The following is a 72,089-nucleotide window of genomic DNA, read 5'->3' on the forward strand; positions in this document are numbered from 1 at the left end:
ATGCACTACTATGAGGGTCCCTTGTTGAAAAGACATGAGTGCAGATCTCATGCTATATCCTGTACCCCTTTTTTTCCCTTTTCAGACGGCTACCCTCCTGCAACACTGAATATGCATTCCGCATTTAGGTATTAGAAGGGTCATTGTTGGCCAATTATTCAAAAGTGGTTTTTTTGAAGTTTCGGAAAAGAGTCATTCTTGTAATTATTTCTCAGGGGGGCAGAGAGTCTGAGCATTATAGGAGATGTGTTGTCAATTTATAGGTCTATTTCCTCCAAAACATAACGACTTTATCTACTTAATAGAATGTGGTTCTGGGGTGGAATACTATGTTACTCGGACTCGGCTAGAAGTGTCCAACTTGGACACATGTCCAAGTATCGGACTCCGCAACATTTGAAAAATATTAATGTTTTTGGCCTAAAATAAGTGTCAAAATCCGAGTATTCATGTCCGAGTGTCAAGTGTACGACACGGGTAAAATGAAGAGTCCGAGCAAGATAGTATTCCACATACCATTTCTTGTTGAACATATACACAGATAGATATTTAAAGAAACATAAGTAAGATCCTCCATATATTATGTAACTAATGACCAAATAAATCCCGTTATTTGTGATCAGAATGGCTAGGTCTATTCATCTTACAAAAATCTTAGCCTCCGTAGAACATATGAGAAATGAAGATACTGATAACGTATCAGGGGAATCTAAGTTCTAACATGGTCAACTGGAAAGATTAGGCAGCTACAGTAGAAAGTTGGATCTAAGAATAACTTATAAAAAAGGCAAAAAGTATCTTTGTGCGATACATATCTACAGCTTATATAAAACAGAGAAAAATTAGAAAACACAATAATAGGCTCAAACTATTAATCAAGTCGGAAAAAAAACAGTTTTTTTACCATAACTTCACCGTAAGAATGTAAATATCATAAAGCTACATCTTCAAGACTTCAACCCATACATAATCCGGGCTATATAACCCGATAAAGATAAAGACTATACTACAAGGAAGTTTCCAATCTGTTGCTTTTTAGTTCAAACTCATGTGCATTTGTATCCTTCCCGGAAGGGGGAAGGGGAAATCCAAAGTAATAAATTTAAAAAGAATTCAGTTCCATTATTGGAAGTGAACTTACTCTCTTGACTCCCTATCAAAATGAATTACTTTGACAATGAACCAATCATCTTTATCAGCATCCTCTAGCCTGACCCTAGCTGCTACCTAAAACAAGAAAAAGTTAACCGCTTCAGATAGAAATACAGTTAGGGTGTCGCACTGCCGGCACAAGATTATACGATAGTAACAACATCCTCTAACATTGTGAAGCAGCAAAGTAAATAATTTTTTGAAGCAAACATGGAAATTCATATAGATGTACATATTGTGTAATGCATACTTGTTCACCCTTTAAACTTGCAAGGGCGTCCAGGTGGTTCCGCATCGAAGGGGACACTCTTGATATTTCTGAATCAATCTTCATTCTTTTCTTTTTTGGCTCATTACCTTCTGCAATTCGCAGATCAGGAAAATTAAGGCCATTCACTATTATTCAGATCAATTCAGAAATTCAAATTACGAATCACAAAAAAACAGTTTGTCCCCTTCCCCCTAAAAAAATATCCTGGTGCCCAGGCGCTATGGTTTGCCACAGCCCAAGGAGAATGGCAACTGCCTTAAAGCATCTCCAATAGAGGTTGCCAAGGGGTTGCCAAATCTTATGTTGCATGGCACCCTTGGTTGCCAACCTATTGGAGTTGTATGGTTGCCAAGAGGTTGCCTACCAAGGTTGCCAAAACTTGGCAACTTCCTAAAATGGTTAAAATACATATACAAATGCAAAAAGTTTATATTAATAATACCCTTTTTAGTTTATGAGTCATTTACAATTTAATTTAAGGGACCACACAGGCAACAATTAAAGGTTGCTAACTATTGGAGTAGAATGTTGCCAAGTTGATATAAAATTGAGTGAAAATAAAATATTAATATATATGATGATTTGGCAAAGTTGGCAACTAGCTTGACAACCCCTTATTGGAGATGCTCATACTTCCGTTCTCTGAGGCAATCCGGACACCATACCATTATTCACCATAAGATGCTATACGGCAGTCATGGCGTTTCCAAATGGACACCATAACAAGCATGAAGATTAAATACTTAACCCATCTCCCATGATATATCTTTTACCGGAACCATATTTGAAAAGACAAGAAAGCAGAAAATATAACGGGTTGGACATATTAGGTTCTCCCAAAAATCTGTTTGCAAAAAATTAGGGCACAGTTTAGGTGACAGAAAAAAATTACCTGTCCACCTGATATTTATAATGATATCACCACGTAACCAACATATATGCTAAATTGTATCTAAATGTTAAAATGAATGACTTGGAAATAAACTTAGCATGTAACAAGTTAAAGGCAACAATACAAACATTTCACTATCCACTTAAAAACAGCATAGGGTTTCTACAACCCACCTACTCTTCTTCGTTGTTGTCCTGGAGGTCCAGATGGTTGCAGAGTATCCAGTTGACCAATCAATTGAGTGGCAATACTGCACGCAAGTAAGTAATAGTCACTATCTAACATATTAAGAAGGTTAAGGAGTTACTAAAATAGAAATACAATAAGTTGTCTGGAAGTTAATCCAAGTTTTTTTCTTTTTTCTGATAAATTAACACAAGTTTAAATTAAACAAAAGTTAAAGCTCGATATATAAGTTAAAACAAGGTGACATGGGCATTACAAACACTTTAAATAATAATTTCTACATGTCTTGCTTAAATATAAAAAAATAGAAGAATAATGTACATATATGTATGTGAAATAGGCATACCTCACTTCACTTTCAGAAAGGTCTTTTGTTTGAGTGTACAACATCTTGAGCCTAGACAGTGAAGTATCACCAGGCTTCTCAACCACCTCAGGGGCTGCATCACCATGTGCAATAATTGTGAGAATGCAAAATATAGAATATGAGATAAGCTAGATCAAAAGTTTGTGACATAACCACGATACTGAATATCACAAGGCAAACCAGGATATGAGAAGAAATAGAAGTTCGCAAAAATGAAAGCAGTTAAAATCATTGTTGCAGACATTAACAGGAAAATCAGAACAGTCAATCAAACCATATACAGACAACTAAATAGCAACTATGATTGAGTACCAACAAATGAATAATAAACTACTAGAGAATATCCTGGATTTATATTAGTCGAAATTTGCTTCCTCAATCCTCATACAAACTCAACCTAATTTATCCACTAGACTATATCTGAGAAGCTATATCAGAACTTACTCCATCGCAAAATGTCACATTTTTCTTACATTTAATTATTTAAAACTAATCAATACAACCCCAGGTAGGAACATAGTTTTTCAAACTGCCTGCATATAACCCTATGTAAACAAAAAATAATCAATGTGACCTTGATAAAGCAACAGAGAGAGGTCATTGTTATTCACAAGGCATCCAAATCACTTTCATGACACATCCGCCAAGGAACAGAAAGACATCATCGAAAGCCTCACTTTCATTTGGTAGACAATTAGAAAACACATTTCAGATGAAATTTTGACACCACAAGTCAATCAATCACTTACAATCTACAAGCCTAAAAAGATTGTGACATAATAAATATGTTACTCTATATTTACAGAAACATCAAGAAGTCGAAAACTCCAAGTCTCATCCACTAAGAAACAACTCAAGTTGCAACATTTACATAAAAAAAAACATGAAATTGGGCATCAAATAATTCAAGTAATCAACAAAAGCCACCAACATAAAACAAACATAAATATATAGGAAGTGATAAAAATCAAAACTTTGGGGAAATTAATAAGAAAAAATAAAGGGGGGGGGGGTACTGGTTTGGAGCTTCTTGTGCATCTTATTGATTTCAATAAGAACATCTTCTTGTTCTTTCCTTAATCGATCAAGCTCCTTGGCATTGTCCATTATCCCGCTTACGTCAGGCGATGACGCCATTTCTATTTTCTACTGGGGAACAAACAAACAAACAGGTAGGGGACTGAAGTTTCAGGTGATGGGTTAATTTTAGTATGACGACAACACCACTTCAGTTTGTGTGTGTTTTTCAGATTACACTGCAATAATGAATCATGTCATGTGTACCAACGAATATTCCCAAAATTGAACTTGGTACTTTTGGTTTACTTGGATTTTTCATTTTCTACTCAATTTAAATTTATTTATTTATTTCTCAAATACTTTATTTTATAGTTTTTTTGAAGTTTTGTGTTCCCTGTATTGATATTGGAAATTATGTGTTCCGATTTCCGAACAATATTTATTTTTGTACATACAAGTAATGAGAACACAAAAAGAAAATTAAGTGTATGCGCATTTTGGGTAAAAGTATCATCTTAAATTTGTGTGATAAGCCATATTTTTTATGAAGATATTCTTTAACAAGTCTCCTTTTTTTCAAGTTATTTTTATTGTTATTTGATATTTTTTTATGAAGATATTCTTTAAAAAGTCTCCTTTTTCAAGTTATTTTTATTATCATTTGATAAATGTTTCACAGAGTCTAAAAAGGGTATATCCAATTGAAATTTTAAAAGATTTTTTTGGACTTTATAAATCCGAATTATTTAATTTCTATTTTAAAAAATGCTTTAAAATCTGATGGTATTTAATAAGGATTGAGAAAAGTATTTTAAAATCTGGGGGTATTCAATTTAGATTTTAAAACGTCCATTAAAATCTAGTGTTATTCAATTTGGATTCTAAAAAATCCATTAAAATCCGATGATATTTAAAACTCCATGGATTTTTTTGTATTTTATAAAATTGTAGATTTTGACTGATTTGTTAGTGTATTTATGTGTGTATTTTATATTTTCAGAAATTTTAGTAAAATCCAAGAAATTTTGATGGATTTGTAGAAATGATACTCAAATCAGCAAGACTTTACGAGATCTATTCAACACTTTCGCTAAAATTTGTGTATATTTAAAATCAGTCAAAATCAGCAATAATTATTCAAAATCAGTGGATTGTTATAAATCTTTAAAATTTGAATTGAATATATATGTTTTGTGTTATGGATTAAAAATTAGGTCGTATTAATTGCTAGAGTTTGTGAACTTTGAGACTCGATTTGACTGCTCTTCTATTTTGTGACTCAATTGCCTTTAACAAGATGCCTATATACCTTGTTGTGTGCCAGAATCAAGTCAAAAACGTAGTTTTAATTTGTGAGGTGAGACCCCTTATATAGGCATGAGATGCATTTGAATTATGTTGGGGTTAGGAGACTTGGTGAATAAGTCTCATATTTAGTGTGGACTTTAGAGTCCTATAATGCAGGAAATTGATTCCCTATCCCATGAGATTTCTTGGGGGCAATCTCCAAGAAATTGTGTCCTTATTTGGACTTTACCTATCAGCTGATTTATCTCATATTAATTAATTACAAAATTAATTAATATTCAGGATTTTGGACCCTTTGTAATGGGCTTTATTGTTCACCCAACTCGGGAATAATTAATGTGATATTAATTGCGCGACCAGGGTTTATTTTTCTCCCTATCATTTGCCCCCCAACTTCCGGGAAATCGTAAAAGATCTTACGGAAGTTAAGTTCATTTATTACCTTACAGGGTATCGTTTTCTGCGTAAAGTGTGTAGCGACCTACACATTTACAACGATGTACCTTATTCGTGGCTTCAGGGTATTTTTGAAACTCCCTTATTCCCATTTTTTAGGAATTTTCTGGTATTTTCCAGGAATTTTTCCTTATTTTCTGGAATTTTTCCTTATTACTATTTTCGAAAAGAAATCACATACGAACGACCCGGAATCCTGATTGAAATCGACCAGGACTCTGGTCAAAGTATCTTTAAGTCTGTCATCCTAGTCGATTGTGAAATCGACCAGGTCGACTTATCTTTATCTTTGACATTGTGGTTTAACTTGAAATCGATCAGGATTCCTGATCGATTCGATCAGGATTCTGATCGACTTATCTCTATTTTTGACATTGAGGTCTAATTGAATTTCGATCAGGATTTCTGATTTCTAATCGATTCCATCAGGATGCTGATCGGCTTATGTTTATTTTTGATACTGAGGTCTAATTGAAATTCGATCAGGATTCCTGATCGATTCGATCAGGATGCTGATCGACTTATCTTTATTTTTGACACTGAGGTCTAATTGAATATCGATCAGGATTCCTGATCGATTCGATCAGTATGTTGATCGACTTATCTCTATTTTTGACACTGAGGTCTAATTGAATATCGATCAGGATTCCTGATCGATTCGATTAGGATGTTGATCGACTTATCTCTATTTTTACCACTCTAGTCGAGTAAACATTCGATCAAAGTCACTTTTTACATTCATCAGGACTCTGGTCGAAGTAAGTGATTTTCTACCACTCTAATCGAATAAAACTTCGATCAAGACCAATTTTTATTCGATCAGGACTCTGGTCGAATTAAGTGATTTTATACCACTCTAATCGAATAAAAATTCGATCAAGGCCAACTTTTATTCGATAAGAGCTCTGGTCGATTATGGACCCTTCACATTCCTCCCGACCTTCTAAATTGTCCCAGAAGCGTCCTTTTTAGTGGGCTTTTGTTTATTGGGAAACTATTTCAATGGGCCTTTGTCGATTCAATTCCTTTGATTCTGCTATATAAGTGTGGTGAGGGGTAGAGTTTCTCATTTCACCTTTCACAAATTTCTCTCAAATTTCTCTCTAGTTCCTCTCTTAGGAAGGCGATTTTCGGCGTTATTTGCCACCGTAGCTCCACCACCGTCAACCGTTTTCTGAGTTTCAAGCCTCCTTCCCAAGAACATCAATGGCGGATCGCGACCTTACTAGGCTGACCAAGATGAACACTTCTAAAAGAGGTACCGCTATTCAAATATGCTCTCCTTATACTTCTCTCATAGACATGATTAGTACTAGAGGGGATGAATATCCATCTCTTTCTGATTCAGATTCTTAAAACCGTGGTAATACTTTTCATGAGCTAGATGGTAGGATAGAAGCTTACAACACCATGTAAAAACTCCCTCAAACCTTAGAATTACTCCGCCCGCCCCTGAGGATAGGTACTGTAACTGGGAGGGGGATACTATCTTTATATTTCGAGGAGTCCTAACCGCAGGTCTTAGTTTCCCTTTTCACGAATTCATTCTGCATCTCCTTGCAGATGTGCAAATAAACCCTTGTCAGCTACCCCCTAACGCATGGAGAAACATTATTTGTTTTATGGTTTTATATCTTAGGAATAAATTTCCTCTTTTAGTCGTTTTTTTTAGAAAGATATTCCAATTCTATAATAGTGTTTTAACTCAACCGGGCTGGGTTTTAATACGTCAAAGGCCCAAAATCCCCCATATTTTTATGATAACTCTATTGTTAAGAATAACCCAAAATTGAGAGATGAATTTGTTAGGCTGACCTGGGCCGGAGGCGATTGGGCCACTCTTTTTCGTAGGCTCTTTTGTAAAGTAGTCGATGGTAGCCCTTCTAGCATTAGACTAATTTATGAGGAGGAGGTCGCTTATCAAACCCTCATCACAGATAATGGTCAAACAGACACCTGGACCCTTTTAGAGGAGTTTTCCCTAAAGAAAGTTGGTCTCTCTCGGGCCACTGATAAGTAACTTTATCTGTTTTTTCTTTTATTTCTCTCTCTTTATTGCAACTTAATATGTTAGATATATTTGATAATGTCATGGCTAATGTGATTTATGTTTAGTTTTCAGATCTTACTTAAACAGGATAAATCAGTACTTACTGGAAGTCAGGACTTAAGGATATCAGTACTTATATTATCAGGAGATAATTATTAGAAGATGGATATCAGAACTTAAGTACTGAAGGACGTTCAGATAAGGAAGGCAGCTGGTTAAAGGAAAGAAGATCGAGACAAACATAAGAAGAGATATGCATGAAGAAGGAATTCTATGAAGAATAGAATATTTGGAAGAAAAGATATCTGATTGATATATTTTAGGAAGCAAACTTATATTCCATATCAATTAGCGATTATCTTGTAACTGTGTAATATATAAACACAGACATAGGGTTTACACTATAAGTGTTATCACAATCAAGAAGATTATTCATTGTAACTCTATCAGCTCTCGTGATATTTGTTCATCACTGAGAGAGAACAGTTCCATACTGTAACAGAGTTTATTGTTTCAATAAAGTTTGTTTTCTGTTACTTGAGTTATTAAAGTTCGATTTGATTGTACTATACACTGTATTCACCCCCTCTACAATGTGTGTGTGACCTAACAAGTGGTATTAGAGCCTATTTGTTAACGCACAAACAGTTTAAGATCTAAACACAATCATGTCTGAAACAGAAACTCCAATTAAGCCCACCAAAACTGAAGAACCTCCAAAGACACAAATTCAAAGCTGATATGAGACTATCAGAGTTCCCATATTGAGACCATCTGAATATCCCATATGGAAGGTGAGGATGACCATGTTCCTGGAAGCGACAGATCCAGAATATCTTGATAGAATCAAGGAAGGGCCTCACAAACCAACCAAGCTCGCTGTTGCAGTTGCAGGTGAAGCAGCAAAGACTGTACCAAAGGAGAAGAGTGATTACACTGCTGAAGATATCGCATCAATTGCTAAGGATGCTAAGGTACGACACTTACTGCATAGTGCCATTGATAATGTAATGTCAAACAGGGTAATAAACTGCAAGACTGTAAAGGAGATATGGGATGCCTTGGAAACAAGATGTCAGGGAACTGTCTTAGGTCACACACACACTGTAGAGGGGGTGAATACAGTGTATAGTACACTCAAATCGAACTTTAACAACTTAAGTAACAGAAAACAAACTTTATTGAAACAATAAACTCTGTTACAGTATGGAACTGTTACCTCTCAGTGATGAACAAATATCACGAGAGCTGCTAGGGTTACAATGAATAATCTTCTCTAATAATGATAACACTTATAGTGTAAACCCTATATCTGTGTTTATATACTACACAGTTACAAGATAATCGCTAATTGATATGGAATATAATTCTGCTTCCTAAAATATATCAATCAGATATCTTTTCTTCCAAGTATTCCATTCTTCACAGAATTCCTTCTTCATGCATATCTCTTCTTATGTTTATCTTGATCTTCTTTCCTTTAATCAGCTACTGTCCTTATCTGATTGTCCTTCAGCACTTAAGTTCTGATATCTATCTTCTGACGATTATCTCCTGATAACATATGTACTGATATCCTTAAGTCCTGACTTCCAGTATAAGTACTGATCAACAGTTAAGTACTGATTTATCCTGTTCAAATAAGATCTGAAAGCTAAACATAAAACATATTAGCCATGACATTATCAAATATATCTAACAATCTCCCCCAACTTGTAAATTAACATAATATACAAGTTTAACAGATATTTGATGATGTCAAAAACATTAAGTACAAATGCATGAGAATTAGACTAGATAACTACAACTTACAGTCCTTAAAGCTTTTACCAATTTCAACTTCTGATAACAACTTCAGTCTGTATAAATATCAGAATTTAAGCAGTTGTAGATCTTCGACTTGGCTTCATCATTTTATGATCTCTCTGATGTCAGGAGTTGTTCTGAGATAGTTCTTCAACAAACATTTCTCAGCATATCTGAGTTCATCAATCATTCTCCTTTTGACATTTTTAAGCTCTACAGTATCTTCACCAGTTTGAAAGATTGCAGCTCTGAGATCATTGATCTTTGCTTTTCTCAACTCCTGATCTAGTCTTATGACATAAGCTTTGTCAGACTCTAGATTGAATTCAAGTCCCTTAATACCAAGATATGTTCTGATCTGTGCAGTATTAGGCTTCATATCAACAATATCACCATTGTGATCTCTGTACTTTGGAACATATATGCTGTCAGACTTAACAGAATAAAGCCTTTTCTGTCTCTGTTATTCTGTCATCCACTTGAAGTAAGAAAAGTACATGCTCTAATTCTTCAAAATACTTCAATGGAATGGCATTTTGTCTTATATGATAAACCCTACCATCTGTCATGAAATACAACATGATGTATTCTTTCAAGTAGGTATGGTAAACCATCTATACAGATTCCAGTTGATTCAATCTCTCAGGAGTTGCTCCAATACCTGGTTCACTCAAGGAAGTTGGATCATTGGTAGAGTTGTGTACTCTTCTTTCATCAGCACTTCCCAATCCAGTTTTATCTCTAGCTTCCTTTCCAGTAACTACTCTTGCTTCAAAACCACTTGCAGTAGTCTTCAAAGATTGAGTCTGTTTTGCTTTAGTGAATCCTGGTAGGAGTGTCTTTGATCTATTTTCTGATATCAAGTTAACTTGAGCTCTGTCAGAGGTTACTTGCTTCTTCTGAATATCAGAACTTACAATTTCTTGACTCTGAACAACTTGAGCCATGTCAGAGGTTGTTTTAAGAACTTTTCTTGAAGTCAGAGCAAGATCATCTTTTTCATCAGTAATTTCTTCTTCCTCAGGAGGTACATAAACCTTGATCGGTTCACCAACCTTTTCTTTACCCTTGGATCTTGGATCTATCTGTGGTTGTGATCTAGCCAACGTTGCTTCAGTATGTGTCCTTTCTTTGATCACAATGTCTTTGAGTTTTGGAAGTGACTTTTTACCAGAAGCTTCAGATTTAGATATGACTTTCTCTGATTTAAGTCTGGCTTCTTCTTCCTTTAAACTTTCCAAGTCCATTCCTGGATTTTCTTGAAGAAATAACTGTCTTGACATTTCCTCATCAAGATCTAGAAGTTCGTCAGAATTTATCCTTTTACCAGCAGCAGAACTTATTCTTTTCTTAGTATCAGAACTTGTCCTGTGACTAGCTTGTCTTGATGTAAACCTTCTACCTTGACTATGACCGCTACCCATTCCAGAGTATCCTTGATCATCATTTTCATCATCCTTTCCTTGCAGTGTCTTGTTAGTGTTGCATTTGGACTTAATTACCTTCTCCCCCTTTTTGGCATCAGCAGGTAGTAAAAGAGAAATAAGTAATTCCACTGAGGATTGGATGTCAGTAAGTTGCGATTGCTGAGAAGCTTGATTTGTCAGAATGTCATCAATCTGAGCTTGTTGCTTCTCTTGAGTTTTCTCTATATAAGCAATCCTGTCAATGGTAGGTTGAAAGAACTTTTTCTTATCAATTTTCCAAACTTGTTTTTGTTTGATAAAGTTCTCCTGAATCTTGTGTAGCTCTGCATGAGTAGTTGAATGAAGACCTTGTAGATATTTTATACTCAATGCAGTAACTCTAAGCTGGGTTTTTAAATCATCAGAATTTAACATTTCATCAGCTTTAGTCAAGTGCTCAGCAAGATGTATTGCAGTTGGAACACATGAAACTGAGTTCCATTCCTTAGTCCACTCCTGACCTGCAGGAGTTTAACTCCAAGATACTAGTGCAGCCCCGGTAACAAACTTCTCTACCAGTTCAGACTTAGGAAGAGTCTGTTGAGGAGTATGTCCTGAAGGACCTGCTTCATCAGCATCTACAGTTGGAGCAGCATTACCAGTATCTCCAGCATTTGCAGCATCAGAATTTAAAGAATCAGTATCTTCTGATAAGACAACAGTGTGAGTAGCAATGGAGGCTTCAACATCCTCTAATTGCTGATCTGATACTAAGTTCTGATCAACAGCCATATCCTGATGCTCACCTAAAGTCTGATCATCAGCATCTTGATGCAGAGAAGGTGTTGTTGATAACTCTGGAGTTTGAACAGAATCAGTAACAGGTGTTGTGGAAGGATTATTTGCTGTTGGAGCTTCTAAGAGAAATACTTCAGACACAACCAAGTGTTGAACATCAATATCAGTACTTGTGCCTGGATCAACAAGAGACACAGATGGTGAGTTAGCCTTGTCAGATACAGCTTCCTGAGATGAAGTTGATGGAGAAGAAGTGACTGGAGCAAATTCCTTGTCTTGTGAGATCAGAGATTCCTGATCCCCTTCCTTAGCTGCTTCTTTTTCATCATCTGAAACTGGCCTTTGTGCCCTCTGTTTCTTGTACTTCCTTGTTGATTTGGATTCCTTGGGAGTTTCAGGAACTATCATTCGTCTAAGCCTCTTGAGAAGCCTAGAACCCCCAATTTCAGAATCCTTCTCAGCTTCAGTAACAACAGGTTCTCTAGAAGAAACCTGTTCCTCAGAATCAGATTCATCTCTCAATACAATCCTCCTTCTCTTTTGAGATGTTTGAGGAACATTCTTTGTCCTCTTTGGCTTGGAAGATGAAGGCTTCACAGTAGGTGCTGAAGATGAAGGTTGAGCAGTCTGTGAAGTGGAGAGATAGGATTTGAGATATGTTCTGAGGGTAGGTTGAGTAGAATGAGAGGTAGGTACTGAGGTTGATGGATTTTGGGTGTTTGGAGTTGGTTGGACATCAGAGTAAACAGATCTATAAGTATCAGGATCAGCATTTACCAGGATCTGTTTTACAGACTTAGGAATCTGTAATGGTCTAACCACTTTTTTCTTAGTATCAGCATTTACCAGGTCATTAAAGTATCGTTTTGCAACCTTAAAAGGTGGGGTTTGAGTGCTGACTAAATGAGGTTCATCAGTACAGTAAGTATAAATAAGTTGACAGAATCTAGCAAAATAAACAACATCTCGATCCTCTGTCATCCTATCCCCAATAAAACCAATTATTCCAGTTGCAAAATCAAAATGAGTTTGATGAATAATAGCATACCCTATGTGCTGACTCAGAATTGGGATAGCATCAAAATTTGAACATTTGTTCCCAAAAGCTTTGGTGATGCAATCAAAGAAGAAACTCCATTCTCTTCTGATATTAGCCCGTTTCAACTGTCCAAGTTTCGTCAGACTCTTTTCATATCCCAATTCAGCCATTAACTCCCGAAGGGCCGAGTCCTCTGGAATTGAGAAAGTACAATCTTCTGGAAGATGTAAAGCCCTGCGTACTGTACCAGGAGTGACTACAAATGATGAATCACCCACTTGGAAGATAATACTAGGAGTTCCACATTGACCACCATCATCAAAAAGTCCAGTCCTCCAAAACCTCAGAACTTGTTGGCTTGAAAAGAATTCAGGCTGTGTTAATGCATACCCAACCTCACTATGTGCAAGAAGATCTTGCACAAAGTGCAATTCAGATGGAGCTTTAGTGTGATCAAGAACTGCAACATAGTTGTTGGGGACAAACTTAGCTCCATCAATGATTAAATCCTTTGGTGCCATGTGAAAAAAAATTGAGATTCAAATATGCCTGTTAGGTGTTTGAGATAATGTATGTATGAAAAACCAACGTGAGAAAGAAAGAGAAGGAGAGTAAAAGTAAGGAGAGAGATAAAATATAAAGAAAATAAAAGATTAACGAAATCTTCTCTCTGTTGTACTTATACTCTGAACAAAAATGTTACCGTTGGACACCTGTCAGACATGCAGTAATAACGGACAGTTACTGGGCTCGAGAAAACAGGAATCATTACTTACCCAGTTGCCTAGTTTCAAGGAAAAACCGTTTCATTTATCAAGAGAGACAGTTTTAATTCAAAATTTAAACCGTTAGCACTGATTGAATTATTTTTCACTGCATCATTGATATTCTGAAAATACATCACATGAAAATGACCAAGATAAATTAGATAAGTAAGTGCTGAAAATGAATCAGAACTTAATATAAAACAAAATTTATACGGTCATCAGAATATCAATCAGGATTTATCAACACAAGATAAAATAACTCAGAGACAAAATCTTGAAGTAAAAACAACTTTCATTAATATATCAAGACAATACATTTATGAAATGGAAATTACATCAATACTTATACAAGATTTTCCCTAAGCTTCTAATCCTAACATCAACAGCCTTAGTCCTAGCTAAGAAGCCTGACAAAGCTGATGATGAAGAAAAACAGGAAGAAGACGAGATTAAGTCATCTTCTTCTTCCTACTCTCGACAAACAGAATGGCGAGTCGGATGATTCGCTCTTGCTGGCGGAGACGATGAAGATGAAGTTCTCTTCAAACGGCCACCAGATCACGTTTGATAACCTCTGGAAATTGAATCCAGAGATTGTGAGGAATGTTGGTGATAGGGTATGGAGTTGGAATTTCATTCAAAAAGACATGAACAGTCTCATCACCATAATTGTAGAACCAGCCAAATTCAGCCATTTGTGATGATAAGTGAAAAACGAGAGTGATTTTGTGATAAAAGTGTGATGGGAAGGCTGATGTGAAGTGGCTGCTTATATAGGCAAGAGAATGCCAAGAGACGCAAAGAAATTGAATGCTGACAGATAGAATTAATTCTACCTCGTCTCCCTAGACTTTGAAAAAGAATAACATTCATTGGAAAGAGGAATCATGGTTTAAACCGCACAAGAAACAAGAAACAGTGGACTGTTCAAGTACGAATACCATTAATCCTAATCATAGTGACTATTAATCTTCCACTTCAACATATTCTAGTTCGAACTGAGACTGTTATCAAATTTTATTCACAGATAAGCCACGTAAAGGATTAGACTGAGAAATCAGAACTTAGACCTATACCAGAACTTAACAGTCATCAGAACATAATTTCTTAACTCGAAGAGGAATGCCCATCTTAGTAAATCCTCATACAAGTTCTGAGTTATAGACTTCAGAACTTAATCATCAGAACGTGTAACTAGAACTTGTCCTCAGAATTTGTGCAATAATAATGACTGTTTATCTAAAATAACATAGACCACCACAGAAATTTTCATCATTCAGATGGAGTGATTAGTGTATGCATTAAGCTAAATAACAGACAAAGAGTAAAGTCTGATTCACTTCAGTACATCTTAGAAATAAGGCATAACTAAAATTTTGCTAAAGAGCTGTCATTGTCCTGAAACCTACTGATGAATGAGTTCATGCTTGAGTCCACCTCAACTATTTTGTGCTAATTTTATGCATCTTTTGAAATTCTATTTTACAGTGGCTTCTCAGTGTAAGTGAGTCACAACTGTGTATCAGAATTTATGCTATTATCAGAGTATTTCTCCAGTAATCATAGAGTGTGAAAAGTCACCAAGAAAATATTTTTCTTTTCTAATGCATATCTACTTAATACCAGCAATGCACTTGGGTCGTTCCTTCCACATTTTTACTCTAGATCTCAAAGGAGTACCTGATTTTATTCTTTGATCTTTTTGCTTTTTCTTTTGATAAGTGAGGTTTATCAGCACTTAGTACATTTAGCAGTTTTACTAGTATCAGAACTTAACAGATGAGTAGCATTATTCTAATTTGTGACTTAGTAATAAGATATTCTAATTTGAAGACTACTAGGTCAGTATCTAGCACAGTTATCCTCATAGGTAGGGGTGAGCAAAAAATTTCATAACCGTCCAAACCAACCGTTTCAAACCGCCCAAACCGAAATTTAATGGTTTATAACGGTTTGGATCGGTTATGGTTTCATTTTTCCAAAACCCGAAAAATAACGGTTTGGTTTGGATTTATCTTTTATACCGCCCGTTATATCCAAACCACCCGAGTCTATTAAAATATTTTAAATATATATTTTGAGGATACATATATTAGATAAATTATTAATATTTATAAGTAGTTGAATCCATGATATGTTAAGTGCACTTGAATGTTACATATTGAAGTTAAAAGATCCAAATTATTACATAATGAATTTGTTTAGTTGATAATTTATTAACTTATTAAATTTTTTACCTAGTAAATATATGTACATATTTTTCTTAACGGTTTAAACGGAAACCTCCCAACCCGAACCATTATAGTTTGGGTGGTTTGGTTATATCAGTAACAGTTATGGTTACGGTAATGGTTAAGTAAAATGTAAAACCGCTAAATTTGGTTTGGATGGTTATGAGCTCTAAACCCGCCCATTTCACCCGATACTCACCCCTACTCATAGGATTGAATAGGTACTTGAACAGACATATCACTTATCAGAGTTTAGAAACATATATCAGACAACAGTCAGTACTTAATGATATTTATCAATTAAGCACAGAATACACAATGAGATTAATTTTGTAAATACTGAGCATAAAGTCTGATAACACAGAACAAGACTAAGCAGATTTAGAGAAAGAACCTGAAACCATTCCAAGTTCATTTACCAATCTTGTAAAAGTAGCTTCACAGAGTGGTTTTGTGAAGATATCTGCTAGTTGTTGATCTGTGGGAACAAAATGCAATTCCACTGTACCTTCATCCACATGTTCCCTGATGAAGTGGTACCTGATGCTGATGTGCTTTGTCATTGAGTGTTGAACTGGATTACCTGTCATAGCAATAGCACTTTGATTATCACAGTAAATAGGGATTTTGAATTATGTTAACCCATAATCCAGTAACTGATTTTTCATCCAAAGAATCTGTGCACAACAGCTTCCTGCAGCAATATACTCTGCTTCTGCAGTTGATGTGGAAATTGACTTTTGTTTCTTGCTGTACCTAGAAACCAATCTGCCTCCAAGAAATTGGCAGCTTCCACTTTTTGTATGCAAGAAATACACCCATATGTATCTGGTGAACTCATCCACTATGACCAACGCATACTTCTTCTTTCCAATAGACATGACATTTACTGGACCAAATAGATCAACATGTATTAGATGATAAGGCTCAAGAATTGATGATTCAGTCTTGCTCTTGAATGGAGATTTTCTTTGTTTGGCTTTCTGACATGAATCACAAAGACCATCAGGAGCAAATACTGTGTTTGGCAATCCTCTCACAAGATCTTTCTTGACCAGTTCATTTATATTATAGAAATTTAAATGAGAGAGTTTCTTATGCCAATTCCAGCTTTCTTCAATTGATGCTCTACTCATTAGACAGATTGCAGAACCATCAGTACTTGTTGAAAGCTTAGCTTCATAAATGTTACCACGCCTGTATCCTTTCAGAACAACTTTGCCTTTAGATTTACTCACAATTTCACAGTGTTCTTCAAAGAAATCAACATGATAACCTCTGTCACAGATTTGACTTATACTCAGTAGGTTGTGTTTAAGTCCTGAGACTAGAGCTACTTGTTTAATTATGACATTTCCAAGATTGATATTGCCATATCCCAATGTTTTTCCAATGTTGCCATCTCCATAAGAAACACTTGGGCCAGCTTTCTCCACAAAGTCTGATAGCAGGGCCTTATTTCCAGTCATATGTCCTGAACATCCACTGTCCAGAACTAGAATATTTTTCCTGTTGCCCTGCAATCACAAAGACCACTAATTATTAATTTTAAGGACCCAGACTTGCTTGGATCCTTTGGCCTTATTAAGTTTGTTAACATTTGCAGCGGATTTAGCATCAGAGTTTATGTTAACATTTTTCTTATCAGAATTTACACTATCAGACTTTGAATCAGAATTTACACTAGAAGGAACAATGGAAACTTTCTTCAAAGAAGGTTTTATTTGATAATAATCATAGTACAAACTATGATATTCCTTACAAGTATAAATGGAATGCCATAAACTACCACAATGAAAACAAGGATTTTGTGGTTTGTATCTAACAGACTGACTCTTAACTCCTGATTTTGAAGGTAAGGAGTTAATATTCTTATTCTTCCTGCAAAAAGAAGCCAGATGGTTAGAACTTCCACAGTTATGACATATTTTCCTAGGAGCATCAGGAACAGGTTTATAATCATTGCTTTTATTCACACCTTCCTTTCCATTCCTATTTTTCCTAGGTGATTTTACCTTGTTTGCATTCTTGACATCTTTCAGCTTATGCCTAAGCTGCTTCTTTGTCATTAAGCCTATGTTCACTTCAGCTGTCTTTTCCTATTTTAGTTTATCAGAAGTTAATTTCTTTGTAACTTCTGATTTTTCATTTTCAGACTTTACAGTTACAAACTTAACAGGTTTTAACTTTGGCTTTTGTTTATCAACAGACTTAATTTCTTCAGTTCCTTTATCTTTCTTATCTTCTCCATAACCTAAGCCCTCTTTCCAGTTTCCACTACTTAGCAAATTTTGAGTTGTTTTGCCAGAGTTAGTCCAAGTCCTGATAATCTCTCTTTCCTTTTCTAACTCAGTTTTTAGAGATTCATTTAATTTTAGCACTTCATTCCTAACATAAAAAGCATCATCTCTATCCTTCTGAGTTTGATGGAACATGACTAACTCTTTTTCTAAGAAATCATTTCTTTTCTTAAATGCAAGATTTTCAGAAGTTAATCTTTCACATGTTAAAGTTTGATCTCTATAGCTAACAAACATGGTTTTAAGATATCTTCTCAACTCATTAATATCATCACTATGAAAAGCATAAGTAGTCTGAGGTACCTTTATTTCAGCAGCTTCAGAACTGCTCTCAGCACTTTCTTTATCAGCATTTGCCATCAATGCATAGTTTTCCTCACTTTCAGAGTCTGAGGTGTCTGTCCAGCTTTTCTGCTTTGTTACAAGAGCCTTGCCTTTGTCACCCTTTACCTTCTTGTAGTCAGGAGATATGTGGCCTTTCTCACCACAGTTATAGCATTTAACATTGGTGTAATCTCCTCTGTCAGACTTTCCTCCTCTGCCTTCAGATCTTCTGAAATTCTTCTTATCAGAACTTATGCCTTTCCTGAAAAACTTCTTTCCCTTCCTGAACTTCCTGTATGCAATCTTTGTGATTCCTTTCACCATAAGAGCACACCGCTTCATCATCTCCTCATCAGCATCAGTCTCAGGCAAGCTTTCAGAATCTGAGTCATCATCACTCTCAGAACTTGATGACTCGGTATCAGACTTTATGAAAAGAGCTTTACCCTTGTCTTTCTTTGAGGAAGCTGCTTTGGGGAATTCTTCTTCAGCCTTAAGAGCAACTGTCCTTGACTTTCCTCCTTTCCTCTTGCTTCTTTGTTCCATCTCCAGCTCATGAGTCTTGAGCATTCCATAGATTTCGTCAAGAGTTGTTTCATCAAGATTGTAGTTGTCTCTTATTGTCGTTGCCTTCAAATCCCAGCATTCAGAAAGAGCTAACAGGAACTTAAGGTTTGAATCTTCAAGATCATACTCTTTATCGACCAATCATTCAAAAGTTTGACAAATCTATCATATAAATCATTCAATGACTCATTTGTCTTTGAGTCAAAGTGTTCATACTCTTGAGTGAGTATTGTCTTCCTATTCTTCTTAATTGTGTCAGTTCCCTGACACCTTGTTTCCAGAGCATCCCATATCCCCTTAGCAGTCTTGCAGTTAATTACCCTGTTTGACATTACATTATCAATGGCACTATGCAGTAAGTGTCATACCTTAGCATCCTTAGCAATTGATGCTATGTCTTCAGCAGTATAATCACTCTTCTCCTTTGGTACGGTCTTTGCTGCTTCACCTGCAACTGCAATAGCGAGTTTGGTTGGTTTGTGAGGGCCTTCCTTGATTCTATCAAGGTATTCTGGATCTGTTGCTTCCAGGAACATGGTCATCCTTACCTTCCATATGGGATATTCAGATGGTCTCAGTATGGGAACTCTGATGGTCTCATACCGACTCTGAATTTGTGTCTTTGGTGGTTCCTCAGTTTTGGTAGGCTTAGTTGGAGTTTCTGTGTCCGACATGATTGTGTTTGGATCTTTAATTGTATGTATGTTAACAGATAGGCTCTGATACCAATTGTTAGGTCACACACACACTGTAGAGGGGGTGAATACAGTGTATAGTACACTCAAATCGAACTTTAACAACTTAAGTAACAGAAAACAAACTTTATTGAAACAATAAACTCTGTTACAGTATGGAACTGTTACCTCTCAGTGATGAACAAATATCACGAGAGCTGCTAGGGTTATAATGAATAATCTTTTCTAATAATGATAACACTTATAGTGTAAACCCTATATCTGTGTTTATATACTACACAGTTACAAGATAATCGCTAATTGATATGGAATATAATTCTGCTTCCTAAAATATATCAATCAGATATCTTTTCTTCCAAGTATTCCATTCTTCACAGAATTCCTTCTTCATGCATATCTCTTCTTATGTTTATCTTGATCTTCTTTCCTTTAATCAGCTACTGTCCTTATCTGATTGTCCTTCAGCACTTAAGTTCTGATATCTATCTTCTGACGATTATCTCCTGATAACATATGTACTGATATCCTTAAGTCCTGACTTCCAGTATAAGTACTGATCAACAGTTAAGTACTGATTTATCCTGTTCAAATAAGATCTGAAAGCTAAACATAAAACATATTAGCCATGACATTATCAAATATATCTAACAAACTGATACGATTAAGAAGAACAGGAAGACAATACTCACTCAAGAGTATGAACACTTTGACTCAAAGGCTAATGAGTCATTGACTGATTTATATGATAGATTTGTCAAACTCTTGAATGATTTGTCACTGGTTGATAAGGAGTATGATCTTGAAGATTCAAACCTTAAATTCCTGTTAGCTTTTCTTGAATGCTGGGATTTGAAGGCAACAACAATAAGAGACAACTACAATCTTGATGAAACAACTCTTGATGAAATTTATGGAATGCTCAAGACTCATGAACTTGAGATGGAACAAAGAAGCAAGAGGAAAAGAGGAAAGTCAAGGACAGTTGCTCTTAAGGCTGAAGAAGAATCCCCCAAAGCAGCTATCTCAAGGAAAGACAAGGGTAAAGCTCTCTTCACAAAGTCTGATACTAAGTCATCAAGTTCTGAAAGTGATGATGACTCAGAATCTGAAAGCTTGCCTGAAACGGATGCTGATGAAGAGATGATGAAGCTGTGTACTCTTATGGTGAAAGGGATCACAAAGATTGCATACAGGAAGTTCAGGAAGGGAAAGAAGTTTTCCAGGAAAGGCACAAGTTCTGATAAGAAGAATTTCAGAAAATCTGAGAGCAGAGGAGGAAAGTCTGACAGAGGAGATTATACAAATGTCAAATGCTACAACTGTGGTGAGAAAGGCCACATATCTCCTGATTGCAAGAAAGTGAAGAGTGACAAAGGCAAGGCTCTTGTCACAAAGAAGAAAAGCTGGACAGACACCTCAAATTCTGAAAGTGAGGAGAATTATGCCTTGATGGCAAATGCTGATAAAGCAAGTGCTAAAAGCAGTTCTGAAGCTGCTGAATCAAAGGTACCTCAAACTACTTATGCTTTTCATACTGATGATATTAATGAGTTGAGAAAATATCTTAAAACCATGTTTATTAGTTATAGAGATCAAACTTTAACATGTGAAAGATTAACTTCTGAAAATCTTGCTTGTAAAAAGAGGAATGATAATTTAGAAAAGGAGTTAGTCATGTTCCATCAAACTCAGAAAGATAGAGATGATGCCTTCTATCTTAGAGATGAAGTACTTAAAATGAATGAATCTCTAAAAGCTGAGTTAGAAAAGGAAAGAGAGATTATCAGGATTTGGACTAACTCTGGCAGAACAACTCAGAATCTGTTAAGTAGTGAAAACTGGAAAGAGGGCTTAGGTCATGGAGAGGATAAGAATGATAAAGGAATTATAGATATTAAGCCTGTAGTTGTTAAACAAAAGCCAAAGATAAAACCTGTTAAGTTTGTAGCTGTAAAGTCTGAAAATGAGAGATCAGAAGTTAAAAAGGAATTAACTTCTGACAAACTAAAACAGGAAATCGACAACTGAAGTAAACGTAGGCTTAATGACTAAGAAGCAGCTTAAGCATAAGCTGAAAGATGTTAAGAATGCAAACAAGGTAAAATCACCTAGGAAAAATAGGAATGAAAAGGAAGGTGTGAATAAAAGCAATGATTATAAGCCTGTTCCTAATGCTCCTAGGAAAATGTGTCATAACTGTGGAAGTTCTAACCATCTGGCTTCTTTTTGCAGGAAAAATAAGAACATAAACTCCTTACCTTCAAAGTCAGGAGTTAAGAGTCAGTTTGTTAGATATAAGCCACAAAATCCTTGTTTTTATTGTGGTAGTTTATGGCATTCCATTTATACTTGTAAGGAATATCATAGTTTGTATTATGATTATTATCAAATAAAACCTTCTTTAAAGAAAGTTACCATTGTTCCTTCTAGTGTAAATTCTGATTCAAAGTCTGATAGTGTAAATTCTGATAAGAAAATTGTTAACATAAACTCTGATGCTAAATCCGCTGCATATGTTAACAGACTTAATAAGGCCAAAGGATCCAAGCATGTCTGGGTCCTTAAAACTAATCATTAGTGGTCTTTGTGATTGCTGGGCAACAGGAAAAACATCCTAGTTCTGGACAGTGGATGTTCAGGACATATGACTGGAAATAAAGCCCTGCTATCAGACTTTGTGGAGAAGGCTGGCCCAAGTGTTTCATATGGAGATGACAACATTGGAAAAACATTGGGATATGACAATATCAATCTTGGGAATGTCATCATTAAAGAAGTAGCTTTGGTCTCAGGACTCAAACATAATCTGCTGAGTGTTAGTCAAATCTGTGATAGAGGTTATCATGTGGATTTCTTTGAAGAACACTGTGAAGTTGTAAGTAAATCTACAGGAAAAGTTGTTCTGAAAGGATACAGGCGTGGTAACATCTATGAAGCCAAGCTTTCAACAAGTACTGATGGTTCTGTAATCTGTCTGATGAGTGGAGCATCAATTGAAGAAAGCTGGAATTAGCACAAGAAACTCTATCATTTAAATTTCAACAATATAAATGAGTTAGTCAAGAAAGATCTTGTGAGAGGACTGCCAAAGTCAGTATTTGCTCCTGATGGCCTTTGTGATTCTTGTCAGAAGGCCAAACAAAGGAAATCTTCATTCAAGAGCAAGACTGAATCATCAATTCTTGAGCCTTATCACCTACTACATGTTGATCTATTTGGTCCAGTAAATGTCATGTCTATTGCAAAGAAGAAATATGCTATGGTCATAGTGGATGAGTTCACCAGATACACATGGGTGTATTTCTTGCACACTAAAAGTGAAACTGCATCTATCTTGATTGATCATGTCAGGCAACTGGATAAATTGGTCAAAGATTCTATGAAAATAATAAGGAGTGATAATGGTACTAAGTTCAAGAATTTGATGATGGAAGAGTTCTGCAAAAACCATGGAATCAAGCAGGATTTTTCAGCTCCTGGAACTCCACAGCAAAATGGAGTTGTTGAAAGAAAGAATAGAACTTTCATTGAAGTTGCACGTACAATGCTTGATGAAGCAAAGCTTCCAACCTATTTCTGGGCTGAAGCTGTGCAGACTGCTTATTTTACTCAGAATGCAACACTCAATAACAAGCAAGGAAAGACACCATATGAAATGGTGAAGAAAAAGAAGCCAAATCTGAAGTATTTTCATGTATTTGGATGCAAGTGTTTTGTTCTTAAGACTCATCCTGAACAGCTATCCAAATTTGATCTAAAAGCTAATGAAGGAATCTTTGTTGGATATCCACTTTCCATAAAAGCCTTCAGAGTCTATAACTTGAGAACAAGAGTGGTCATGGAAACTATCAATGTCTCTTTTGATGATAAGAAGATTACTGGACTTGAAGATTTTATTGATCATGATCAGCTGAGATTTGAAAATGAAGACTCAAATTCTGATACTGAAAATCCTGACAATCTAAATCCTGATACTGCAAACTCTGATGGATTAAACTTTGATGTTATTGAAACTTTGGTGACTACGCCAAAGGAAGATGCACCTATGCAGGGGGAGCATACTCAAGATATAACCACATCTCAAGAAGCATCAGAACATACATCTGGCTCTTCAAGTTCTGACTCGTCAAGTTCTGATAAGCCAAGTTCTGATAGTTCTGAAAATCTAAATTCTAAAGAATCCAACTCAGAGAGCATAGTTTCAGGGGGAGCATCAGAAAATGTTAATGAAGACAGCATGGATCATGGGGGAGCATCCAGTTCTAGAGAAAATCTTCCATCTGCAAGGAAGTGGACTAAATCACATACACCTGATTTGATAATTGGAAATCCTGATGCAGGTGTCAGAACTAGAACAGCTACTTCAAGTGAATGTCTTTACAATTCTTTTCTTTCTCAGACTGAGCCAAAGAAAGTGGAAGAAGCTCTTCAAGATGCTGATTGGGTGCAAGCAATGCAGGAAGAGTTAAATGAATTTGAAAGAAACAAAGTCTGTACCCTAGTGCCAAGACCAAAGAACAGATCTGTTGTTAGTACAAAATGGGTATTCAGAAATAAAACTGATAGTGATGGCATAATTACAAGGAATAAGGCAAGGCTGGTTGCAAAAGGATATTCTCAACAAGAGGGAATTGATTATGATGAAACATTTACACCATTTGCTAGATTGGAAGCCATAAGGATATTTTTGGCTTATGCTGCTCACAAAAAGTTTACTGTCTTTCAAATGGATGTGAAAAGTGCTTTTCTCAATGGAGAATTGGAGGAAGAAGTATATGTTGAACAACCTCCAGGCTTTGTAGATTCTAAGTATCCAGATTATGTCTATAGGCTTGATAAGGCACTTTATGGACTTAAGCAAGCTCCAAGAGCATGGTATGGGACTTTAGCTCAGTTTCTTCTGGAAAGTGGATTTAACAGAGGAACAATAGACAAAACACTGTTCTACCTCAACCATGGAAAGGACTTACTTTTGGTCCAGATTTATGTTGATGATATCATTTTTGGTTCTACAAATGACAGACTTTGCAAGAAGTTTGCCAAACTGATGCAGTCAAGATATCAAATGAGTATGATGGGGGAACTTAGCTATTTTCTGGGCCTTCAAGTCAAGCAGAATGAAGAAGGCGCTTTTATTTGTCAAACTAAGTACACCAGAAATTTGCTGAAAAAATTTGGAATGCAAGATTGTTCAAGTGCATCCACTCCCATGCCCACTGCAACAAAACTGGACAAGGATACTGGTAAATCAGTAGATATTACTGATTACAGAGGTATGATTGGCTCACTACTCTATCTAACTGCTAGTAGACCTGATATCATGTATGCTACCTGTCTTTGTGCAAGATTTCAAGCAGATCCAAGACAACCTCACTTAACAGCTGTGAAAAGAATCTTCAAGTATCTTAAAGGAACAGCTGATCTGGGATTGTGGTATCCCAGAGAATCAGATTTTAATCTATAGGTTACTCAGATGCAGATTTTGCAGGTTGCAAAATTGACAGGAAAAGCACAAGTGGAAGCTGCCAATTTCTTGGAGGCATATTGGTTTCTTGGTTTAGCAAGAAACAAAAGTCAATTTCCACATCCACTGCAGAAGCAGAGTACATTGCTGCAGGAAACTGTTGTGCACAGATTCTTTGGATGAAGAATCAGTTACTGGATTATGGGTTAACATATTTCAAAATCCCTATTTACTGTGATAATCAAAGTGCTATTGCTATGACAGGTAATCCAATTCAACACTCAATGACAAAGCACATCAGCATCAGGTACCACTTCATAAGGGAACATGTGGATGAAGGTACAGTAGAATTGCACTTTGTTCCAACAGATCAACAACTAGCAGATATCTTCACAAAACCACTGTGTGAAGCTACTTTTACAAGATTAGTAAATGAACTTGGAATGGTTTCAGGTTCTTTCTCTAAATCTGCTTAGTTTTGTTCTGATGCATCAGACTTTATGATCAATATTTACAGAAATTACTCTCTTTGTGTATTTTGTGCTTAATTGAAAATTGCGTAAGTACTGACTGGTGTCTGATGTGACTTTCTAAACTCTGATAGTGATATGTCTGTTTAAGTAACTATTCTATCCTATGAAGATACCTGTGCTAGATGTTGACCTAGTAGTGTTCAATAAACTAGAGATCCCATATTAGAAGTAATTATTTCTGTGGAAATCTATTGACACAAGCAAATTCTGATATTGAGCTTAGTTGAGTTTACTTTGTCTATCTTATTACTAAGTCACAAACTAGAATAATTCTTCTCATCTGTTAAGTTCTGATGCTAGTAAATCTGTTGAATGTACTAAGTGCTGATAAACCTCACTTATCAAAAGAAAAAGAAAAAGAATCAAGGAATTAAAATCAGGTACTCCTTTAAGATCTAGAGTAAAAATGTGGAAGGGATGACCCAAGTGCATTGCTGGTATTAAGTAATATGCATCAGAAAAGCAAAATATTTTCTTGGTGACTTTTCACACTCTATGATTACTGGAGAAATACTCTGATAATAGTATAAATTCTGATAAGCAGTCGTGACTCACTTACACTGAGAAGCCACTGTAAAATGGAATTTAAAAAGATGCACAAACTTAGCTCAAAACAGTTGAGGTGGACTCATGCATGAACTCATTCAATAGTAGGCTTCAGAATAATGACAGATTTTTAGTAAAGTTTTAGTTATGCCTTATTTCTAAGATGTACTGAAGTGAATCAGACTTTACTCTTTATATGATATTTAGCTTAATGCACACACTAAACACTCCATATGAATGATGAAAATTACTGTGGTCATCTATGTTATTTTAGATGAACAGTTTATGTGTCACATTGCATAAATTCTGAGGACAAGTTCTGTTGAACGTTCTGATGATTAAGTTCTGAAGAATCTATATCAGAATTTGTGTGAAAAATTACAAAGATAGGCATTTATTTTTCGAGTTAAGAAATCATGTTCTGATAACTGTTAAGTTCTGATATAAGTCTAAGTTATGATATTAAATTCTGATCCTTTACTTGACTTATTTGTGGATAAAATCTAAAAACAGTCTCATTTTAAATCAGAATATGTTGGGGCAGAATATTAACAGTCAATATAATTAGGGATAGTGGTACACGTACATGCACAATAATTCTTACTTGTTTCTTGTGCGAATTAAACCCCGTTTTACCTTTTCAATGACTGTTTTCTTCTTCCAAGTCTAGGGAGACGAGGTAGAATTAATTCTACCTGTCAGCATTAAATTTCCTTGCGTCTCCTGGCATTCTCTTGCCTATATAAATAAACACTTCACAACAGCCTACGCATCAATTCTTTTCTCACAAACTCACCTTCATTTTCTTCATACCAACAAAATCATGGTCAACTACAACATGTTTTTGAACTATGAAACATTCAACATGGAGCTGAGCTGTGAAGCCTGACAGCAGGAATGGCACGTCACTGCCATTCCTGATGAGATTTGGGACTCGCTTCCCCAGGAGGTTCTCACCCACCTCATGTTCTTTAACCTAGACTACCATCGCCATCTGGAGCGATTGGAGGAGGAAAGGCTGGAAGCTCTCCGCTAGCAAGAGCGAATCATCAGACTCGCTATTCTTTTTGTCGAGAGTAGGAAGAAGAAATAACTTATTTTCTTCTTCCTATTTTTCTTCATCGTCAGCCTTGCCCTGCTTCTTGAGCTAGGACTAAGGCTGTTGATGTTAGGTTTAGAAGCTTAGGACAATCTTGTAAATTTCTGATGTAATTTAAATTTCATGAATGTATTCTCTTAATATATTAATGGAATTTCTACTTTTTGCAAGTTTTTGTCTCTGAGATGTTTATAATTTAAATGCACTGATAAATCCTGATATATCCATATTCTGATGACCATTTCCATTTTGATTTAAATTAAGTGCTGATCTTACAATATCAGTACTTATTTACTTGATTTAATTTTGGTCATTCTCATACTTCAATTTCTTCTCTGAATATTGGTGTTGCAGTGAAAAATAATTGAATAAGTGGGAACAGTTTCAATTTTGAATTAAAACTGATTTACCTCGATTAATGGAATTACTGGGAAGTGGAACGGTTTTTCCTTGAAAAACTGCAAGTGGGTAAGTAATGATTACTGTTTTCCCGTGCCCATTAACTATTCATTATTATTGCATGTCTGATAGGTGTCCAACGGTTATATTTTTTTCCAAGTATAAGTAAGACAGAGAGAAGATTTTCCAATCTTTTATTTACTTTTACACTTTATCTCTCTTTCTTTGCTTTTACTCCTTTTCATCTCCTGACGTTGGTTTTTCATACAGACCTTTTCTCAAACACCTAACAGGCAACTCTTAATTTTTGATTTTTCTCATGGCACCTAAGGATTTGATCATTGATGGAGCTAAGTTCGTTCCAAATAACTATGCTGCAATTCTCGATCATGCTGAAGCTCCGTCTGAGTTGCATTTTGTGCATGATCTTCTTGCACACAGTGAAATTAGGTATGCATTGACCCAACCTTCAGTTTTTTCAAGCCAACAAGTTCTGACGTTTTGGCGGACTGGGCACTTTGATAATGGTGGTACAAATGGTACTCCCAGTATTGTTTTCAAAGTGGATGATTCTACACATGTGGTAACTCCTGGTACAATTCGCAAGGCCCTACATTTACCAGAAGGATGTACTTTTTCAACCCCGGAGGAATCAGCTCTTCAAGAGTTAATGGCTAGTTTGGGGTATGAGCAGAGTTTGGCTAAGCTTGGGCAGTTGAAACGGGCTCATATCAGAAAGGAATGGAGCTTCTTCTTCGACTGCATCACTAAAGCTTTTGGGAATAAGTGTTCCAACTTTGATGTCATTCCTATAATGAGTCAGCACATCGGGTATGCTATCATTAACCAAACTCATTTTGATTTTATCAGTGCTGTGATAGGTTTCATAGGGGATAGGATGACAGAAGATAGAAATGTAGTTTATTTTGCTAGATTCTGTCAGCTTATATATAACTTTTGCTGTACTGATCCCCCTCAACTAGCCAGTACCTTAACTCCACCATTCAAAATTACAAAACGATCCTTTAATGACCTGGTAAATGATGACCTTAAGAAAAAGGTGGTTAGACCTTTACAGATTCCTCAGTCTGTAAAACAGATCTTGGTAAATGCTGATCCTCAAACCTATAGATTTGTTTATCCTGATGTCCAACCTACCACCATCTCCCAAACACCACAGCAACCATCAGAACATACCACTCATCCATCTATACCTCAACCATCCCTCAGAACATATCTCAAATTATATATCTCAACTTCACAGACAGCTCAACCTTCATCCTCAGCACCTACTGTGAAGCCTTCATCTTCCAAGCCTAAGAGGACAAAGGATGTTCCTCATACACCTCAGAAGAGAAGGAGGATTGTTTTGAGAGATGAGTCTGATAGTGAGGAACAGGTTTCTACATCAGAACCTATTGTCAAAGAAGCTGAGAAAGTTCCTTCTCAGAAGGATTCTGGAATTGGGGGATCTAAGCTTCTCAAAAGGCTTAGAAAAATGGCTTCTACTGGAACTCCCAAGGAATCCCCACCTTCAAAGAGATACAAGAAACAGAGAGCTAAAAGGCCAGTTTCAGATGATGAGGAAGCAGCAGCTAAGGAAAGAGATCAGGAATCTCTGATCTCACAAGGACCAGAATCTGCTGAAGCCACTGCTTCTCCATTAACTCCACCTCAGGAAGCTGCTACTGAAATGGCAAACACACCATTTGTGTCTCCTGTTCAAAAGACTGTATCTCCTGTTGATCCAGGAACAAGTGCTGAAATTGATATTCAGAACCTGGTTGTGCCCGAGGTACTTTACTTAGAAGCTCCAACAACAATTAATCCATCAACAACACCTATTCCTGATGCTACTCAAACTCCAGAATTATCTACTACACCTTCTCTGCATCTAGATGATGATGGTCAGAATATAGGTAAGCATCAGGATATGGCTGTTGATCAGAACTTGGAACCAGATCAGCACTTAGAGGATGATGCTGAAGCCTCAATTGCTTCTCATACTGTTGTTTTATCAGAAGATGCTGATTTTGTAAGTTCTGATGCTGCACATGCTGATAATACTGGTGATGCTGCTCTAACTGTAGATGCTGATGAAGCAGGTCCTTCAGGACATGCACCTCAATAAACTGTTCCTAAATCGGAACTAGTTAAGAAGTTTGTAACAAGAGAAGCACCAGTGCCTTGGAGTGAAACTCCTGCAGGACAGGAGTGGACTAAGGAATGGAACTCAGTTACCTGTGTTCCATCTGCAAAGAATCTTGCTGAGCACTTGACAAAAGCTGATGAGATGTTAATTACTGATGATTTCAAAACACAGCTTCGAGTCACTACATTGAGTACTAAACATATACAAGGTCTTCATTCCACTACTCATGCAAAGTTACATAAAATTCAGGAAGAATTAATCAAGCAAGAACAAGTTCAGAAACTTGACAAGAAAAAATTCTTCCAACCTACCTTTGACAGAGTTGCTTATATTGAGAAGACTCAAGAGAAACAACAATCTCAGATTGATGAAATTTTGAAAAATCAAGCTTCTCAGCAATCTCAACTTGATGAAATCCAAGCTTCAGTGGAATTGCTTGTCTCTCTTCTCTTACCTGCTGATGCCAAAAAGGGGGAGAAAGTAATTAAGTCCAAATGCAAAACTGATAAGACACTGAAGGGGAAGGATGATGAAAAATATGACTAAGGAAACTATGGAATGGGTGGAGGTCATAGTCAAGGTAAAGGTTTCTCATCAAGAAAAGCTGAAATCACAAGTCACAGGACAAGTTCTGATGTTGGAAAAAGAATTACTTCTACTACTGGTAAAAGGATAAGTTCTGATGAACTTTTAGATCTTGATGAAGAAATGTCAAGACAGTTATTTCTTCAGGAAAATCCAGGAATGGACTTGGAGAGTCTAATGGAAGAAGAAGCCAGACTTAAATCAGAAAAAGTCAAATCTAAATCTGAAGCTTCTGGTAAAAAGACACTTCCAAAACTCAAAGGAATTGTGATAAAAGAAAGGACAAATCCTGAAGCAACCATGGCTAAATCACAACTGCAGATAGATCCAAGGTCCAAGGGCAAAGAGAAAGTTGGTGAACCTATCAAGGTTTATGTGCCTCCTGTGAATGAAGAAATTACTGATGAAGATGTTGATCTTGCTCTGACTTCAAGAAAAGTTTTTAAGACAACCTCTGACATGGCTCAAGTTGTTCAGAGTCAAGAAATAGTTAGTTCTGATAAATCAAAGACACTCCTACCAGGATTCACTAAAGCCAAACAGACTCAACCTTTGAAGACTGCTGCAAGTGGTTTTGAAGCAAGAGTGGTTACTGGAAAGGAAACAAGAGATAAAACTGGATTGGGAAGTGCTGATGAAAGAAGAATACAGAACACTACCAATGATCCAACTTCCTTAAGTGAACCAGGTATTGGAGCAACTCCTGAGAGATTGAATCAACTGGAATCTGTACAAATGGTTTACCATACCTACTTGAAAGAACACATCTTGTTGTACTTCATGACAGATGGTAGGGTTTATCATATAAGGGAAAATGCCATTCCACTGAAGTATTTTGAAGAACTGGAGCATGTATTATTCTTACTTCAAGTGAATGACTGAATAACAGAAAGTGCTGCAAACTATTTGAAGAATCAGCTTCAGAGACAGAAAAGGCTTTATTCTGTTAAGTCTGACAACACATATCTTCCAAAGTACATAGATCACAAGGGTGATATAGTTGAGATGAAGCCCAACACTGCCAAGATTATAACTACCTTTCTGGGGTATAGGGCTGTGGAATTCAATCTTGAGTCTGATAAGGCATATTTAATCAGACTGGATCAGGACATAAGAAAAGCTAGAATTAATAATCTCAGGGCTGGAATCTTTCAAATTGGTGAAGATACTGCAGAACTTAAAGATGCTAAAAGGAGGATGGTTGATGAACTCAGATATGCTGAGAGATGTTTGTTGAAGAACTATCTCAGAACAACTCCTGACATCAGAGAGATCAGAAGACGAAGCCAAGTCAAGATCTACAACTGCTTAAATTCTGATATGAATACAGACTGAAGTTGTTATCAGAAGTTAAAGATTGGTAAAGCTTTAAGGACTGTAAGTTGTAGTTATCTAGTCAAATTCTCATACATTTGTACTTAATGTTTTTGACATCATCAAATATCTGTTAAACTTGTATATTATGCTAATTTACAAGTTGGGGGAGATTGTTAGATATATTTGATAATGTCATGGCTAATGTGATTTATGTTTAGTTTTCACATCTTACTTAAACAGGATAAATCAGTACTTACTGGAAGTCAGGACTTAAGGATATCAGTACTTATATTATCAGGAGATAATTATCAGAAGATGGATATCAGAACTTAAGTACTGAAGGACGTTCAGATAAGGAAGGCAACTGGTTAAAGGAAAGAAGATCGAGACAAACATAAGAAGAGATATGCATGAAGAAGGAATTCTATGAAGAATAGAATACTTGGAAGAAAAGATATCTGATTGATATATTTTAGGAAGCATAATTATATTCCATATCAATTAGCGATTATCTTGTAACTGTGTAGTATATAAACACAGATATAGGGTTTACACTATAAGTGTTATCACAATCAAGAAGATTATTCATTGTAACCCTAGCAGCTCTCGGGATATTTGTTCATCACTGAGAGAGAACAGTTCCATACTGTAACAGAGTTTATTGTTTCAATAAAGTTTGTTTTCTGTTACTTGAGTTATTAAAGTTCGATTTGATTGTACTATACACTGTATTCACCCCTCTACAGTGTGTGTGTGACCTAACATAATCATTTGCAAACTTTAATGTTTTTCTCTCCTTCTTTTTTATTTCAGCTTGCGAAGCCATTAACAACATAAATAGGTCTAGGGAAGGAGAATCAGGCCGCCAAAAAAGGGCCAAGCTTAACAGGGATCCAAGGAGTAAGCCCGACGACCCTTCGTTCCTAAAGCCTCATGTCCCAGAGGTTGCACTGGGGGATGATGTGGATCCCCCACTCAAGGAACATTGTTTTAGGCCCAAATGGGGCTTTAGAAGAAGTGACACGGCGGTAGGGTCCACCAAACATGCTAAAGATTGGTCCTATCACTCCATAACTCCTCAAGATTTCACTGACATTATCACAGGGAGTTACATAGAGACCATTGAGCTTCTGGGTACTCAAGCTCAAGCTTCGGTAATGTTTCTCTCTTTTCCTTTAATTACAATCTCCTTTTCATTTTAAATCCGTATTAAATCCTCCTTCCTTTGTGCAGAGGAATACGTACTTCCAGGCGGCACTACACCAAGCTAGGTCTTGGAAGGGGAACTCAGATGAGTTTGAAAAGGAGATAAAGAATGGAAAGAGAGAGTCGGGGTCCTTGATAAGAAGCTGAAGAACAAAGAAGAATAGATGTCTAAGGCCCATGCTGAGCTGGTCAAACTTCGGAATGATAAGGAAACACTCATCGATGAGTACATGGACTCCCAGAAGTTCAGGGATCTGATGAACATTCATGATAAGGGTCTCTTTCCCATCCAGTTTACGCAAGGTTGGGTTGCTGCAGTGAAGGCTTTGGCTGAGAAGCACTTGGCTTGATAAAATCCAAGGACTTTATTAGTCCTGAGCAGCCGGAGACTGAGGATATCTTGGACGCTTTTTTTACTCCCCTATGCAAGAAGATCGCATCCTCAATCCTAGAACTACTTCTCCTCCTTCCTCCCCAACAAAGGATACAGAGACTTCTGATAATCCAGAGGAGGGGCACACTGAAGCTGAGAAGGTTCAGGATGACCCTGCTAGGGATGAGTAGATTTTTATCTATTTCTAGATTTATGTATTACCTTGTAACTTTTGAACTTATTACCATTCGGGGTTTATTTATGTCATTTTCCTTGCCTTATTTAGCTGCTTTCTTTTAATTTTCTAAGTACTTTTGAAGTTTGTACTTTTAAGGAAATAGATTATCAACCCGAACTACAGAGTTCTAAGAGTCATGCATTGAATAATGGAAACAAGACTGAAAAACAGATGTATATGACAGACTTGCAAATGCTACTCATGGCAATCCTATTCTCTGGTAATCAAAGCACGAATGTTGCTAAGTAAGCACATAATTATCATAACTTGACTCCTCAAAGTTTGAAATAACTTCGACTTAAGAATATATAATCTGGTTTTTCAAAACCTTATATAAAATTGTTTCAACCCTTGATAGTAAAAACTAGAATGTAAATCCTACTAAAACTAAGATATAAAATCCTAAGCAAACAAAGCTTCATGGTGCTTTTGAACCTTGTTACTACTTTAATAAGTATGAACTGTATGTAGTAATTTTTTAGGTTTTGAGCATGCCAAGTCTGAGGCATTTCTTTCTCATCCACGGTCTCCAATTTGTTAGATCCTCTTCCTTGAACGCTCTTAACCTTGTACGGCGCTTCCCAATTTGGGGCGAGTTGTACTTTCTACCCTACTCCAGAAGCTTCCACCTTCCTTAAGACCAAATCTCCTTACTTGAAGAACCTCTCCTCCATCCTTAGGTTGTAGTAAAAAGAGGATTTTTTCTGATATTCCACGATCTTTGCATGCGCTGTATCTCGTACTTCATCTATAAAGTCTAGGGCTAACCTTTGCCCCCTCTTCATTTTCCTCAGCGTTGAAAACTTGGATCCTTGGGGACAAATATGATATTTCCACTGGTACGACTGCTTCTGCTGCATATGCTAACATGAAGGGCGTTGCTCCCGTTGTGACTCTATATGTAGTTTCGTAAGCCCAAAGTATTGGCAGTATTTAATCCACCCAATTATTTCTATATTTTACGATCCTTTTCTTTAGCCCATCCAGAATGATCTGATTAGCAACCTCTGCTTTCCCATTAGCTTGAGGATGAGCAACAGAAGTGAATCTTAAGTCAATTTAATTATCTTCACAATACTTCCTGAACTCTTCATTATTGAATTGTGTTCCATTTTCAGTCGCCAAGATTCGGGAAATCCCATATCTACACATAATATTCTCCCACAGGAACTGAGCAACTTGCTTAGTCGTAATCTTTGTCAAGGGCTTGGCTTCAACCCACTTGGTAAAATAATCAATTGCCACGATCAAGAACTTCCTTTAAGCAGTGGCCATGGGGAAAGGTCCGAGAATATCCATTACCCATATAGAAAATGGGATTGGGGAGTTTATGGAAGTGAGCATTTTGGGAGGTTGCCTTACTTTAGGGGCATGTTTCTGACAACGATCACATTTCTTAACATATTCTTTGGCATCATCCATCATTTCTGGCCAATAGAAGCCTAAACGAGTTACTTTATGGGCTAAGGCCCTGCCCCCCAAGTGTTGGCCACATATGCCCTCATGCACGTCCTCTAAAGCAAGTCGAGCCTCATCCGGCCTAAGACATCTTAAGTAAGGAACTACAAAAGACCTTTAATAAAGAATCCCATCAATGAGAGAATATCATAGGTCTCGCACATTCAACTTTCTTGCTTCCACAACATCACTAGGAAGCCATCCGGTTTGCAGATGAGCCTTAATAGGATCTATCCATGACCCTTCAAGTCCTATGGGGGGCAATTAACTTGACGTCTATGCTCCGTATTTTCAAAACACGAAAGTACACGCTCCCAGAGCTTTCTTCTATTTCCGACGAGGCAAATTTGGATAACGCATCGGCCTTAGCATTTTTTCCCTTGGAATGTGTTCAATATGGCATTCATCGAACTGAGTCATTACGGCCCACACTAGGCGTACATATTTTTCCATGATTTCATCTATTGCCTCAAATTCCCCATTGACCTGGGATACTACTAGTTTTGAGTCCCCACAAACTTTCAAGTTTTTGAGTCTCAACGTTCATGTTAGGCCAAGGCCATCTATCAGAGCTTCATACTTGACTTCATTATTAGTGATTGGAAAATCTAACTTCATAGCGTATTCTATCAAGAATCCATCGGGGTTTTGTAAAACTAACCCTGCTCTACTCGAATTTGTTTTTGATGCTCTATCAAAATAGAGAACCCAGAATTCCTTGTCCTTGTTCCGTCTACCTTTATTATCTTCTTTTTCCTCCATGCCCTGAGGTTCTGTATCTCCATGCCCCCCGACTTCTTGGTTAGGGATGGTACATTCAACCACGAAGTTAGCCAAGGTCTGGGCTTTTATTTCCGTTCGTGGTTTATACTTTATGTCGAATTCTCCCAGCTCAATGGCCCATTTAATCAATCTCCCACTGGCTTTAGGACTGTGGATAATGTTTCTCAAAGGATGATTCGTTAGCACCTCAATTTTATGAGCTTGGAAGTAAGGATGAAACTTCCTTGAGACCATCACCAGGGCTAAAACAAACTTTTCAATAATCGAATAATTCAACTCAGCTCCATGCAAAATCTTACTGACATAATATATGGGTTTCTGGACTCTAAGTTTCTCCTTAACCAATACGACGCTCAATGCTTTTTCTGAAACGGCCAAATATAAGTACAAAGTCTCGTTCAGGTCTGGTTTGTCCAACAACGGGGCTTGGACCATGTATTTCTTCAACCCTTCGAACGCTTCTTGACTTTCCTCAGTCCATATGAAATCTTTTATTTTCTTTAGGGATTTGAAGAACGGCGGGCACTTGTCTCCAGATTTGGAGATAAATCGTCCTAAGGCATCAACCCTTCCGGTGAGCTTCTGAACATCTTTGATAGTCTTTGGAGGTTTCATATCCAAGATAGCCTTTATCTTATCAGGATTTGCCTCGATTCCTCTCTTGGAGACCATCAATCCCAAGAACTTTCCTGATCCCACTCCGAAAGCACACTTTGCAGGATTTAACATCATTTTGTGATATCTCAGGACCTCAAAGGCTTCCCTCAAATGGGTTATGTGATCAGTCTTCACAAGACTCTTGACTAACATGTCATCTACATATACTTCCATTGTTTTCCCAATAAGATCTTTGAAAATTTTATTCACCAACCTTTGATAGGTAGCTCCTACATTCTTGAGACCAAACGCCATAACAAGATAACAAAAAACACCAAAGTCAATGATGAAGGATACCTTTGGGATGTCATCCTTTTGCATCTTGATCTGATTGTATCCACTAAATCCATCCATAAAACTCAGCATCTCGTGACCATCGGTCGCATCTATCAATGTATCTATCATTTGCAGCGGGAAACAATCCTTTGGGCATGCATCATTCAGATCAGTGAAATCCACGCACATTCTCCATTTTTTATTAGCCTTTTTTACCATTACAGGGTTTGTTAACCATTCCGGAAATTGTATCTCTTCAATAAAACCAGCCTTTAAGAGCTTCTCTACCTCTTGCTTGATTGCCTCCTGCCTTTCAGGGGCAAAACTCCTTTTCTTTAGTTTCACGGTCTTTCAATTCGGATCTATGTTCAATTTGTGAGTGATCAGTTCCGGGTCATTGCCAGGAATATCAGCTGCTGACCATGCAAATACATCACTATTTTCTTGTAAAAATCTCACCAACTCCCGTCTAAGGGGATCCTCTAGTGATGTTCCAATGAAAGTTACTTTCTCAGGATCTTCGGGAGCCAAAGTGATCAGAATTAAGTCTTCTGCTGGCTTCCCTCTTTTCCCGTCATTCTCGCGAATATCCAGATCTTCAATAGGAAAAACATGTCCCCCAAAACTTCATCATTGAATGGTAAGAAGAGGGGACTGCCTTGAAAGCATGTATTCCCGTTCTTCCCATAATTGTATTGTAAGTTGATCCAGCCTTTACCACTACGAAGTCCAACATCTGTGTTGTTTGTCTTGGTTCCTGGCCTATAGTCAGTGGAAACTTAATTATCCCTTCCACGGGGCCCTCGACTCCGGCGAAACCATATATTGGCATATCAGTTGGGGTTAATTGAGAATTATTGTAATCCATCCTTATAAAGGTATCATGGAGTAATATGTCCACCGATGCTTCATTGTCTACAAGAACTCTCTTTACTAGGTTGTTCCCTATTATATGTGTTATGACTAGAGGATCGTCATGAGGAAATTTGACACCCTATAAATCAAAACCATCGAATATCATTGTTACTCCTGTCCTAACCCTCTTCGGGGCTTCTCCGACAATATGCATAACTTCTCTGGTATATACTTTCCTCAAATTTTTAGATGAACCAGCAACAGTCGGTCCTCCAAAGATTGTATTTATCACTGGCCCTCGGGGTCGTGGTCCTCCAAAGATTACATTTATCACCGGTCCCCTGGGTTGGGGATTTCGCCCCTGATCATCCTGATCCCTTTTGCGATCATCGAAGTTTCTTCTTCCACTATTATTCCTATCTCCTCCATCTCCCGTATACTTGCTCAGCCTTCCTTTTCGGATGAGAAATTCAATTTCATCCTTCAGTTGTTTACACTCATCGGTGTCATGACCAGCATCCTTGTGAAATCGACAATATTTGCTCTTATCTAGCTTAGTAGGATCAGCCTTCAGGGGCTTAGGCCAACGAACATCCCTATCTCTTTTGATTTCCATTAAGATCTGACCTTTAGGAGCATTCAGTTTAGCATATTCGGTGAACTTTTGTCTGGGTCCTCCCTTCTTTCGGGTTAAATTAGTGTTTTCCTCAGTTCTAGGATACTTGTACTTGGCATTATATTCTAGATCAGTCTTTCGCTTCTTGCCACCAGCGGGCTCATTATTCACCACCGTCTTTCTCATGCTTTCCTCCAACTTGATATACTTCCCAGCCCTATCTTGGAGATGAAACATGCTTTCAAGGGGGCGCTTGGCCAATGACATCTTGAAGAATTCATCCCTAGTTCCCCGCTGCAGTGCTATCATAGTTACCTTGTCATCAAGGTCTGGAACCTTCAAAGCTTCTTTGGTGAAATGGTTCAGATAGTCTCTGAAGGATTCCTTTGCTCCCTGCACAATGCTCATGAGGGATGATGAACTTTTCTCATGCACTCTCCCACTGATGAATTGCTTATTAAAAGCTTGACTTAGATCTCTGAAGGACCCAATAGAATTTGGAGGCAAACGGTTGTACCACATTTGAGACATTCCCGACAGGGTTTGAGGAAAGGCCCGACACTTAATAGCGTCGTTCACGGGCTATAGTAACAGTGCATTTGAGAATGTTCTGACATGATTAGTGGGATCTCCAGTGCCATCATAAGTTTTGATGGTGGGCATTTTAAACTTTCTTGAGGTATGGGCATTCATTATCTCTTCAGGGAATGGTGGAGTTGGATCATCAGGATCCCCCAGGGGCATAAAATCACTTGGATCAGCCCTTGGGACAACAACCCTTCTCGGTATTGGACCATACAGGTCTATGATTGGAGGAGGATTTCTCCTCCTCGGAGGTAGTGGGGGTCTCGGGGTTAGGTGCGCCTCCAGATCGCGCTTCGGCCTTTGAATCTCAGCTTAATGAGCCCTGAGCCTCTCCTGTACTTCTTGGGAATTCGTCCATCGTGTGCTTCTGAGGCGTTGGTTAGCATCAGACATTAGTTCTTTACCAGCACGCCTCCTTCTTGGAGCCACATCGTCATCCAAAGATTTGGTATCTCTTTCAGTGTAAGGTTCAGAGAATTCTTGGTCCTCCGAAATATGAGCCAAATCGCGTATATAGGGGTGTCTGCCCTTGTGCTTCACTCCGATTAGCATGTCCACTTCCCCCAACCTCGGGGTATAGTGGCATCCCGTAAGGGAGGTTAGTGGTCACAATAGTTGAATACTCTTACCCAACGGGTTGAGAATTCACATGTGCATGTACTTGCTGAAATTGGGGATTCGTCCCTTGAGGAGTCGGGGGATTCGTCCCTTGTGGCTGAGGCTCAGTTGCCCCTATCAGGGTTCCTCCTTGGGTGGAGGCGTAGGATGAGTGTGGGAGTATCTCCATCATTGACGAAATCGTTTGAGTTGTCCCAGCTGGTGTCCCTTCGGGGGCGTTGTTTCCGCTCCGTGTTCTCACCATGGTTGTTGTTATGATTTCTCAAAGACGGCGCCAAATGTTATGGATTAAAAATTAGGTCGTATTAATTGCTAGAGTTCGTGAATTTCGAGACTCGATTTGACTGCTCTTGTGTTTCGTGACTCAATCTGCCTTTAACAAGATGCCTACGTACCTTGTTGTGTGCTAATGACTAAGTCAAAAACGTAAGTCAAAAACGTAGTTCTAATTTGTAGGGTGAGACCCCTTATATAGGTATGAAATTTCTTTGAATTATGTTGGGGTTAGGAGACTTGATAAATAAGTCTCAGATTTAGAGTGAAATTCGATGTCCTACAATGCTGAAAATTGATTCTCTATCCATGAGATTTCTTGGAGACCGATCTCCAAGGAATTGTGTCCTTATTTGGACTTTACCTATTACCTGATTTATCTCATATTAATTAATTACGAAATTAATTAATATTCAGAATTTTGGGCCCTTTATAATGGATTTTATTGTTGACCTTAACCCGGAAATAATTAATGCGATATTAATTATGCAAACAGGGTTTATTTTTCTCCCCTTCATTTTGTCAATATTTTTATTAGAACTTAATCTTCTTCTTTTTGTCGGGACTTGATCTTAATCTTTCGTTGTATGGACAGTGGAATGTACGGACTGGTACAAAATGACACCCCTCAAGGTTAGATTCATTATATGATCACATTGTCATTTTCTTCTGTTGGATTAGAGAATACATGCATTCTCCCTCTTTAATGTTTCTTGATTGTTTATCATAATTAATCGCATGTCATGTGTCTGTAGATCTTGAATCTTGATATACAATATTATGTGCATGATAGTGATCCCATAAAGGGAATCAACTTATTCCTCATGGATAATTTTCTCTTGTACTGGTGTGTGCTTGATTCTACTAAGGAGATCGGAGAAAGCTCGACTACAAAAATTTATATACTCACACACACGTGCCTCCGTCTGGAGAATCGAGTTTAGTCATCTTTTTATTTAAAGGAGAAGTATCTACTAGTATACAAGGTTAAAGACGAACCTATCGTTAAAAAAGGTTAGTTGTTACCAAAGATTTACACCATGAAAATAAATTATGTTAATTTCAGAGGAAGTTCCCTGTGACAAATTATGACATAGAGGTATGATTATGATGTCACCAACATTTCTATGACTGCTAAATACACAAATATGGGATGATAAGATGATTTATTTGTTTAAACTCTTCTCTGGTGGTCAGTCAAAATAGGACCAGTACTCTAGTTTATGATCAGTGTGATGGTTGTTTGAATTATCTATCCACACTAGATGTCTGAGGAAATTCATAACACTGACATATTTTAATCTTGGCGGATGTTTCAGTCTGGTTTTGAAGATTTGCTTCAACTGCGATGAAGACTGCTTATTGTTTCAAGAGACAGTGGAGACACAGAAATAAATGGTCAGGTGGAGCAGCTAATCCTTGCAAAGTTGCAGTTTAAATAGTCTAGAATAGATTTTTGGAACTGTTATGGGTACAACTCAACGCAGGTTAGAAGCATTAGATTATGTAAATCATATATGGATTGGCTTCTTGTCAATTGCTTTATCCTTAGCTTCATGTGTGTGTGGGCTTGATAGTTACTCAAATACATATTTGGTTGTTAAATCAGTAAATTCTATAGAATCAATTGTTTTTGGCTGCAGCATAAGGATAAGAAGACCTGTGTCAATGAGGCTAATTGTAACCACTTTCGTCGCTGTTGTGTTTGGCATCTTTTTGGGAGTATCTTTTCCACCAAACTCATTGGCCAAGGCATGCTGATTCCTAAACTATTACATCTTTACAATTGTAAAATAGCTACTGTCAATAAAGACTAAGAATACTGATTTATCTCTTTTGTTTTTAATATTTAAGTTGAACCTACGGACCAATCTTTTACCATCCATTGATATTTCTTACTTTGAGGAGAAGTACTCAGGGCTCTCAACTCAGGCACTGTTGAATGTTTGGGCTACTCTTATTAATAAGGACTCTTCAGCAGATTTTAGCACTCAGAAGGTATTCTATTTCCATTAATATAATTGTGGATGCCATAGTCCCATTGACTAGCAACCAAACCCAAAGTAGTCTTGAAAATGAATCCTCTAAACCGTCTCTCCCAGGTCATGCAGAAAAGTTTTACTACTGTATTCCCACGAAGAGCCAGAAATAGGGCTCTGTACGAACTTTTTCTATTTGCCATATCCTAGTATTCAGTATTTAAATATCCCTATATTGAAAAGTTAGATAATTATTTTTCTATGTTCTTAGAATCATTTTACTTGACGAGAATTAAACTTTGCATCAAATTTGAATATTATGATTTCTTCATATGCTTCATACCCTCTACTTACTACTTTTACTGTGAAATGGATAAAGTACATCCACTCTTTATATGGTGACGCTACTAGGCCGGAGTACCTACAACCATGCAACTTTTTGGCTGTATTTTCATTGTACCAACATTTCCTGTTTGTCTTACACTCTTACTCAAGTCTTCTTCTTTGATGTTTTAATTGGATGATTCTTGATCATGTCTCTGATATTTAGGAATTGTTTAGAGTTAAATGAGTTTGTGAAATGCCTAAATTATCATATTGACTATTGAGTGCAGGTCTGGGATGCAACAAATCCTCGAGGTGCTGAAAGGCTACCTGCTGGTATCGTCAAATCTGAGTCTGACCTTTACATCTACAACTCTTCTGCTCTTCCCAGCGAGGTGTTTCTTCTACCCGCATCATATTTAGCAAAGAAAATTTTATTTGTGAATTTCTATTTCTAGTATTAACGAACTGTGGAATAGGCTGCATTTGATATAACTACAGCCTAACTTACATTTCTGAAGAGTGCATGGATTTTACATGTTTAAACTTTGTTTAACATGGAAATGTACTAATGAGAGGCATTGTGCAGGACTCAGTTGTTAAACCAAAGTACCTTCTAACCTTTACGGTTGGTTATCAGCTGAGAACCCATATAGATATATCTGTGAGAAAGGTCATTAAAGTTCGTCTTCCTGTGCATGTTTATATTAATGATGCTGGCAAGTGCTAAGTATTGAATTCCTACAGTTCTCTGAAGATTTCACTGTTATGCTGTTTCACTATGATAACCGAACATCTGAATGGGATCAATTCGAGTGGTCAAAGCGGGCTATTCACATTAGTGTTCCGAAGCAAACTAAATGGTTACTACTACACTCTGTTCACGTGCTGATTTTTATATTCTTACCGACTGATTGGAATTGAAAATAAATTAACCATTGTTGCAATTTCCGTGTGTTGGCCGAAGGTGGTATGCAAAACGGTATTTACACCCTGACATTGTTGCTCCATATGATTACATATTTATCTGGGATGAGGACCTTGGGATAGATAAGTTTGATCCACAGGAGTAAGTGCCACACCCGTGTACTGTTCTAAATTTTAGTCAATTATACCTATCTGTGGATGATATGAATTACTGATATTGTTCAATTATTTACCACAGATACATTAGACTGGTGAAGAAGTACGGATTGGATATATCACAACCTGGTTTATCTCCAGACAGTGTGAGTACTTGGAGGATGACACAGAAGAAATATGAAAGTGAAGTTCACAAGTAAAACAACAGAACTGTCTATGTTGTTGAATTTCCTTCAATATTTGATTTAATAAGTGATTAACTGATTATATATCATAACCAAGAATTTTTACAATTATATTTCCATTTATATGTTAGATCAACAGAAGAAAGACCCGGTTGGTGTCCCCATCCACTTTTGCCACCGTGTGCAGCGTAAGTATGAATTACTCTAAACTTGACTGGTATAAGTGAATGCCTCTTATTGCACGGAATCAGTATGAGACGGCAGCATGGAAAATTTAAACCTTTTGACTGCACTGCAGATTTATTGAAATTATGGCACCTGTATTTTCTCGAAAAGCATGGCGGTGTGTTTGGCATTTAATTCAGGTCGATAACCCCTCTCCTGATATACAATTTAATTCTTTTAACTGTAAAGAAGATTATGATGTTAATGGAGAAGTTTAAATGTTAATGTTGGAAACTGTAGAATGACTTGGTGCACGGGTGGGGACTTGATTTTGCGCTTGGGAAATGTGTAGAGGTGAGATTCTGATATTTAGATATAGTTTGTTGATTGGTGGTGTGACTAAGTAACCAAGTTATTCATCATGTTAAAACAGCCTGCACATGAGAAGATAGGAGTGGTAGATTCGCAGTGGGTTGTCCATGCCTCCATTCCTACTCTAGGAAATCAGGTAATTAATCCTTGTTCTCCCCCACAAAAATCGCGAGTCTGTACTTAATTATGTTATACTACTAAATTATCCGAATGACAGGGTGTAAGAGAGGGAGGAAGGACAGCGTGGGAAGGGGTATGCAAGAAGTTGGTTATATATGTTTGTTGTTGGTGCTGGTGCATATGAATAGTGAGTTGTGCATGTAGTAAACCAAGAGTGTGGTGTTATTTGTCAGGTGAGGGAGAGGTGTCGAGTGGAATGGGCAATATTTCAGAATCGTTTCATCCAAGCAGAGAAATCCTATTACGAGTCGAAGGGAATTGATGTCTCTAATTACACAGCCTCATTAGGAGGAGCTCACATTCATTCCGGGAAGTTTGATGTGGAAGCCCAACACCAGGAAGGCACTCGCAAACTGTAAAAGGTTACTATAACACTCATCACTCCAGGTTATCTCGACTTGAGTAGTAGTTTTGTAAGCGGATTTAGGGGTCTGCTTAACTTTACTTTTTCATGTTAGCTTCATCTTCATTAGCCAATTCCCTACCTATATCCAAGGAAGTATAATATCACACAAATGCTAATGTTGAGGCTTTCTTGTTTTCTCTTTCTTTTCTTTGAGCCCATACATGTGTACAAACCAAAATTATTCTCTCTCTTCAACTAGTAAATAAAATTTATTTCATCTTTTTTATTACATTACAAAAATAATTGTCTTTCATAAGCTATAAGTTGTGTATAAGCAAGCACTTTGCCCAATTGCCAAGTCCTTACATGACTACTTGTTTACACTTGAAACTATATTTACATAAAAAAAATGAACTTGTGACAAACTGTTTAGTCTCTCGGGTCTTTACTGCTGTGCATTTTCATTGTCTAAAGTAAAGTCGTCTCTCTGAGAACAGTCACATTTTGTTCTCATGATATTCATTTCTGTGAAAGAACAATTAAATTAATGATTTTTCTTTTCTAGCGCCTCAACATGGAGCCCCATAATAAATTAACGGTTTGTGTTCTGGCGCCTGAACATGGAGAATCCCCATCCAAAGCCTCTTAATCATAGAAGGTGCTATTCTTGGCCATGATTGAAGCCTCATCAGCAGTGTCGTCTTCAGAAGTGTTGTTGGAACAAATTCTACAGCAGCATCAGAAAAGAATACAGTCTACAGATATTCCTTTGTGATAGCTTCTTCCAATTCTTTAAATTCCCAGGCATCATTAGCTAAATATTGTCCTACAACAGATTAATAATTACAGTAAATAGCTAATATCACATAGTACTTGAGCGCTAACTAGTAAGAGTTAATCACACAGGGAACATAACGGTATAATACTATCTCAGATTCTCAACAAAGGACTATAATTATTTAACATGATAATACATCAATAAAAATGGTATAATATATGGCCTCACCGATTGAATCCCTTCGCAGAGCAGTTAGATGAGCACAACTGCAAGTGAGAAATGAACTGTTATTTTAGTATCAAGTTGAACAAGTTACAGGATATAGTGATGAATATCATGCATCATTTTGTCTTTCTTAACAATGATTTACAACTGTAGTATATTGGTCAAACCTGCCAAGAGTCTTTGCAAAATCTGCACAAAGGGATCGCACATAGGTTCCTTTTGAGCATGTCACCTTAAAAATTACATTCTGCCTACATATGGGAGAATAAGATAAAGTTAGATTACAATTTGACATTTTAAAATCACAGGATAAGGAATTACCCTATCAAAATGACAGAAAGCAAGCAAAATGACAGTTAGAAAATTGCACATCGTGATGCACAAACGGCTATGTTCCCGAATATAGGGTAGAAAAGAAAAGAATTGAAAATAACCAATTTTCCTTTCTCTCCTAATCTTTCCAAAAGGGGGAAGAAGATTTTGGAGACAAAAATAAAGAAAACTTCTTCCCAAATCTGTAACTTTATTTTCCTTTCTTTCATAAAAGTTGTTCGGGAACAAGTTGAAGAAATATATTTTTTACATTTCTTTTTCTTTCTCTCCAAAAAAAGTTTCTGGAACACAGCGTTATGCATTTAACCAACTCAAAAATGATAACTTTGTAAATTTCTAATATGTACAGCAGATACAAAAAAATAATTTTAGGGTACACCATGGGTAAAAAAATCTGCTACAAACGAGTTCCAACACACGTCCCGATTATATTGTCCCAAAACTTCATATCAAGCCCTTAACCAAATTGATTATTTCAACTTGTTTGAAACTTCCTCCACTCCAATTATTTTGTCCAGGAACAGAACTCCATGTACATGGCAATCAAATGAAAATTACCATGTTTAAGCTTAAATATTAACATGTTTGCAAAATTTGAACATATTTAACACTTAATTTACCAAAAAAATTAACACATGCGGCCAAAAGAGTTTTGGGACAAACAAATATGGAATTGTCAATATAAAAGGGACGGGGTGAGTGTATAAATATAAACAGCTTCTCTTTAAATCTGAGGGTATGCAAGGGTCTTCCCAGTTACCACTTAGTACCTCCCCTGTTTATGTTGTAAAACTATTCTCTGAGATTTCTATGTTAAATTAAGATGTCATAGATGTTTTAAAGCATGGGCATAGGCATTACACTAAAATATAATAACAGCTTCAACAAAAACTTTTGCCAACCTGTCATCTAAACTTCGCTCCACATCAAACTGAAAGATTGAAATTCTCCGTGCTGCAAGTTCAACCTTTTCACCTCTTCGTGCTTTCTCATACATCTTCTCCCCTCCAACCTATGACAAAAAGCAAATTTTTGCACATTGTTAGCTAATAATGTCCACAACTCCTCTTCTTGACATCCCCGCATATCACATTGTTAACTAATAATGTCCACAACTCCTCTACTTGACATCCCCGCCTATCACACATTTTGATCTATAGTGCTAAACTGATTAACTGAATGCAAACTATTACAATAATCAGATACAACCGTATTTCTCACATCCAGATACAAACAGATTCTTCTTCCGATAATTTATAACCAGACTAATGTTAAACACATCTAATACAGGAAATGAAATCTAGATAAAAGTTAGATATAGAAAAGGAAAATACAAGGATAATTCAATACAGAACTCCATGTGCAGACGAAAATGACAAAATTAGCTGGACGAATATGCATGCACTGTGCAGTCACTCAGTAACAGTTCCAGAATTGATCACTACATTATATAGATACTCTAAACTGCATTCTTTTTAAAACCACACGGCAATTTACCGACTGTTTTCGATCATGTTATCAGGGATGTCTTACTTTTATTGCGGAAAACATCGGAGGGACTTGCCATATCTCTCCACAGAAGGATGCTGCAGTTTTCTTTAGGTCCTCATCCTTGACATGCTCCCATGGTTCACGTTGGATAACCTACACAAAAATGATGTAAAATTTGATAAAGAGTAGTTCCAATTACAGTTAAAGAGGATCCTTAATAGTGTAATAGACTTTGATAGTGCAACTTGTATCAGAATTTAAAAAGGTATGGAAGAACAAAAGGCATGTCATAATACAATCAGGTTAAGAAGCAACAAGATACGTTATTTATTATTTTTAAATGTAGTCTTTCCAGTTTCCAGGCTCTCAAATTTCAATTTAATATACTCATGTAAATTTTATGTAACAAATCCTTAACTGACAATCAAGGTATTTAGGTCAACTTGAACTTGTTAATTAGACCAGCAACTTACAAGCAAACCCTTGACATGCCAGTCGTATGCTCCTAATAGTTGTATTTTCCCCCAATCAGTTGTAATATTAAGAAGCATCTATCAGTCATCGACAACATAATATCTTTTTAATTTACTTGTGTTTAATGTGTGAATGTTTCTGTATCTAGTTTCTAAGATTTACCCTAATACATCCAATATAGCTCCTTCATCATGTTAATATTGAAGAGTGGTGCCCTAACCTCACAAATTTTATGGTCTGATGCAATTATGGTAGTTTCGAGTCTTAAAAGGTTTGTGAAATGATCAATGATATAATCCAAACCCATCTCTTTTTCAAAAAATAATGTACTACAAGCCTGCCTTCTTAAATTTAGAGACATAAATATTGATTAACTTGCTTAGGGAGTATATGAACAAAACAGGGGTACAGTGTGACAAAAAGGGGCAGAACAAGTGCATACAAAACTGGGGCCCTGGTCATGGCCTCGTAGATACTTTAGAAGCTCTTAAAGGTCCAATAACAGGTCAGACCCATAAAGGCTTATAATATATGGGATCCTAAAAACAATTTTATTAGACAAAAAAAATATTAAAACAACATCATGGCATGCTCCACTAATAATGCATTGCAAATTTAGAAACAATGGATTTATGAACTCAAAAAGTTAATAAGATAACACTTGGGAGTATGAACCGCAGAACACCCACTAACCCAAAAGTTTCCCAACCTCAGAAGGGTCAAACAAAGTATAGATCGCCACCGGCCACCCAAAAGAGACTCATCGCAATATTTAACGATATTTTCAATTACCAAGTGTTATAATATGAGGGGATAACAATACTTGTCAAAGGAATGTAAAACCTGCTAAAATAATCTAATGGACTAAGGCCCGTTTAAATTGGGCTTGTTACAAATATCTACTACAAATTTGTTAAACTACTATTCCCGCATATAAACAAATTATTTAATTCTCTTTAAACTAAATAATAAATATATAATATTAACACACACTTCCGTTCCCCGTCAATTGTCTCTTGAACTAGCTATGTCAAGCCAGTAATAACAGGACAATCTCACTCTTCTGCATCTAAAGTTCTTTAAGAATTTTCCATTTAAAATGAATAAAATCTAACAATTATAGCTGACAACTTTTATATTCGGTAAAAGAACAAACCGGTGAATCAGCATCCAGTGTTGAGGTCGCTTCCCCTAAACGAAAGACACCACTATAACCTTTAATCATACCCTGATAACTGCAATAAAAATACAAACATAAGCAAGAAAACACTTAAACTTTCAGCTATAAAAAATATTGTTGGTTAATGCTGTGGTGGTGTTTGGGGAAGGAAGAGCTGCACTTCACCAATACCAACGGTTTCAAGCTATACCTGTCTACAACCTTCGTAGCTTTACCAACACAGACAATTAGTAAACCAGTTGCCATAGGATCAAGGGTTCCAGCATGCCCAACCTGCAGGTGGTAGATTAATATTATAACAGATGTAGCATGTTTAAAATAACAGGCTACTGTAAAATAATAAATACCTTTTTAACTTTCACCAGACGGCGTAACTTTCCACAAACTGTAAATGAAGTCCATCCTGTAGAGTTTCATGAACATCTTAATATAACAACACAGAAGTAGACAAAAAAAAGTTCAACAATTTCTTGAAATATGAATTAACATAGATTTGTATATAATATGGTCAAATATTATTATAGCCCAAAGGAGGTTTTAGTTTTACAGCACATATATTATCTACAGAAGACTAAAGCCTAATATAGGTCTGAAACTGCTGTGAGACCTATGAGGCCAAACCTGTACATGCCTTAAAGCCTTTAACATCGATTTATATTCTCGACAGTGGTAAATCGCATTAAGCTTCTAATCTTCTATATACCCCCTATCCCTCAACGGGGAAATCCTTTCCATTTTAATTTTAACTTGCGGTTATTTAATTCTCTACAAAAAATTCTTTTCCTTGTCATTCCTTAACAGTATGAAAGGAAACTTACATTATAGAGAAGTGTAAGCCTATCAATAAACAAAAATAAACAAGAAAACGGATAAAATCATAACTACTTCTGAATCAATCTGCATTTTTCCTTTTTTTGAATAAATTATATAAGCCTTGCTTTCGTCCTATCCTGGTGTACATTTAGCAAGACAAACAATCATTTGGTTCAATTTGTTCGCTGATGTTTTCCAAAATTAAACTGTTAATTGCAAGCCTTTTGACATAAAACACATTAAGGTATGTGTGACATTGCGAAGTTTCAAAACCCACCTATTAGCACAAGACAACGGACAGGGGTTTTTTCATCTTCATCAGCGGCTAAGCCTTCTGAGACGAGCAATACTTAATAGTTTCTACACTATCTACAAACAATGAAATGCCAGAAACAGGAGTTCCAACAACATCATCAACGTAAATGTATAACTAAACAAATTCAAAACACTTAGTTTTTAATATCCGTAAAAAAGTTGTACCTTTTGGTTTATTCACCAAAACCACAGTGCCGGTAGGACTATCCCATTTAGGAGGAAGTCCACTACTTCTTGAAGCAATAAACGGCTCCACACTAGCAACCTCACTATCCCTTTTCGGAACTTTCTTCAAAACGTTAAAAAACTCCTCAACTTTCTTCTCTGTAACATCCACATTCTTTTCCACTTCCTTCCCACTCACATTCTCATCCACATTACTACTCTCGTCATCGAAAAACACCAAACTCTTCTCCTTGTCCTTCTTCTCCGCAACCTCTTTACCTTTCTTACTCTTCACCTTACTACTCGTCTCCCCGGGTGGAAGAAATGCCTTATCAAAACATTGATCAGGAAAATACTTCTTCTCCAATTGATAAACCATCTTATAATGCTTGTCCTTCTCCCACGGATACGCAAATGCATCGTAAAAATACAACTCCTCTTCCCTCTTATGCAACCTATGAAAGTCCACAACTTCGGGTTTCAATTCGACAAAATCATCACCCGTTTGGCCACTCTTGTCATCATCTGAATCAGACCCATACATTCTTTTCATCTTCTTATTATAATACTTCCTCTTAGACTTATCCATCTCATCATTTTGACCCGACCCGGATTCTTGATTTGAAGCCAACTTCTTGTCCACCCAATCATTAAACCCTAGCTCAGAGTCGGATTCTGGGTTGTCGGGTCGGGTTTTGGCCAAATGGGTAGGCAATTTACGGCGGGGTGTTCTCGGTGGAGAGTTGACTGGTCGGGAAATGATCATGTCGTATTGAAGTGGGTATGGAGTTGCAGTGGTGGAAAATTGGCGGGAAAAAGTGATGAGTTTGAGAGAGGTGAAGGTGGGTTTGTAAGGAGTTGTGGTGGTGAAGTGTGGTGGTCTAGCGGCGGAGATTGGGCGGAGGAGAGCGGTGAAAGAGAACCGGCGACTGAGATGTAGTGGTTTTGCCATTACAGGGGGGGAGAGGTTTAGAGCGCTCTTTATCGTACTTCCTCTAATGTTCTGTGATTTAATTTTTAACTTTTCCGTCCTGAGAAAAAAAGTTAACTTTTTCATTTTCCTCCTTTTTTTTTAAAAAAACGATAACTCAAGTGTTTAAGAGTTTATCATCTATCGTCGTCTCAGATACTGGGTTCGATCCTCGCTCATCCCGAGATTTATGAGAACATATAGCCATATTTGTCAAAAACTTAATTCTATTTGGCACATACGATCCTTCCTTTGGACGAGATTCCTATCAGTTAGATCAACAACATATGCATTATGCAACGCCTCATGTAACTTACAAATGACTTTAGAACTTCTGCACCGAGAGACCCACCTATCTCTCCCAATAGAAATTTTTTGACTATTACCAACATCTCTAAAATACTGCGCCAAGTATAAGGATCGCGCTTCTATAAAAGAACAATTAGGAAAGTATCTAGCTTTGTAGACCTTGTAAAATAACGAGCGTAAAAATGAATAAGTCTCCATCCTTGTTTTGCTAACATCGTCAAGTTAAATGCTTGAAACTCCCTAAAACGTAACACGCCGTTTATTTTAGATCTACATAGAGACCTCCAGTTCATCCAGTAAACCTTTTTTTATTTTCATAGGAACCCCACCAGAAAATGGCCATTAAAGATGAAAAATCTTTACACAAACTTTCAGGGAGTTTAAAACATGACATCGCATACGTAGGGACCTCCTGAACCACAGCTTTAAGAAAAACTTATTTTCCTGCTTTTGACGGAGTTTTTTCACTCCATCCATTAATCATTTTAACCATCATCTCCCTCAAATAAGAAAAGTAATTTTTTTTTTCAATTTTCCAACCACATTTGGCAATCCCGTATATTTTTCATAATTGTCCACTATCTTAATCCCTGGAATAGAAAAAACAGAATGAGTAAAATTATGCATTCACATTTTTACTTAGCAGCATGGCATATTTTTTGAAAATTAATGACCTTTCCCGAGGCTTTTCATATTTTCGCAAAATATCTTTGACTCCGAGAATGTTTTGAATTAAAGTTAGACCATAAATTATCTAATCATCAGCAGAAAGCAAATGCGTGAAAGGAAACCTTTTTTATTGATCTTGAGACCTTGAATCTTCCCTTGATGTTCTACATCATTAAACATGTTGATCAGACCTTCTGTGAATAATATGATTAAATAAGGGGACAAAGAGTCCCCTTAAAGAAGACCTCTCTCAGGACAAATAAAGCCACCTTGATCTCCATTGACCAAAATCATATATGAAACCAATGTCATACACTTCATAACTAAATCAACCAACTTATAATCAAACTCCAACCTAATCGTCATGGCTTTAAGATAGTTCAACTCAATTCTATCGTAAGCCTTACTCATTTCTAATTTTAAATAAAAATGTCCATCTTTTCCTCATCTTTTGTTTTTTCATAAATGATTAAGCTCATACGCTACAAGCACAATATCTGTTATCAATCTAAGAAAAACAAATGCACTTTGAGTAGGTGATATAATATTAGGAAGAATGACCTTTAACCTGTTAGCCAAGATTTTAGAAATGATTTTATACAGAATATTGCACAAACTTATCGGCCTAATATGAGTCATGCTTCTGGATTATCGACTTTGGGGATTGATATTAATTGAGTGAAATTAAACTTACAAAAAATCCTTCACGCGTTAAATAAATTAAAAAACATTGCAACAACATCCTTCCCAGCAATATTTCAGTACCATTGGAAAACAAAGTTGGCATTCCATCTGGACCAGGAGAATTATTAGGATGCATCTGAAAAATAGCTTGAATTATCTCAATTTCATCAACCTTTTGCATCAACATCTGGTTCATGTTCTCGTTCACCTTGGGATGTACACACTTAATGACTTCCTCAATTCAACATCCATCAGTTTTTAAGATGAGAATAAACTTGAAAAATATTCAACCGCCAATTTAACAAATTTATTAGGATCATATGTCATTCCCCGTTGTTATCTTTCAACCTTCAAATATGGTTCCTTTTCTTCTGCATACTTGTTTTCGTATGAAAATATGCCCTATTTTTGTCCCCTACTTTCAGCCATTTAACTTTAGCCCATTGTTTTCACATACATTCTTCTTCTTCCAATAACTTATATAAATCTCTATAAAACTGATTATACTCTTCCAAATCGATGTCATGGAAGACCCCATTCTTAATCTTCTGAAGTATGACCTCTTTTTCCTTAACCTTTTTCTTAATGTTACTGAAACAATGCTGACTCCATTTTAGTAACTCTACCCTACGTGATTGGATTCTCTTAAATATTTGAATATTTGGGCAAGAAAAATTCTGCTTAAACCAACCATGATTGATTACTTCACAACACTCTGACACTGAACATCATGTTGCTTCAAATCTATACAACTTCTTCTTTTTATTCTTATTAAAACTCAATCCACTAACTTCTAATAAATCAGCACTACGATCAGACACATTTGTGCCTACGTGTTTAACAAAAGAACTCAAAAATTGTTGGATCCATTCTGTAGATGGCAAAACTCTATCAATCCTCTCATTCACTGTAAAAGGATACCCACATTTGTTCCACCATTTAAAAGCTTTACCAGAATAACCAAGGTTAATCAGCTGACACTCGTCTATAACTTCTCTGAAAGCCTTGATTTGCCATATAGCTCTTCTATTTCCACCCAATTTTTCATCATCACATATTATTTCATTAAAATCCCCCATAAATACCTACGACAAGCTATATTTGAATTTTAAATATTTCAACAACTGCAAAGTAGATTTTCTTTTACCTACCACTGGACCCATAAAACCCAACCAATATCGAAGCACTACTTTTACATTCATCAATTATTGCTTCAATATAAAAATTTGAGTAACTATTAATAGAAACATCAATGCCCTTCTTCCACAACAATGTTAGTCCCCCAGTTCTGCATGTACAACTAACAATAATCCCATTTAACATGCCAGTTGTCCTTTGAATTTTATCAAATTCATTTTCATGAAGCCTCGTTTCCACAAGAAAAATTATGTCAGGAGTTTCAAACATCACTAAATTGCAAAGGCCTCAGAATGTCCAAGGGTTCCCAAGCCCCTGGACATTCCAACATAAATATTTCATTTTTCTCGGCGCATCACCTGTCATTTCATGGAGAACACATGTAGATCTCCTCTTGAATATAAACGGAATTTCACAATCTGACATACCTAAACCATCTTGAGATCTGCTTTTATTATTTGATGCACTCTCTGAAACTAGAATACCTCATACATCCACAATGTTTGCCTGTTTTTCTCCTTCACATGTTACATTAGTGTTTAATTCCCCTCCATAACTCAACGCAAATTGATAAGAGAGATTATCTGAATCAATACATAAGGGAAACAAACTCTTATTTTTATTTTCATTAGATAACTTATAATTAGACCTGGGAATTCTTCTCATTTTAGTAAAAATAGATCGATCCTTAGAACAATCATTCTTATTAGAAGCATCATCTATTTTCATAAGGGAACAACTTTTAGAGTCTAACATGACTTTCAGAGTACATATTTATTGGGAATTTTTATTTTTAAAGCAATTTTTTTTATAAAGACAAAATTACTCTTATGATATTATTGTCGATTAAGATAACTTTACTAGTACACACAAGTTGTATTTGCTTTCCAAACACATAGAATGAACCCTAAAAATTTATAAATTGTTGTGCAATACATGCATGTACTTTAACAAAACTATGTCAAATTGACAACCCTAATTAAGTTGTATTGTAATTTTAGTTTGTATTTTGTATTGTAACATTTAAAGTCTGTAAAAATATCAAAGAACAGACTTGAGTCTTTTTGTTTAAACAATATCAAGCCTAAGGATTCTATCTGGAAGAAGATCAAGAAGATCATGCCTCAGAAGAATTATGAAGAAGCTTGGAGTTGAATAAATCTGTTTGGATAAAAATATTCTAAGTCAAGATCTCTACAAGTCACATATTTAGTGTTATAGAGAAGTCACTCGAGAACTCCAAATGACTTATCGAGAAGTCAGGAAAGCTACTAGAGAACTCAGAGAGATATCGACAAGCCAATTGAAGACATGAAGATTGGAGATATCGACAAGTCATTTCTTCACTAGAGAACTCTAGAGATATTGACAAGCCAAATATCACTAGAGATCTCTGAGATATCGACAATTCAAAATGTCACTAGAGATCTCAGAGATATCGACAAGTCAAAATGTCACTAGAGTTCTCAGAGATATCGATAAGTCAAAGTGAAGACATGAAGTTGAGAGATCTCGACAAACCAAATTCTCTTATAGAGAACTCAGAGACCTCTACAAGTCAAATCTACTATGGAGAATTAGAGATCTCGATAAGTCAATATACTTATCAAGATGTCAAGATTTCTATATGCCTAACTGGAGATCTCGAGATAAAATCTCAAAGTACAAATTGCAGACCAGTTCAATATCCAAGATTTACAATCAACAAACAATCCAACCAGCTGGATTGACAAGTCTACAAAAAGCAGTTTGAAGGATGTGCAAGATCAATGGTGAAGATTATCTGACAAAGGAAGATCAAAGTTAACACATGGTGCAAAGATATGCTAAGCCAGAAATGGAAGTTACACTTTTCCTAAAATGGAAATGATTAGTGACAACTTACTAAAGTGAATAGCATGTCTTATTATACACTGTGTAAAGCAATAGTTAACTGAAATATAAAGTTAACACTGGTCCTTTGTTAGTTGTAACGATTTAGATAGAAAATCTTGTATTTCTCCCAAGAAGAAGCTAAGCTCTTTATTAATAAAGAGTCTAGAAATTTTGTAGCAAAATAATCCTAATTTTAATATAAAATTAAGCGAGTTTTGAAAGATATGTGTTCACTGTTATTGATTGTTTAAATTTCAGTACTAACACATATCACTACAAGATTGCATTTACTTTGTTCAAACCATAAGAATTCAAGAAAAACACAAAAACACCTAAAACACATTCACCCCTCTCCCCCCTCTGTGTGTTATTCATTTCCTAACAAGTGGTATTAGAGCAAAATCTGAAAGTAAACAGATTCAAGATCTTGGAAGAATGAATACACTGAAGATCAGTAGCATCAAAATTCCTACCTTTGACAAAGCTAACTACACTCTTTGGAAAAAGAAAATGTTGTTGTTTATCAGGATGACCAATCCACTCTATATTCAGATTCTCAAAAATGGGCCCTTACTCCTATGGTTATAGTTGAGGAATCTACAGATGGAGACATGGTTATCCCCGCTCATTATACTTCCAAGGACCCTGTAGAATACACTGAGCCTGAAAAAGAAAAAGTCTCCCTGGATAGTGGCTTGCAGTTAATCTTAATAGAGTCATTTGACAATGTAATATATAACAACATTGTCAACTGTGACACTGCAAAACAGATCTGGGAAAAGATAGAGATACTGTGTGAGGGAACTGAGGAAGTTAGGTCAAATCAAAGAAGAATACTGATTTCACAGTATGAGGGTTTTATGGCTAAGCCAAAGGAAAGTATTACTGATGTGTTTGAAAGGTTTAACAAGCTGACTAATGACTTGCAGCTTCATGACAAATATTATGAAGCTGAAGAAGTGAACTTGAAATTTTTGCTTACTCTCCCTGATCATTTGGAATAGAAAATCTCAGCAATCAGGGAAGGGAGAGACTTGAGTAGAATAACTCCGAAAGTCCTTTATGGAATTTTTAGATATATTTGTGATGTCATGTCTAATGATGATTTGTGTTTAGTTTCCAGATCTTTACTAACAGGACAAATCAAGACTTAACTGGAAATCAATACTTATACTGAAGTCGGGACTTAAGATATCAGAAGATATTTATCAGGAGATAATATCAGGACTTAATGAGACTTTTAGATAAGGAAGGCGACTGATTGAAGGAAAGAAGATCGAGACTAAAACAAGAAGAGATATGCATGAAGAAGAATTCTATGAAGAATAGAATACTTGGAAGAAAAGATAACTAGTTGATATATTTTAGGATACAAAATTATATTCTATATCAATTAGAAGATTATCTTGTAACTGTGTGTCTATATAAACACAACATAGGGTTTACACTATACGTGTTATCTAAAATCGAGAATATTATTCATTGTAACCCTAGAAGCTCTCGTGATAATTTGTTCATCACTGAGAGAGAACAGTTCTTTGTAACAGAGTTTATTATGTTGAATAAAATCTGTGTTCTGTTACTTGAGTTCTTAATTCTATTTGATTGTGCTAAACACTGTATTCAACCCCCTTCTACAGTGTGTGTGACCTAACAAGTGGTATCAGAGCAATCTGTTAACATTAATACAGTAAAGATCCAAAAACAATCATGTCTGAAGAAGCACAAACTCCAACCAAGCCCACCAAAACTGAAGAAACTCCAAAGACTCAAATCCATAATCGATATGAGACTATTAGGGTTCCCATACTGAAACCTTCTGAGTATCCCATATGGAAGGTGAGGATGTCTATGTTTTTGGAAGCTACAGATCCAGAACACCTTGACAGAATTAATGAAGGACCACATAAGCCAACCAAGCTCTCTGTTGTAGTTGCAGATCAGCCAGCACAGACTATACCAAAGGAGAAAAGTGAATATACAGCTGAAGATATCTCATATATTGCCAAGGATGCAAAGGTAAGACATTTGATGCATAGTGCCATTGATAATGTCATGTCAAACAGGGTAATTAACTGCAAGACTGCAAAGGAGATATGGGATGCCTTGGAGACAAGATGTCAGGGAACTGATTAAATTAAGAAGAACAGGAGGACTATACTCACTCAAGAGTATGAGCACTTTGACTCAAAACCTGATGAGTCATTAACTGATTTATATGACAGATTTGTCAAACTCTTGAATGATTTGTCTCTGGTAGATAACGAATATGATCTTGAAGATACTAATCTTAAATTCCTTTTAACTCTTCCTGAAAGTTGGGATTTGAAGGCAACTACTATAAGAGACAACTATGCTCTTGATGAAACTACTCTTGGTGAAATTTATGGGATGCTCAAAACTCATGAACTTGAGATGGATCAAAGAAGCAAAATGCATGGGAGAAAATCAAGGACAGTTTCTCTTAAGGCTAAGGAGGAATCCCCTAAAGTGGCTGTCTCAAAGAAAGACAAAGGAAAGGCTCTCATCACAAAGTCTGATTCTGAGTCATCAAGTCCTGATAGTGATGAGGATCCAGAAACTGATAGTCTATCTGAGATGGACCCTGATGAAGAGATGATGAAGCTGTGTGCTCTTATGGTGAAAGGAATCACAAAGATTGCATACAGGGAATTCAGAAGGGGAAAGAATTTTTCCAGGAAAGGTGCAAGTTCTGATAAGAAAGGTTTCAGAAAATCTGAAGGCAAAGGAGGAAAGTCTGACAAAGGAGATTACTCAAATGCCAAATGCTACAACTGTGGTGAGAAAGGCCACATATCTCCTGATTGCAAGAAAGTGAAAAGTGACAAAGGCAAGGCTCTTGTCACAAAGAAAAAAAGCTGGACAGACACTTCAGATTCTGAAAGTGAGGTGAACTATGCCTTGATGGCAAATGCTGATAGCAGTTCTGAAGCTGCTGAGTTAAAGGTACCTCAAACAACTTATGCTTTTCATACTGATGATATTACTGAGTTGAGAAGATATATTAAAACCATGTTCATTAGTTATAGAGATCAAACTTTAACATGTGAAAGATTAACTTCTGAAAATCTTGCTTATAAAAAGAGGAATGATTGTTTAGAAAAAGAGTTAGTTATGTTCCATCAAACTCAGAAAGATAGAGATGATTCTTTCTATTTTAGAGATGAAGTGATTAAAATGAATGAATCTCTAAAAACTGAGTTAGAAAATGAAAGAGAGATTATCAGGACTTGGACTAACTCTGGCAGAACAACTCAGAATTTTTTAAGTAGTGGAAATTGGAAAGAGGGCTTATGTTATGGAGATGATAAGAATAATAAAGGAACTGTAGAAATTGAGCCTATAGTTGTTAAATAAAAGCCAAAGGTAAATCCTGTTAAGTTTGTAGCTGTAAAGTCCGATATTGATGAATCAGAAGTTAAAGAGAAATTAACTTCTGACAAACCAAAACAGGATAAGCAAACTGAAGTTAACATAGGCTTAATGACAAAGAAGCAGCTTAAGCATAAGCTGAAAGATGTTAAGAATGTAAACAAGGTAAAGCCACCTAGGAAAAATAGGAATGAAAGGAAGGTGTGAATAAAAGCAATGATTATAAGCCTGTTCCTAATGCCCATAGAAAGAAATATTATAACTGTGGAAATTCTAACCATCTGACTTCTTTTTGCAAGAAGAATAAGAACATAAACTTCTTACCTTCAAAATCAGGAGTTAAGAGTCAGTCTGTTAGATATAGGCCACAAAATCCTTGTTTTCATTGTGGTAGTTTATGGCATTCCATTTATACTTGTAAGGAATATCATAGTTTGTACTATGATTATTATCAAATAAAACCTTCTTTAAAGAAAGTTAGCATTATTCCTTCTAGTGTAAGTTCTGATGCAAAGTCTGATACTGTAAATTCTGATAAGAAAAATGTTAACATAAACTCTGATGTTAAATCTGATGCAAATGTTAACAAACTTAATAAGGCCAAAGGATCCAAGCAAGTCTGGGTCCTCAAAACTAATCATTAGTGGTCTTTGTGATTGCAGGGCAACAGGCTAAACATCCTAGTTCTGGACAGTGGATGTTCAGGACATATGACTGGAAATAAAGCCCTGCTATCAGACTTTATGGAGAAAGCTGGCCCAGGTGTTTCTTATGGAGATGGCAACATGGGAAAAACTCCGGGATATGGCAATATCAATCTTGGGAATGTCATCATTGAAAACGTATCTCTAGTCTCAGGACTTAAACACAATATGCTGAGTGTTAGTCAAATCTGTGATAGAGGTTATCATGTGGATTTCTTTGAAGAATACTGTGAAGTTGTAAGCAAATCTACAGGCAAAGTTGTTCTGAAAGGATACAAGCATGGTAACATTTATGAAGCCAAGCTTTCAACAAGTTTTGATGGTTCTGAAATCTGTCTGTTAAGTAGAGCATCAACTGAAGAAAGCTGGGATTGGCACAAGAAACTCTCTCATTTAAATTTCAGCAATATAAATGAACTAGTCAAGAAAGATCTTGTGAGAGGACTGCCAAAATCAGTGTTTGCTCCTGATGGCCTTTGTGATTCATGTCAAAAGGCAAAACAAAGAAAATATTCATTCAAGAGCAAGACTGAATTTTTAATTCTTGAGCCTTATCACCTACTTCATGTTGATCTATTTGGTTCAGTGAATGTCATGTCTATTGCAAAGAAGAAATATGCTATGGTCATAGTGGATGAGTTCACCAGATACACATGGGTGTATTTCTTGCACACAAAAAGTGAAACTGCATCTATCTTGATTGATCATGTCAAACAACTGGATAAATTGGTTAAAGACTCTGTGAAAATCATAAGAAGTGATAATGGCACTGAGTTCAAGTATTTGATTATGGAAGAGTTCTGCAAAGACCATGGAATCAAATAGGAATATTCTGTTCCTGGAACTCCACAACAAAATGGAGTTGTTGAAAGAAAGAATAGAACTCTTATTGAAGCTGCACGAACTATGCTTGATGAAGCAAAGTTACCAACCTATTTTTGGGCTGAAGCTGTGCAGACTGCTTGTTTTACTCAGAATGCAACACTTATCAACAAGCATGGAAAAACACCATATGAGATGGTGAAGAAAAAAAAGCCAAATCTGAAGTATTTTCATGCAAATGTTTTGTTCTTAAGACTCATCCTGAACAGCTATCCAAATTTGATCTAAAAGCTGATGAAGGAATTTTTGTTGAATATCCACTTTCCACAAAAGCCTTCAGAGTCTACAATTTAAGAACAAGGGTTGTCATGGAATCTATCAATGTCTCTTTTGATGATAAGAAGATTACAGGACTTGAAGATTTCAATGATCATGATCAGCTGAGATTTGAGATTGAAGTTTTAAATTCTGATTCTGTAAATCCTGACAGTCTAAATCCTGACAGTCTAAATCCTGATACTACAAACTCTGATGGGTTAAACTCTGATGTTATTGAAACTGTGGTGACTATGCCAAAGGAAAATGCACCTGTGCAGGGGGAGCATATTGAAGATCCAACCACATCTCAAGAAGCATCAGAACCTAGAACAGGCTCTTCAAGTTCTGATTCATCAAGTTCTAATGGGGCAAATTCTGATAATTCTAAAAACTCAAATTCTGAAGGATCCAACTTAGAGAGCATAATTTCAGGGGGAGCATCAGAAAATGCTGATGGAGACAACATGGATAATGGGGGAGCATCCAGTTCTAGAGATAATCTTTCATCTGCAAGGAAGTGGACTAAAGCACATACACCTGACTTGATTATTGGAGATCCTGAAGCAGGTATTAGAACTAGAACAACAACATCAAATGAATGTCTCTATCACTCTTTTCTTTCTCAGGCTGAACCAAAGAAAGTGGAAGAAGCTCTTCAAGATGCTGATTGGGTGCAAGCAATGCAGGAAGAGTTAAATGAATTTGAAATAAATAAAGTCTGGACCCTAGTGCCAAGACCAAAGAACAGATCTGTTGTGGGTACAAAATGGGTGTTCAGAAATAAAACTGATAGTGATGGCATAATTACAAGGAATAAAGCAAGGCTGGTTGCAAAAGGATATTCTCAACATGAGGGAATTGATTATGATGAAACATTGGCACCAGTTGCTAGATTGGAAGCCATAAGGATATTTTTGGCTTATACTGCTCACAAAAAGTTTAAAGTCTTTCAAATGGATGTGAAAAGTGCTTTTCTTAATGGAGAATTGGAAGAAGAAGTTTATGTTGAACAACCTCCAGGTTTTGTAGATTTAAAATTTCCTCATCATGTCTACAGACTTGATAAAGCGCTTTATGGCCTTAAGCAAGCTCCAAGAGCATGGTATGAGACATTAGCTTAGTTTCTTCTGGAAAGTGGATTCAACAGAGGGACTATTGATAAAAACTTTATTCTATCTCAACCATGGAAATGACTTACTTTTGGTACAGATATATGTTGATGATATCATTTTTGGTTCTACAAATGACAGACTTTGTAAAAGGTTTGCCAAACTAATGCAGTCAAGATATCAAATGAGTATGATGGGAGAACTTAGCTATTTTCTGGGCCTTCAAGTCAAGCAGAATGAAGAAGGAACTTTTATTTGTCAATCTAAGTACACAAGAAATTTGTTGAAGAAATTTGGAATGCAAGACTGTTCAAGTGCATCCACTCCTATGGCCACTGTAACAAAATTGGATAAGGATACTGGTACATCAGTAGATATTATTAATTACAGAGGTATGATTGGCTCATTACTCTATCTAACTGCAAGTAGACCTGATATCATGTATGCTACCTGTCTTTGTGCAAGATTTCAAGCAGATCCAATAGAACCTCACTTAACAGCTGTGAAAAGAATTTTCAAGTACCTTAAAGGTACAGCTGATCTGGGATTGTGGTATTCTAGAGAATTAGACTTTAAGCTAATAGGTTATTCAAATGCAGATTTTGCTGGATGCAAAATTGACAGGAAAAGCACAAGTGGAAGCTGCCAATTTCTTGGAGGCAGATTAGTTTCTTGGTTTAGCAAGAAACAGAAGTCAATTTCCACATAAACTGCAGAAGCAGAGTACATTGCTGCAGAAAGCTGTTGTGCACAGATTCTTTGGATGAAGAATCAGTTACTGGATTATGGGTTAACATATTCTAAAATCCCTATTTACTATGATAATCAAAGTGCTATTGCTATGACAGGTAATCCAGTTCAACACTCAATGACAAAGCACATCAGCATTAGGTACCACTTCATAAGGGATCATGTGATGAAAGGTGCAGTGGAATTGTATTTTGTTCCAACAGATCAACAACTAGCAGATATCTTCACAAAACCACTGTGTGAAGCTACTTTAAAAGATTGGTAAATGAACTTGGGATGGTTTCAGGTTCTTTCTCTAAATCTGCCTAGTTTATGTTCTGATACATTAGACCTCATGATCAGTATTTATAGAAATTACTATCTTTATGTAGTCTGTGCTTAAATTGAAATTTCCTTAAGTGCTGATTGTTGTCTGATGTGAATTTCTAAACTTTGATAGTGATATGAATGTTTATGTGACTATTCAATCCAATGAGGATAACTGTGCTAGATGCTGACCTAGTAGTCTTTAATATACTAATAATCCCATGTTTGAAGTAATTGTTTATGTGGAAATCTTTTAACACAAGCAAATTCTGATATTGAGCTTGGTTAAAGTTTACTTTGTGTATCTTATTACTAAGTCAAAAACTAGAATAGTGCTCCTTATCTGTTAAGTTCTGATGTTAGTAAATCTGATGGATGTACTAAGTGCTGATAAGCCTCACTTATCAAAAGAAAAAGAAAAGAAAATAAATAAATATTAGGTACTCTTTTGAGATCTAGAGTAAAAATATGGAAGGGAATACCCAAGTGCATTGCTAGTATTAAGTAATATGCATTAGAAAAGCAAAATAAAATTTTATTGGTGACTTTTCACATTCTCTGATTACCGGAGAAATACTCTGATAACAATATAAATTCTGATAAGCAGTCGTGACTCACTTACACTGAGAAGCCACTGTAAAAAAGGAATTTCAAAAGATGCATAAAATGAGCACAAAATAGTTGAGGTGGACTCATGCATGAACTTACTTTATAGTAGACTTCAGAATAATGACAGATTTTGAGCAAAGTTCTTAGTTATGCCTTATATCTAAGATGTACTGAAGTGAATTAAACTTTACTCTTTGTCTGATATTTAGCTTATTGCACACACATACACTCCATATGAATGATGAAAATAACTGTGGTGATAAATGTTGTTTTAGATGAACAGTTTAAGTGTCAGTTGCATAAATTCTGAGGATAAGTTCTGATGGAAGTTCTGATGATTAAGTTCTGATGAAACCATATCAATATTTATGTGAAGAATTACAGAAATAAACATTCACTTTTCGAGTTAAGGAGCCATATTCTGATGAATTTTAAATTCTGATAATAATCAAGTTCTGATGCTGACGTGGCAATATTTATTTACTTGATTTATTTTTGGTCATTACTTGAACAGTCATATTTTTATAGAATATCGGTTTATATGAGATAAAGTAGTAATAATCATTTGTTTAGTGAGAACAATTTTTTTTTGAAAAACTGAACGTGCAATGTAATCATTACTTATTTATCGTGCCCATTAACTTTTTGCCTTAACTGCTACATGGCTGATAGGTCTAAAGGTCTGTTCCACTTCATAATAACTGTTGTCACGTGGGTTGTCTAAGTAAAAGAGATAAAAGATTTTCAAATCTTTTATTCACATATCTATTCTATTCACTCTCTCTCTTTTTCTTATTCTCTCACATTTTCTGACGGTTTTATATACAGACATTTCATCAAACACCTTTCAGGCAAACTATTTTCTCACTTATTTCTGATGGCGCCCAAGGATTTAATTATTGATGGAGCCAAGTTTGTACCAAATAACTATGCTGCAATCTTGAATAAGGCTGAAGCTCCATCAGATCTACACTTTGTGCAAGATTTATTAGCCAATAGTGAGATTGGGTACGCTTTGACCCAACCTCAATCTATTTTAAGCAAACAAGTGCCGACGTTTTGGCGAACTGGGCTATTTGATAATGGTGGTGCTGCTGGTTCACCAAGCATCATTATTACATCAGGAGATGTTGAGCATGTGGTTACTCCAGGAGCAGTTCGTAAAGCTCTCCACTTACCTGAAGGTTGTACATTCTCAACAGTGGAGGATCCTGTTTTACAGCAGCTTATGGCCAGTCTGGGCTATGAGAAAAGTTTGGAAAAACTGGGTCAACTAAAAAGATCAAATATCATAAAGGAATGGAGCTTTTTCTTTGATTGTATCACTAAGGCATTCACCAATAAATGCTCCAACTTTGATTCTATTCCCATAATGAGTCAGCAAATCGGGTATACTCTTATCCATCAAACTCATTTTGATTTTGCAAGTGCTGTGCTAGGTTTCATAGGGGATAGGATGACAGAGGATAGGAATGTAGTATACTTTGCTAGATTCTGTCAGCTTATATATACTTTTTGTTGTGTTGATGAGCCCCCACTAGCCAGTGATTTAATTCCACCCTTTAAGCTTGCAAAAAGGGCTTTTAATGATTTGTTAAATGCTGACAATAAGAAACAAGTGCTGAGACCGTTAGAGATTCCTCAGCCAGTAAAACATATCTTGGTAAATGCTGATCCACAAGCATATACATCTGTTGTAACGCCCCCAAATCCGGGGTCAGAGGATTTGGTCGTCACTATGAAACCTCAATCCAACTTAACCTGTTAAATTAATAAATAAATGCCAGCGGAAGATATTTAACATAAATGACCCCATCTAATCCAAGATCTTTTAAGGTTACGGTTCTAGAAACAAGATATCCAAATTCCACAAATAAATTTTTCGCTTTCTTTTAAAACTCTTTTCAATAATTCTCAATATCCATACTTAACCCGCTAGTATAACTTCGAAATGAAGTATACTAGGCCCAACTATAAAATACACAACTATAATATAATATAATATAATATAAACAACTTTACACAATAAACTTACACTAGCCTGCAACCCTGGATCAACCACCTTCCAAAAGCTTCTTCTTTGCTTCCTTGAATTACGCAGCTAAACATCGCAAGCTAATCCTCACTGGAGGTTAAATTTAAAAAGAGTCAAGTATGAGCGGAAGAAATGCTCAGCAAGATCAATATAGCATATATAAGGTCGTTTTGATATAAAACCGACATCTGCATTAGAGCATAACATTTAAAATCATAGTTGCTGAATCATAAAATTTTAGTTGAGGAACCCCAGAATTGATTCCATAATTGTATTCAAAACCATTTTGATATTTTTTAGCGAAATGCTTCAACAAAACTTTGAATCTTAACGAGAATAAAACTCGTAAAACAGTATTTACGGAAATATCGTAAACCACCATAACATGAAACAATGATTATGGATTGAATCATAAACTTTATTCAAAACCGAACTCTTCAAATTAATACTCATTTTGCTGTCATATCAAATTAGATATCAATACGAACTTTGATGCTCACAACACCCATACTGAAGTCAACATCAATCATCTATACTAATACCACCTTTGATATTTAACAACAACGTAAGTATCAGCATAATTCAGAATCTGAATCAAAACTGCATTTCACCATTATTCCAAAACAGAAACAGTTGATAAATCATTTATGTTATGATTATCAAAACAATAAAGAATTTTAGATATCTATTTAGATTGGAACCAATTATGCACTATGTTGTTCCTGATGATCAGTCACGAAACAACACCGGTATCCCGCAGCCATACCGTAAATATAGGTACTACCCGTATCCCGAAGACATACGGTACCTATAGGGTGCCAGAAAAGGCATAACAAGCCTTGTAAGATATTACACTTCCGTATAATAGCTCACGCTGGACCGGTGCCTCGGCCTCTTACGCAACCAGTAACCATCCAATCTTAAAACATTTTATTGAAAAAGGGGTCATAATATTCGACACCCGAAATAATTTTATTCCCCCAATTCTTGGGTAGTAATATTCGCAACCAAATCACATTTCTCAAAATCCAAAACATTTATAAATCCGATAATTGGATAAGTAAAACCACTTGCCTATTCTGAATATAGAATCACAGATGAGCATTTGCACAAACAGAATTATTTAATTCAACGATATGTAAAACATTTATCTATTCTGAACTGAGAATAGGGAAAGCAATACTTGCATGATAAGATTCAAAATAAATATCACTTGAGCAATAAGTGATGATAGGGATACTTGCCTTTGGGTTTTAGCAGTTAGTCACACTCGCAAAGACGCATCTATTCTGACATTCTGCCTCAAAACATCACCGTCTTTATTCAATTAATCATTTGGTCTGCTGCTCATGCAGTGCTGCAACCCAAGATTCCATACTATTCAACTCTACTCTGCACCCATTCCATCGGGTCCTGATCGACTTGAGAGATCCGCATCTATAATTAAAATATAGAACTTTAATCGTCTAATCGATAATCACTCGACGAACTACGCGTCAAAAGCCTATTGTCTACCCATACGATAACCCACACATGAATATAACAGACAAACACAGGACTCTTGATCCACATATGCACATAATTCACATAGCATATAAGCACATAACTCATATATCACATAATTCATATCACATAAGACTCGGTTCATCAGAAGGGTCGACTCGGTACGTTTAAAACGGAAATCGGGTCAAAAATATGATTTATCGATCAAAAATCGACTCAGAATGATTCGTAAAACAGGCGACCTTTCGAAAGAAAAGAATTTGGGCCTCGAAAGTATTTTTAATAGAAGCAGAATATTATTCTGAGTCTATACGCGTTCGTTTCGTATTAAACAGACGAACGGTTGATTTATTATGAATTTTTGAACATTTTTCGGAATAAAAACGGGTCTCTAAATCATTTTATAACTAAATAATAGTGCTCGAACACCCGAAAATAATTTTATAAGAATTATTGAGCCTGGAAAATAATTTAAAAAAATATTTTAAAGCTCGAACTATTTTTTGGAATTTTTAAATCATAAGAAATAATTAACTCGAATTAAATAATCAATTAAAATTCATTAACTAAATAATTTGAATTTATTTTCGAATAATAATAAAAATAATAATCTTCAGAACTAAAAAAAATAATATTTTCTTGGAAATCGGACAGCACCTGCTCTATTTCTCGGACTGCCAGTCGATATCATATCGACACAACCAACAACAATCAACACAATAATTTATATTTACGCGTATAAACACTCCAGAAATGAATAACACGGCCACCTGAACCAAAACTCGGACCAAAAGTGACTTCTCCAATAATTTCTAAAAATTATGAAATAAATATATAAACACTAACATGCTATAATATACACAAGTACGAAAGCGAATTTCGGAATCTTTACCCAAAATAAATTTTGATCACCCCGAAGAGAATATCTGATGTCCGGAAAATATCTCCTGAAAAATCCGAAATTAATAGCCATAGACATATACACGCTGAGATGCCATGTGGAGTAATCACCGCCTCCAAACTCTTTTTCTACGCCCCGAAAATAAATTAAAACGGAAATATAACGGAAATATGCCCCGCAATTTTTCTTCTCAAAACCTTGCAATATATATATCTATGCGTAGGTATCGAAGTGCTGATCGTTTATATATATAACAATTGAAATTTGGATGAACGGCTGAGAAGATATGAATTTTTGAAAATTAGAAGTATATAAAATAGGGAGAGACAGAAGACATAGGAGATGGGACTGTTGTGTTTTGTAAAAGAAACGGGGAAGGGTGAAGAAATGGGGGGGTTTGTTGTTCACGGGGTGGCAGGTGGGGGTGGTGGCCTCCTGCCACGTTTTTTTTTAACAGAGCACAACAACATATCCTTATTTATACCTGAAAATTTTGTTTTGCCCCGCATTTCTCAACTTATCGAATGAACGCGTCGGTAAATAAAATCAGAAAAATTACCAAACAAATTCTAAAATTCTCAGAATAATTAGAAAACTAGTAAAATAAAATTTTCATAATTTTTAAAATATTTTTGACTTGCGCTCTATACCTGCATTATACAATTTAACGAACCGAGCTGCACTTGAAATAATTTCAGAAAATCACGAAAATAGTCTTAAAATGTTACAAATATCCTGAAATTTATAAAAACATAAATTTCGTAATTTTAAAACAATTTTTGAAACGCAATTTATACCCGCTTTTAGCAATTAAACGATTCAACGCGCGGGTAAAATTAATCCTAAAAATTCCCAAAATAATTTTAAAATTCTCAGAGTATTCCAAACTTAAATAAATATGAGTTTCGTAATTATTGAAGAATTTTGAAATTAAATACGGGTTTTACAAATAAATGCAATCAGAAAATCATACAGGGCTAAATAATTGATGAAATATTGATTTCTAAATTTTATAAAATCCCAAAAATAATTATTGTAATTATAAAGTCATAAAAATAATTTTAAAGATAATTTAAATATTTATAAAATTAAATTTTTCAATAAAATCACTTTTAAAGACAAAAACAAAAGGATACGACTCAGTAATTAATAATACAAATAATCCTCAATCACAACTGAGTCCCACACAATTAATATTATATACAACACATAGCAGACATAATATCCATCCAATCCCTAATATTACTAAACGAACTCAATTTACCGATATCAATAAAATGATCGATTTTCAAATAAACTTTTGAAAATAATACATTTAAGGAAATATTTTCAGAAATTAATAAGGATCAATATAACACTCAACAATTAGCACATTACCATTTAATAACACAAACTCGTTAAATAAGAATAAAATATCCACCATTTTATTCCTTCTAAATCAGAAAATCACATAAACATATTCAAATATTAATAACAATAATTCTGAAAATACGGGATATCGCAATCTACCCCCCTTATAAGGATTCCGTCCTCGGAATCAGCAGAAGAAAGCACTAAGGGTTTTCTAACCAAATTTCCATTTCCAAATAACCTCAATTTTCCATAATCTCAAATAACTCTTGTATTCCTTGTATAATAAAACTTTTACAGAAGCTTTGCTGGGCACCATTGTTCCATTCACATCCTTTGACCAATTCATCAATAGAATCACTTTTTACTGATCGCGAGAAAGAAGAATAGAGAGAAAGATAGAGAGAAGAAAAGAAAGAGAGATAGAGAGAGAAATAAAGAAATAGATTGACTTCGTTGTACGCCATTGATAGTTTAATCGCATTACACTCCACTGTCGTCCTTTGTAATTCCATCACATCGCCTTACTTTGACTTGACCAGGATACTCAACTTAACTTGATTGGCATACCTTCAAATATTTGGAATGATAAAATCATGGAATTTCAAAAAGAAAAGAATCTGATGCCATAACGGGACCAAAATCTGAATTTGAGAAAAAGTATTGTTGAAATAAGAGAATAACTGAGAGATCGATATGATCAAATGAACTTGGTATTGCGTGCCCAAATTAAGACACTACTAAAGGTGGTTAACCTTCATGTATTCACAATACACACAAGTGATGGCGTCCCATCCAACTCCTATCACACAGACAGGTATACCTTGTGTCCCCTACAGTTAGGGTTGTTCATCTCAGTCAGAATAAAAATATCAAGGAATTCAAAATTAAATGAATAAAACTGAAAAGATTTCAAAGCTGATATTTCTGAAGGAAATGAAGTCCAGAGAATAAAAATTCTGGCACAAAATGAATAAACCGGTCTTAGGGATTATGTCTTCTAACTGATATTTCTTTTTGAGAGAAGTCAAAAGAATTTATTGAAAAAGAAGGTATTGCCAAAGTCTTAATATTTATCTTCAATTTAAACTCTTCTGTTGACTCGCCATCTGATTCTAGACACTTCTTCATGTTCCACGGATATCGATAATCTTCATCGTCGTCGAATTGTAGTAGCCTCGGAAGATTCCACAATAGAAGTTTGCAAGCGCCAGGAGTTTTATCCAGCTAAACACAACCATCTCAAACGAATGCGCCTATCTTAACTTATTCGTTGGCACTATATCCAATAGTCCAACAAGAACTCGATATGAGCTCAAACGTCCTCACATAGCTATACACACTCCTACACACTCTCGTTTCTAGTTTACTATAACCTCAGCTCTGATACCAACCTGTAACGCCCCCAAATCCGGGGTCAGAGGATTTGGTCGTCACTATGAAACCTCAATCCAACTTAACCTGTTAAATCAATAAATAAATGCCAGCGGAAGATATTTAACATAAATGACCCCATCTAATCCAAGATCTTTTAAGGTTACAGTTCTAGAAACAAGATATCCAAATTCCACAAATAAATTTTTCGCTTTCTTTTAAAACTCTTTTCAATAATTCTCAATATCCAAACTTAACCCGCTAGTATAACTTCGAAATGAAGTATACTAGGCCCAACTATAAAATACACAACTATAATATAATATAATATAATATAAACAACTTTACACAATAAAACTTACACTAGCCTGCAACCCTGGATCAACCACCTTCCAAAAGCTTCTTCTTTGCTTCCTTGAATTACGCAGCTAAACAGCGCAAGCTAATCCTCACTGGAGGTTAAATTTAAAAACAGTCAAGTATGAGCGGAAGAAATGCTCAGCAAGATCATTATAGCATATATAAGGTCGTTTTGATATAAAACCGACATCTGCATTAGAGCAGAATATTTAAAATCATAGTTGCTGAATCATAAAATTTTAGTTGAGGAACCCCATAATTGATTCCTTAATTGTATTCAAAACCATTTTAATATTTTTGAGCGAAATGCTTCAGCAATACTTTGAATCTTGACGAGAATAAAACTCATAAAACAGTGTTTACAGAAATATCGTAAACCACCATAACATGAAACAATGATTATGGATTGAATCATAAACTTTATTCAAAACCGAACTCTTCAAATTAATACTTATTTTGCTGTCATATCAAATTAGATATCAATACGAACTTTGATGCTCACAACACCCATACTGAAGTCAACATCAATCATCTATACTAATACCACCTTTGATATTTAACAACAACGTAAGTATCAGCATAATTCAGAATCTGAATCAAAACTGCATTTCACCATTATTCCAAAACAGAAACAGTTGATAAATCATTTATGCTATGATTATCAAAACAATAAAGAATTTTAGATATCTATTTAGATTGGAACCAATTATGCACTATGATGTTTCTGATGATCAGTCACGAAACAACACCGGTATCCCGTAGGCATACCGTAAATATAGGTACTACCCGTATCCCGAAGATATACGGTACCTATAGGGCGCCAGAAAAGGCATAA

The 72,089-nt window shown here is 36.0% G+C and overlaps 3 protein-coding genes across 4 annotated transcripts in view; 1 reads left to right on the forward strand and 2 right to left on the reverse strand.

The window, feature by feature from the left end:
- Positions 1-4,153, reverse strand: part of LOC141697090 (SAGA-associated factor 29 homolog A-like) — a 6,504-nt gene extending 2,351 nt beyond the window's left edge. The window contains exons 1-5 of the mRNA XM_074501300.1: positions 3,885-4,153; positions 2,848-2,941; positions 2,489-2,565; positions 1,403-1,512; positions 1,142-1,227 (exon numbers count right to left, since the gene is read on the reverse strand). Coding sequence (XP_074357401.1) covers positions 1,142-1,227; positions 1,403-1,512; positions 2,489-2,565; positions 2,848-2,941; positions 3,885-4,005 — 488 coding nt within the window. The 5' untranslated portion in view covers positions 4,006-4,153. The remainder of the gene's footprint in view (positions 1-1,141; positions 1,228-1,402; positions 1,513-2,488; positions 2,566-2,847; positions 2,942-3,884) is intronic.
- Positions 4,154-40,226: 36,073 nt separating this feature from the next.
- On the forward strand, positions 40,227-44,588 carry LOC141697305 (uncharacterized). Of its 2 annotated transcripts, none has more exons than XM_074501603.1 (15): positions 40,227-40,301; positions 40,988-41,155; positions 41,312-41,420; positions 41,523-41,666; positions 42,262-42,366; positions 42,561-42,644; positions 42,719-42,834; positions 42,939-43,040; positions 43,137-43,250; positions 43,371-43,427; positions 43,538-43,604; positions 43,705-43,758; positions 43,838-43,912; positions 43,994-44,029; positions 44,130-44,588. In XM_074501603.1, the coding sequence occupies exons 2-15, from the start codon at positions 41,136-41,138 to the stop codon at positions 44,313-44,315; spliced, it is 1,269 nt and encodes a 422-aa protein (XP_074357704.1). In that variant the 5' UTR covers positions 40,227-40,301; positions 40,988-41,135; the 3' UTR covers positions 44,316-44,588. The 2 variants fall into 2 exon arrangements, with proteins under 2 accessions (XP_074357704.1, XP_074357703.1); XM_074501602.1 differs by lacking the exon at positions 40,227-40,301 and adding an exon at positions 40,482-40,682.
- Positions 44,559-51,099, reverse strand: LOC141697304 (uncharacterized). The gene is made up of 9 exons (XM_074501601.1): positions 50,077-51,099; positions 49,131-49,186; positions 48,974-49,056; positions 48,760-48,838; positions 47,172-47,282; positions 46,541-46,650; positions 45,473-45,556; positions 45,309-45,346; positions 44,559-45,128 (listed from the first exon to the last, which is right to left on the reverse strand). The coding sequence occupies exons 1-9, from the start codon at positions 51,026-51,028 to the stop codon at positions 45,058-45,060; spliced, it is 1,584 nt and encodes a 527-aa protein (XP_074357702.1). The 5' UTR covers positions 51,029-51,099; the 3' UTR covers positions 44,559-45,057.
- Between the last annotated feature and the right edge of the window lie 20,990 nt (positions 51,100-72,089).

This window comes from Apium graveolens, chromosome 11 (genome assembly GCF_009905375.1).
Source record: "Apium graveolens cultivar Ventura chromosome 11, ASM990537v1, whole genome shotgun sequence".
NCBI classification, from domain to species: Eukaryota; Viridiplantae; Streptophyta; class Magnoliopsida; order Apiales; family Apiaceae; genus Apium; species Apium graveolens.

What these genes read in the sequence shown, in the direction of transcription:
- LOC141697304 (XM_074501601.1), bottom strand. Translation starts at nt 51,028, where the DNA reads ATGGCAAAACCACTACATCTCAGTCGCCGGTTCTCTTTCACCGCTCTC. An exon ending in TTTGGTGAATAAACCAAAAG is followed by an intron (nt 49,187 to 50,076) that starts GTACAACTTTTT and finishes GAAACTCTACAG; the next exon opens with GATGGACTTCATTTACAGTT. An exon ending in CGATGTTTTCCGCAATAAAA is followed by an intron (nt 46,651 to 47,171) that starts GTAAGACATCCC and finishes TTTTTGTCATAG; the next exon opens with GTTGGAGGGGAGAAGATGTA.
- LOC141697305 (XM_074501603.1), top strand. Translation starts at nt 41,136, where the DNA reads ATGGGTACAACTCAACGCAG. An exon ending in ATGGGTACAACTCAACGCAG is followed by an intron (nt 41,156 to 41,311) that starts GTTAGAAGCATT and finishes TTTTGGCTGCAG; the next exon opens with CATAAGGATAAGAAGACCTG. An exon ending in GTTCCGAAGCAAACTAAATG is followed by an intron (nt 42,835 to 42,938) that starts GTTACTACTACA and finishes TGTTGGCCGAAG; the next exon opens with GTGGTATGCAAAACGGTATT.